Source organism: Rhopilema esculentum, unplaced genomic scaffold (genome assembly GCF_057945365.1).
Source record: "Rhopilema esculentum isolate cy_ngs unplaced genomic scaffold, ASM5794536v1 HiC_scaffold_31, whole genome shotgun sequence".
Lineage (NCBI taxonomy): Eukaryota > Metazoa > Cnidaria > Scyphozoa > Rhizostomeae > Rhizostomatidae > Rhopilema > Rhopilema esculentum.
In genome coordinates, this window is record NW_028300842.1 from 436,781 (window position 1) to 497,938 (window position 61,158).

A 61,158-nucleotide genomic window follows, 5' to 3' on the forward strand; every position below is an offset into this window, starting at 1 on the left:
ATTATATAATTGGGCTTATAAGCAAAGTACAAATAATTAGCAAAAGTATTTGATGAAGAAACTATCAAAATAACATTACCTGGTGGATTCAATGTTGTGATCACAAAGGATCTTTTCCTGAACTTCTCCTTTGCTTCTTCCTTTGAAATACGACTCTTGAATTAGGAGTTCAGTTGCTTTGGTGCAATTGCGGTATGCTGTGCCAAGATAGTGGTCATTTCTTCTTTTGAAATTGAAACCAGGATCTGGCGAAGGGTCTGACCTACTCTTGAAGTAAATGGAATAAGTGTTACGGTAAATATCAAACAAAATATATATTTGTAGTATCTAAAACCTGATTTTTTCAAAGTGCCTTTCATTTTCTCAGGATCTAAGATTAAACCTTATTAAAACTTACCATATATAGATGGAAAAAGGACTGGTTATACAACCTCTTCTCTAAGCTTGTATTTGGGAAACGAAACTCCCAGTATGTCCTGCCCATCATCAGTTTTCATGGTCTCTCTTGACAGATTCTCATTAAAATGACAAATTGCGAGTATGTGTCTAAGCAAATAAAGAGAAAACATTTCAGAAATGGAATGGATTAGAGCTGTGATTGAATGTTTTATATTTTTCAGCAATGCAACATTTATTGAAAAAAACATTAGTTTCCATATGTTGTCAGCTTTATGTCTAGAAATCACATTTACCTGCCTAACAACTCTTAATCACTCAAGTAACAAATAAAATTAGAATGATAGTCCCAAAAATTATCTATTAGCTGCACCATCTCTAATTTTAAATGTAAATACCTGCATTTGGTTCCAAGCCAATGGTAATGAATCATTTTAGGGTGCCAATGATTGAGTGTGGCATGAAAGGCTTCCAAACAACTTGTTTGAGCATCACTTGAAATACTTCTTATATCATTTAGAAGTCTAGTGTCAAGCAGTATAGGTTTCAATTTGTCAAATGCAGTAGTTCCTGAAATTAGAAAAGCAAACAATACCTTTAAGAACGTTTTCAGATTTTTAATTCTTGTGCAGAAACTTTTACTTGTATTATTGCATATAAACATATTGTTAAATATTGTATATAAACAATATTTGCTAGTATAAGGATCCAACACTTGAATTCTAACTGACTAAGGGTACCATAAACCCCATGTATATCTGGAGGAAGGGGTGGATCTGTGGCCTTGTTGACATGTAAAAACTATCTAACTACCAAATTAAAGTTATTTCATTGCCAGATAGTCTAAATACTTCTTGTAGGCATTATGTTTTCTCTCACATACCATTTTTAATCCATTTCCTTTTTCGATCAAATGTTTGGTGGATGCAGGTATTGAATAATGGATCCTCGTGAGTGTGTATGTCTTGTATGTGGTTAATTATCGATTTCCACTTTGCAATGATCAATTGGCTAAAACCTTGTTTTGATGATGTTGCACACCAGTATAAATGGTTACGAATGGTTGCAGTCCATTTGTTAATAATTTGGCAGTTATTTTCATTCCCAGCCTTTATTAACTTTTTTGTTAGAGTCCTGGCAATATGCCAGATATCAAAATAATGCTTAATAGCCTGATGTTCCTCTCTTAACCATTTAGCAACACCTCTGTGTCTATCTGTCACAAACTGCGACACAGGAACCTCAGAATCAATGCATTTCTAGATTGACCTTTGAAGTCCAAGTAATTCCATTTGTTGGGAAGAATTTCCTTTTGTTTCGTTAGCCTGAAATTTAAAAGTACATGTAAGCTTGAAGTTTGATTGGTGTAGTGTACTTGGTTTATCTACTGAGCTGAGAAGGTCTACTTTGCTTCAACTAACCTGCACTGTTTGCATAGATTTTTGTTTTATTTATTGACATAACCTTGAAAAAAGAGTTAGTCATAGTAATTTACCCAAACAAGTTCAAATTCAACAATCTTTCTCAAATTCCTGCAGAAAATTGTGTGAGCATCATATTTTGCCGAGTGCCCCATTGAATCAAAATGTGCATCACCACAAATTGTCACTTCCTTTTTGCATTTCATCTCTTCTGTCAAGAACGTTTTGTCATTTGCCCAATGATGTAGGACAGAAGGAAACAGAAATTCGCGCTGATGCAGAAAGTAGGTCCTTGCTTTGTAGGCTGCTAATCCCATATGCTTAAATAGCAGAAGGATTTTGCTTATCGAGGCACCAGCAGTTAGTATGCCAAAACTGAGCAGAAAATTTCCTGCGGGATAACGTCCAAGCATGAATGGCTGCGATTGCCAAGTAAAGGACTTCTTTCCACATTGATCACAGTTTTGATTTACAGTTATCATGGTGCTATTTTTGACCAATTCAACATCAGGTTTGCCAACTTTGCACTTGAAGCAGAACATTGAAAATAGTTGCATCAGCATACTGCAAAACACAATGAACTTGGGCTCTTCTGCCACTGGAGTTTTCAGATCAATCTAAAAAGTGATGCAGTGAAAAAGTTTAACCAGCAGAATATGAACTAATTCTGATTTTTGACAGTTTTTAACATTTTTGCTCTTTAGATCGTTCATCTATGGCTTCAATTGGTTGAGTGCATAGGAATAGGATTGATTCAGTTTGTCATTCTGGGAAAATTTGTTATGTGCTGCAAATTGACATTTTTCGTATTTTTTCTTTTGCTAATGCTTCAACAAGAACTGAGTAACTTAAAAAAGGTACAAAATATTTTTGCAAAAATAACATACTTTATGCGGTTTGATTGGATGTTTTTTCTTTCATCATCGTCATCGTAATCATCATCATCATAATCACCACTTTTGTCATCCATATCATAATCATCATCATCATCATCATCATCATCCATGCCCTCATCTTCGCTTTCACCGGAAGATTCATCGGATAAGCCAAAATCAGATTCTTCAGAGTTTTGCTCTCCGGGTTCAAGCATGCTTTCTGTTTCGTCTTTTTCTGTTCCAAAGTCAACTTCATCATTTTCTAGGTCGTTTGCTTTCAGCAATTTGTTGTACTTCTGTTCAGAAATTAAAATATTGTTAAAAAATTTCTGAATAGATTCAATTATTCTACATAGAAAGTTTTATTTATTGTTATATCGACTTTTTGAAAACAACAGTGCTTGCTTGTCGAGCTTCTTTCCTAACATGTTTTGAAATTACAAGAAACTCCTGTCGTCTAAAAATGTGTACGTACCTTCTTCAATTCTTTGTTTTTGTTGAGCAGCTTTTTAACACGTGTGGCGATTCTTTTGTATTTTCTGAACAACAGAATCCTTTTTTTCTTGCTTCTCTTACATCCCGAACATTTTAAATTCACTTCACAGTATACGTCTCTTGTTGCAGGAGGCGCGTCAAAATCTGCTTCAGGAAGTACCATCTCTAGATCATTTTCCGTCTCAACCGGCTCGGCTTTATTGCATTCCGTAGATTTTTCTGTGGGGAAATCTTTGGAGCATGCTTCTTTAACAATCTGTTGATAGTTATGATCGAGTAAATATTTCAATTAAACAGGCACAGAAACACAGGATACAATCGCTAAAACAAACCAGTTTCCAAGGCCTGTGCCCCCTTTTTCAACAATTGTACCTAAAAAGGGCGTTTCCCTTGTTCTCCGGGAGACTTAGAGACGTGGCCACAGAAAATTTTTCGGGGGGCCCAGTTTTGTAGATCACCCCTGGGTCCGAGCCTGCTGTCAACGACCCTGGTCTTCGGACAATGCCCCCCTTCCCTCCCCCAGTAGAAACAATTTAGTTGCGTAAGCCTTCCTAAAATATTTATAGGAAAGGGGCTTTATACCAAAAAATTATTGGCCGATCTTAAATCCTGCCTTAGTTTACCAAAGGAAACTAGAACAACCAAAAAATTAAATAAATGAACTAATGTAACCTGATAATAAAATGAAGAATAAAATAAATAAATATAATTGAACTTGCCATTCGTTTTTCTCTGCAACTTGGTTCTCCCGAATTCAGCGCTTTAGACGATATATGTTCATAAATGGTCGGTACTACATCGCGATTGAGAAATCGTTTTGTATTCTCAGTATCAAAACCTGGAAGATTCATAGCCACCCCGCGTGTATATGATGCACTTGTAAAATGGCTCGAGCATAAAAAAGGGCCGGCTGTATAGGCTGATGGGTCGAAGTCAAGGCGATATCGTCGAACAAAATTCGTCCATTGTTTGCGAATCGCAGGATTTTTAGAAAAAGAGTGCAATGAAACTCCTGGAATCTGAGTACTGTTCTTGCAAGTTTCTTTGTTTGGTAAGCCAGCGCAGCAATATTTTCCTCCTCTAGAACTTTGTTCTTCCATGTCAAATTTTCCACAGCTAAACCTATTTGCTCAAGTAGTAAATTTCCTTACCTTATCCTAGAAACCTCTATTTCACAATGTTGGAAATGACGGGATATCCTCATATTTATATGTAAGTTGTTGTGTGAAAACGTTTTAATGACGTAAGCAAAGTACTAGAAAACAACGTGAACGAACAATTTTACATTACGTCAGTATAGGGGTTGGACTCTTTAGACGTAAATTAAAATAAATCTGAAAACAAAGCGAAACACGTTTTTAACAAGCACGGTTTGTTTACGAAGAAAGAGCTACCGTTCATACCCTGACTCAATATTAGGTTGATCGATAACTTTTCACATTGCTGAGGTGTTGTTATGAGTCAAAGGACGATCAGTTTCCGTTTTCAAAAGTATATTTAGTTATATGGGCACTTTGGAACCTAAAATTCAGGAAACAAAGCTTATTTGATGGTGGGTGTAGTCGTATTGACGACTTGTTTGCTACGTAGGCAATGAGAATGTGTCAAACACTTTACGTCACAGGAGACTAGGGCAGAGCGGTTTGACCGCGTTTGAAGTAGGCCACATTTTGAAGTTCGTAGTGCAGCAAAATCGAGGGTTTGGAGTGAATTATCAGAATAAACGCGATTAAAGTTTAGCAAATGGATACCACAGTACGAATAAGCAAAGTGAGTTCTATCGATTAGGTTAAAATCATTTTTCGATTCATAATACCTTTAATGGTCTTCACACAGCCCTACATTTTACATTTGAAAAGGAAGAAAATAACTCCTTGCCATTTCTGGATGTTTTGGTTGAAAAATCTGACACTGGATTTCTCACCAGTGTAAACCGTAAACACACATTTTCGGGGTTATACACTCGATGGAGTTCGTTTTGCCCAAAAAAAAGAAAAATCAGCCTCATCAAAACGCTTACACATAGGGCTAATTTCTTCCAAGTCTAAACTCGACTCGGAACTTGAAAAACTAACTAAGATTTTTCTGGAGAACGGCTATCCAGAAAATGTTATTTCAGTTTACATTAAGGAGAAGATAGGAAATTTCTCAGCTGACGTAAAATTTGGTCCTCAAAAGTGTCCGGTCTGTCTAAAACTACCCTGGATCGGTAACAGCTTCCTACGTTTTGAAAGCCAAATAAAACAGGCCATAACAAATTGTTTCTTCGCGGTTAACCCAGGTGTTGTTCACAGTACAAAAAAGGCCCTTCCGTCCATTCAAAAGGACTGCGTTCCTGCCACAAAAAAAGGATCTGTTGTTTATGAATTTACGTGCCAGTGTGATTCTGGCTACGTAGGACGCACCACCCAAAGATTGGAGGATAGGATAAAACAACAGGTTCCATCTAATATTAGAAACAAAACACATCCCTAAAGAGAACAGCCACCTTGCTCTTGCAAATCCAAAATTACTACTAAAACCTGCGACTCTGCTATCGGGCAGCATTTGCTAGAAAACCCAGATTGTGCAAAAAACTATAATGGCGACATGTTTCGGATTATTGGAAAAGCCCGATCATCGTTCCACCTAGCAGTTTTAGAATCTATCTACATAAGCATGAAAAAACCGCTACTGTGTAGACAAAAGGAGTTCGTTTTCACCTTAGGACTCCACTGGTAACATTCTAAAAGGCCAGCAGCACTGACTGGTCAACCTTTACAGTCATGTGCCCGTGTTTCTGATTGGCCTATTTCGATCCACAACTGGGTGTATATATATTTCTAAGCGTAGAGCTTTCGATCTATTTTCTGACGTTTTAAACTCTGAAGAGTGTCAGACGAAAAGCTTTAGTTTACTAAATGTTTGCTTTTTTCAAAGCCATTTAAATGTAAGTTGTATTTCCGTTTGAAAAAACAAATGGCACTGTCAGGCCAACATGCATGTCAACAGGGATCCAATTTCCAAAAGAAATCAGTATATAGCATTTTGATGAAATCCTCTGACATTGAGAAATAAACAGTGTTTGAAATGACAGCTACATTCAATATTGTCTATAGTTTAAACATTAATAGCTGGATCATTGATATGGCAACAATTCAAACCACAAATTTGAATGTTCCTTTTATTTAAAGGACAATTGCCTAATACGCGCTTAAACCGGATATGGCCGCTGATTGGCTAACAGCGATTAGCCTTGGTTACCAGGTAGCAACGAGGCAAACCAGATTTGTTCCTAGCGTAAACATAATGTATCTTGCGATTTTGTTGTGATTTACAATTGATTTTTCTGGGCTTTACGAAGTAGTTTATTATATTCGCTGGCATTTTGAAATCTACTAACATTGCTTTATTCGTACCTTCGATTGGAAAAGTTTCTGATTTCTGATAACCGTGCAACAGAAGGAAAATTTGTTCCAGACTCTCTTAGGCTGTTGCTGTTCGTCATCCGTTCATTGCATTTCATTTGGTGGATTTATTTGACTATTTTATTCTTACACCTTAATTTAAAATCGTTTGCAACTGAACAATATGCCAAGCTATATTGTTCAGTTAACGGTTGCAGCTGTCCCAGTTCCAAGAATCCAGATCTATCTTTTTTCTTGTACCCTCTTAAAAATGAAAAGCTTCTGTGGATTTTCCCTGCCCTCTTATCCATTTAGTAACCCTTGCTTTGCAGCATGGCTCCGTGTTCGTCATGTTTACGTAGATTCCACAGTACGTGGTTATATGCTTGCACTATCAAATGCTTAAATAGGAATTAATCATTGCTGTTTTACGCAGTATGTATTGTTTAGTTAACGTTTATATGCAAATTCCTCCTCGTGAAAATGAGGGCAGTTAATAATTATCCAACCCGTGCTTGTTATAAGTTTTCACATGAAAAATTTACGTAAATTGTAAGAACGCTTGTTATTGGTTCATATTTCGTTAATTCCTTGTTGGAACATATAAAAACATGTGAAATTACCAGTAGTATCGGTATTCAAGCCTAGAGAAACGAGAATTATGTGATGAATAAGGATTGCTGAACGCTAAAAGGATTCTTTTTCTTGGCTTCTCTCTTGGACACCGACAACTATCTGTAGAACCAGCGAAAGATGGGCGAAAGTCTTAACAAATGGTCCACGTCGAGCGAAACAGATATTGTCTATGGTGAATTTTTTTGAAAATGGAAGAAATCTCAAGGAAAAGAAAAATCAGAGGTGGCTACAGAGGGTACGTCTCTCAAATAATAGCAAAAATCGGTGATGAGCAAATTTTGGAACTGATTTCGGAAAATGATGACAAAGATGAATTAAGTCGATGTATGGCAGCGTTTCCTCCACAAAGTTCAACAAGGTTCGTGCAAAACTGCCCAAATTAGAGTTGAAGAAGTTCTCTGGGCGCCCAATTGACTGGCCCGGATTATTTACCAACATTATTTTTTGCGCTTGTCGTGTGCCCAATGGGCCTAACCGAGCTGGCCTAGTAAATTTTCCGTTCACTTCATATAATGTTTCCAAACGTCGATGGGTGAGTAAGCAACGTTTGTTTTCTATTTGTTCTTTAAATTATTGATTAAATTGTATATCTCTGCTAACACCAGGTGTAAATGCCAAAAATGCAATGATTCGGTCCTAAATGGTGCTAGAGAATACCGATGTTGCTCAGAGGTCAATGGCGCTGTTGATAAATTGGCAACTGATGGCAGCATTGAGAGGATAAAATGCATAACAGAGCACAAGGATTATAAAAAATTGACAGAGACAGTGGTGCTTTCTCACGTGGGTACACTGCTAAAGGACAAAAATGGCAGAGTCTCCAAGCAACGGGCCGGTCATCCAAAAAACAAGTAAGTAAATCGACAAATAATTTTCGTCCCAGTTCACAGAATATGGTCATATAAACTTAGCTGGAATTCACTAAGATTAACACATAGGGGACAAAAACTGAAATAGGAACATTTTTCATTTTTTAAATTCAAATATGAATCAGAAGCATTGTAATCTGTTGCCTTAGGTCAAGACCTAAACATAAACATTCAACACAGTGTCAATTTGGCCCTACAAGAGGCTACCTTATGCAGTTAGCAGTTGTTTGGAATTGTTGTCACCCTAATTATCTTTCCAGATGCTTTAAATGGAGACAAATGAAATTATCTGTTATAAGGGGGTGGGGGATGCCCAATTCTGTTAACTAGCATACAAATATTTCTTAATGACCATTAACATCTTTAAATCTAAAAAAGTTAAACAAACAGTTTGCAGTGCCTTATCTTGAAGCTGGAAGCCCAAATGGGACTCAAATGTAACAAAAACTAGAAAGTAATGTTGACAATAGTGATGTACTGTATGTAAACATGTGGTAGATTGATTGCCTACATCCAACATTTATTCATGTTTGTTGGGCAATACCCTTATAATTAAAAATCATGGGCAACTTCATCTTATATGCTTCTTTTATTTATTTATTTTAGAGCTTTTGCTAATAGATGGGTGATACGCTACATTTTTGGTTTTCTTGGATGGGACAACACGAGGCCACTGCCTGCCTGTGCATACCATCATATCAGAATAAAAATAAAAAATAAAAATAAGGGGGCATATAAGGCACCTTAGAGTAACTACTCTAATTAATCCTCATTAATCTCTGTAGTGTTGCAATGTCCTCTTGGATGACCTTTCATTGACATTTACGGCACTGTCTTCCTTTTCTGGCCTGGGTTTTAGCAGCAGCAACAGCTAGAGACTTTTCCAAATTTGTCTCTTTGTGAACTATGAAGAATTGGCAAAGTGCATCAAATTGTCAAGGCCCTTACAAAAATATTTTTAAATTGGCTCTATAAACAAAAAACATCTTGATCTACAAAAAATATTTGCTTTCAAGATTGTGTTGTTTTTAAACAAGTAAATAGATTTTGTCACACAGGATATACCAACCATCTTTTTGGCATTTAAGTTGAATTTTATCAAAATTCTGGCATACCTTCTTTAGTATTTATAAACATTATTATGTTGTTCACTTTAGAAAATCAAATCAATTAATCTTACTCCACTTACTTTGTGGATACAGTTGGGTAGTAGTTGTCCGTCTTTGCATTTGTTGCTCCATTGCATCTCTTTTGGACAGTCTTCCCCCAAACTGTGTGGTCAATGGCTGGGGCTGATGATCGAGGTATGAAGCAAGAGCTTCACTTTTGTCCTTTTCACTGGTCGAAAACATCACATCTTTGATTTCTCCAACATAAACTACCATAAAGACAAATTATTATAACTTTGTTACTGAATAGACATACTCCTCGTGGTCAAAGAATCTTTGCTATGTTAATTCTACAATTCAGTGACAATATCTTTTTCAAAGACACCTTTATAATTACTATAATTACCATATGTTGGAGGAACTGCAATTTCTTGAACTAATTCTTCACCAAATTTATATTTTGGATATGTTACACTTGTATATGTTGCTCCATCTTTGTTTTTTTTTCTCACGGCGAAGGTTCTCGTTGAAATAGAGTATTGCCAAAATATGCCTCCTTGAACAAAAGATAAATCATGTGATAGATAAAGGATGATAAAGGATGATAAGTTTCACTACAATGCAATATGCCCTTACATAAACAATTGATAAATTCAGGAACTTTGGGATACAAAAAAACTACATAATGAATCATCTTGTATATACCCAAAGTTAATTTGATCTGATTTCCTAAGTATGCCTAAGTATGCTATGCCAAGCAATTTGTTGTGCTACTTACCTACAGAAAGTACCAAGCCATGAGATGCATTAGTCATTTTGGGATGTCAATGATTTAAGTTGAGTGAAAGCTCTCCAAACAACTTGTTTGAGCATCTGACAAGGCCATCTTTATATCGTTTAATAGATTTGCATTCATAAGTATGGTGTTTAACCTTTCATGTGCTGCAGATCCTTTAGAATGATAATAACTGGGTATTACAATTTATTTACTAATTGAATTTGCATAATTTACAAAATGTGCCTTTAGGACAAGAAGATACGACAGCAACAAGTGAATACAGTATAATAACATTCATTCATTATTATGTTCCAACCTTTACAATCAATCAAATTTGAAACAGGGGGACAAATGAAACTATATTGGGAATAAGGAAAATGTTGAAATCTTCCCAGAACCCTGAATATAACCTTAGTGGGAAAAAGAAAAATCTCAATATATAATGGTTGAGATCGCACCCCAGTTTATGACAGCAAAAGCACCAATCATGTTCACCATAATATACATTTGTGTGAATGTGAATATAAAGAATAAGCATAATATATAAGCTTCAGAGGGTATCGATACTGCAAGGGTATCTGTCTTGAGCCACTCTCGTCGCTGGAGTTGACCATGAGTGCATTTGTCAAAAAGCTGATCGGGGTGGTCAGTATGTTTATTTGAAATGTGTCGCATCAATGACTTCCATTTGGCAATAATCATTTCTCCAAAGTGCGCTGTGTCTTTGTTCACACAGCGCACCAGTATAGATGACTCCGTATACCTTTCAGGCAACCCTGAAGTTTTTCATTTCCTTTCTCCTTAATGGCTTGTAGAACCTTTTTTTAAACTCCTTTGACCATATTCCAGAGATCGTGGAAATGCTTTGTGCCTGTTTCTCTCTAATCCACTTTGCAATGCCTCTGGGCCGGTCACTTACAAAATTTGAGACACGCAAACCACAATCATTGAGATACTGAAAGCACAATTTAGCAGCACTCAGTTCGATGGCATTACTGCTTCCAGCTTGATTTGACTGCAAATAAAAGGAAAATTCTGTAAATTAAAATAAATTTCTGGAAATACAGATACAGAAATGTATATAATATTTAATGTTAATAAAATATTTGCACCCATGTCAGCTGCAACTTCATCGTCAGTACTTTCATCTTGTTGCTCCATTTTGTCAAGTGTCGTTCGTAAAATCTGGTGGATTGAAGACAATAAAGTGTGTTGCTTTTTGAGAAAATAAAGGCTATTCTTCTTTCTAAATCTGACACACATATAATATCAACTAGGCTTCTGCCTAATTATAATCACCCTTTTCTATTTGACAATTCACGTATTCTGATCAAATATTTTATTTTATTATTTACGTAATTTTATTTCAGTTTTAGAGAAAGATAAAGTTTTGACCCTATTCTACAGAAGTAAGGACCTAATTTTATAGCATGAGTGATTTGTTTTAGGCCCTACCTGCTTTCGTTCTGGGAAGGTTGTGCCACTATCAACTCTCTTGTTGGCTATATCAATGCTTGGAACAGCGACTGCCTCTAGTTTTGTTTCTTATTCCGAGCTCTTTGGCTAAACCCCTTCTCATCGTGTAACAAGTGTCTTCGAAATGAATTGAACACAAGGCAGAGTATTTTGATGGTTTGAAACTGTGTCTGTGCCGGCAAACAAATCTCATCCATTGCTGATGTCTTGTTCTGTCTACAGTTCTATCGGGAAAATAATGGAGCGCGATACCCTCTGTAAACTGTGTATTCTTGCAACTGGTCCTATCAAATGTTCCAGCAATGCAGGTTCGACCATAACCTGAAGAGTGCATCGAATTTGTCATGCTACTTCTACTACTATAGCCATGAATGAATGCGTGACTTATTCATTCATATATCATGACTCATCACTGTGACATCACAAGAGGACTTCCGATTTTGCAATGAATATGCGTAATGTGTCGTTTTTCACACGCAATAAAAAAAATTGACAAGGAAATTCTGTTTTTTTTTATTTAGAGCAAGAACCTTCAATCTATGAGAGTAGCTAATATAAAAGCTATCGAAAATTTGGTTTAATAAGCCCTTTAAGTTCAAACCTCCTGGTTTGGCAGAGCAACGTAGTTCTTAACAGCAATGTAGACGTTTCTTCTGGTATCAGACCATTATCAAAACCATCGGAAGTCAAATCATTGTCAGTGAGATCGCCAAAATTGTCAAAATCGGTGGGTGGCTTGATTGGACGATAATTCGGATCGTAATATGGCTTTAGTCTATTTGCATGAACTGGAACAGATACTGGACGGTTATCTAGAGTTTGAAAACAAAGGTGAACTGGAGAAACCTTTGCGACAATACGGTACGCACCGTGATAATTATGCAATAATTTTTTTGATACTTGCTTTTCGGTGTAAACACCTCTACTTTGTCTCAGATATCGTAAACAACTGGTTGACAATTTCGATTGTAATATTCTTTCATTTTCTGTTGACCCAACTGCGTTTTAGAAGAAACCATACACTGTGCATTCTCCAAATTTGTAAGTATGCCTCCACTATCCACAGCGACAGATGATGAAAGATGAGCGGATGACAATAACAATGCAGCATCTACAGGCAAATGAAGCTCACAACTGGAAGTAGAAGGGTGACTCACCAGTAGAAGCAGGAGGCGAAACACATGCAAACAGAATCATGAGGATGTGATTATTAGCAACGAAGGCCCAATTCCATCATGAAAACAAAATTATAAATTGTTTAAAACAAATAAAAAACACTGTCTCACCTGCTTGACTTGAGGCTTGATATTGCAGTGGCTGAAAATTCTCATAAAACTCGCATTTCCAGCTTAGAATCCTTATAAAACTCAACAAAATCTGTCACTGAACCCTATTGTTGTCAAAGAACAAAAAATCAGATTCCTATCCTAGTGGCTTGACAGCTGGAATCAAGCTACTGCTGCAAATGGCTGGACCCATGATGAGGAACAGGTAATGCTTCTACTTTATCTTTTGGGTTGAGCAAGTCAATTTTATCGTATTTTGTCGCTTGAAAAAAGAATGATGCTAATCTTTTGCAGAAGGAAATTGAGGGTCATTCACCTTTGCAAAGGCTACAATAAAGAAATCTGGTGGGTGAAAGATACCAAAAATTTCACGAATCTGTGGCAGATTTTTATGAAGATATCTGTAATTTAGTGCAATGGGGATGGAGCACAAAATCTCGCGAATTCTTAAGGGAAAAGTCCCTCGAATATTTTGTCAAAGGTTTAAAGCCAACTTTCGAAACAATGTGTGAATGAAGAAAAGGTCACTGTAGCAGGCTGCTCGATGGGCTCCAAGGAGTTCTTGTGGCAAAAAGTCTATAATAATTTAGCAAATAAGAAACACTGCAATACGCTGAGAACACAAAAAAATAAATACACGTAAATCAGTAAAGGCTAATATTTCGCCCTGGCATACGGGGCTTCTTGATATGGGATATCAGAAAGCTCACACATAATTTCGTAAAAGGGCAAAAGCAAAGTTCTTGCCATCGATTCAAAAAATGCCGAAGAACCCCGCTCCACTAACAGTGACTTTTCAGAGCTGCTAGAAGGCATGAGAAGAATAATGCAAGACCAAAAACGCATAATTGCTCTTCAGCTCAGAAACCTGCAAGCCTCCACAGAATTTGGGCCCAGAATCTTGGCAAAAAATTACTGATACATGGGAAGAAAATTCTCAGCCCTCAAAATTTCGTAGAAATAACATTCAGTGCTGGAACTGTGGAAAATGGGGACATTTTCAAAACAAATGCAATCAGCCCTGAGTACCTAAGAATTCAGAGGCTAGTCACGATAAACTTGATATGGGAAAAAACAGAAGCGAAAGGTTATGTTGCTGGCTTTGTTTCAAGTTTCAAGTTTCAAGTTTTCATTTTCAAAATTCCAACATACAAATTCCAGCTGACAACAAGTACAAAACTACATTAACAACAACAATGATATCAAAGTATACAAAAAGAACTATATTCATTTAAAGGAAGTTTGTAGGTTTGGAATTTCTTAAGGAGGAGCTCTCTCAATAGATAAACTAATCTAGGAGAGAGCACCCCCTGTACTAAAAGTCTAATATTTTATGGTAATAACGTTTTTAGTTCATTTGATGATTGTAGAAATCTTCAGAGACATTTCAAATTGAACTTGGTATTTTGTGGAGAATATATAAGATTTGAGTTTACTACGAAAAATTAAAACTGAAGGAGATTGTTTGATGACATCAGTAATGCTGTTCCAGGATTTTGCGCCTGCATATCTAACAGATCAACAACAGGAAGAAAGCACATGACTTCAAAATATTTGCATACAAGGAGATATGCTGCATCAGCTTTTGATCTTGTCATGGGTCTTCCCTTGTCAAACCTTTTTTCAAGGGAATCTTCCCAATTTTTAAATGTTTTCTGCAAGAATGGAACTAAAAGATAAAAACAAAAAATAATGAAATTTTGAATTCATCTTTTGTTTATTTTTTGGGACCTTTCATTCTGCTATGTTCTTGTTTCTTTTTCAGTTCAGTTTAGGGACCTTTCATTTTTAAGTCCCGTAGGGACCAGAGGAATTTTTTTTTAAAAGCTATCGTTATGTGACAACCCCCTTTTTATTCATAAGAAAATAAAGTGAACCACCCCAAGGTAAAAGTATTGAGACTCAAAAAGGGTCAGTAGAATTGATCAGTTGCTCTCTGTGGTTCTCATCAAAAAGTCAATCAAAAGCAACAACTAAAAATCAGGAGAAAGAAAGGGAATAACAGAAAGGCAATTATGGGGTTCAAAAAACAATTGAGATCTAATTCTTTAGAAATGCTGAAAAGCTTAGTTCTGTTGGGAAATCTAGAACAATTATAGTACTTACTTTGTATTCTAGATAATTCCACATAGTTCTGAACAATTCCTACTATCGTTGCAATTTGCTTAGTAATGCGTTTATGTTTAATTTTACTATCATTAGCTAACCTACTGCACTAGAAATTCGAGAACATTCTAGCTTTGGCCTATCAGCATGAATTTGTTGTTATAACCTCGTTTTCGTTACAGTCTCATTGTTAGCCGGTTGCTCTGGAATTTTCTGGAAATAAGTTCATTATGTAATCATTGCTAATTTTATATTCTGGTGTATATGATTTATCAACCGAGAAATTTATATCGTAAACGTGTATATATATACGCACAAAATAGTAGTTGCGGAAGAATAAGCTTGAATAGACTTGGAAATTTACATTAAAATTCTGTGAGTTTTATTTAGTGTCACTGGGAGTTCTATTGGGCACAGGACTAAAGGAGAGAATTCCCCACACTAAAAGTGGCGACCAGGGCTTGATAGGATTGGAAAATTCAAAAAGATTGTTATGTTCTGCAAGAGTACTGTAAAGATAGGACACGTCTTCTCGCCCAAGTGAGTATAATCTACAAACCGCTTAAGTTACTACTTCATGTGAGAATACCAAAACTACTGCTTCATGTAAGATAACATAACAAAGATGACTTCAAATCAATTTTTTCAACGGGGTTTATAGAGGAAATCCAAACAATTTGAGAAAACTTTACATTCGGGAGAAAAAGAGGAAATATCATCTGGATATGAAAGAATCTGTGAAACGATAAAGGATTTGGACAATGCGAGAGAAAAAGCTGTTGATACTATGCTTGAGGAAGAGGAAGAGTCCTTAGAATCAGTAAAGGAATGGAGCCAAGAAACAACAAAGCAACAAGTTTCGAGATATGCGGAGACAGCTGAAAGAAAAATTAGCCAGCCTTGAGGAAAAGAGCCACAGAAAAAAACAGCAAAGGGAACAAGACCAACAACGGATTTCTATGGAGGAACAGGCAAAATTGGCAAGAGACCAACCAATGGAGACAAGAAGACAAAACTAAGATAACTACAACTAGAGGAGGAATGGATGCAGAAAAAACTACAAATGGAACGTGAAATCATGCTGCAAAACAGGGAGGACAAAGCAAGAAAGAATCAAGTGGTAAAGCTTAAAAAATACACAATAGCGCCATTCAGAGGGGATCACAAGGATTGGCTATGCTTTTGGAACCAATTTTCGGTGGAGGTAGATGGTTCAAACATAGCAGAAGTAAGCAAATTGAATAACTTTCTTGAATTGATTGATTGAAAGCCAAAGGACGCAAAGAGAAGAAGCAAAAAGAATCTTACAAACAACATATTGGAAGGACATAAAGGTACGAAAGGCCCTTGTAATTGAACTGGAAGAATTGAAACCTATAACGATTATCAGTCAGATCCGAGAAACCCATGAATCTTATAACAAGCTTGCGAGAGTCATACAAACGCTTGCAATGATGAAGAAAGAAACCGTGCAAAGCCATGTCTTTGTTGATTGATAAACTGGGGCCAGTTAGAGAAGCAATGGTGCAAAATGCTGATGTCTAATGCTTTTCAACGAAGCTCTCAGAAGTCAAATGGATGTGTTTATTGTGGCAAGTGCAACCATCGAAGTACAGATTGCTTTGAAGATTCTAAATGTTGCACACCGGAGGGTGATACTGAAGAAAAAAGCATGTGTTTAATAGACCCCTTTCACATTGCATTGACTTAAAATTCAAAACGAGGGTAGAGTTGTTTCGGTGCCGAACATCAGAGATCAACCTCTCTGCATCTATAAGTCTTCGAGATATATTATCGCCGTTTTATAAAAGATTTCCACCGATTTTCGTATTAAAGATATGGATCAATTTATTTGATTGTTACCTAAGGGGAAGGCGGTTTCCTGCATTGAAGATTCCTCGATATTAACTGTCAAAGAGCTCAAGAAAGTTTTGTTGGCCTACAAAGAGAAGGTCTCAGGTGCCAAGGCTGATCTAATTTTCCCTGCCTATGCGGTTTTTTCGCGATTAGAGCAGCAAGAAATCAGTGCCGTAAGTACATCCGAACCTGTGTTGGTTGGAGAAGACCTTGAGTGTACGTATAACGCCATCTTCTCCTCAAAATGCAGCCATTTGCCATGGTCCTCCGACCTCAGGGGGACTCCGGGCTTTTCTTTCATTCAGTCAGTCTTGTTTTGGCCTAATTCAAATTTTAACTCCACAAAACCAACAAACGGAATATCGGTCCCATTTGCTGCTGCTATATTTAGATCTTGGCCTTCCCCAATATTTCAATAACATTTCAATAACATTACTTGCTTCCCATTTAATAGAATATTTAAATTACAGCGACGTCCCACCAACTTGGCAACTTTAGCGTCTTCTTTTGGTGTTAAATGACTTTGGTTACAAGAAAAATAGCCACATCCAAAACATTGGTTACAAGAATCTTACTTGCTCTCTCGCTTACACCTTGTACCACATCTATTTCTGAGCCACATCCAAAACAATGGTTACAAGAATCTTCCTTGCCCTCTCGCTTACACCTTGTACATGCTGGTTTCTTCTTCTGGTAGAAATTAGAATTGCTGTATTGAGGCCTTACTTTATTAGCCAACAGCCTATTCATTTTCTCACTATTTATCTGCACTTCCATTGCCTCAACTTTTGTTTGCAACTTTCCAGCTTTTGGTTCTCTCTTTGTTTGATTATAAGACCTTTCATCACAACATCCTGTAGCTTCTACCTCTTTTATTCTAACTTTAGGCCTAACACTCCCTATCAGCCTCCTATGTTCTTCCTCTCTAGCTATTATATCACTCAGAGTTGTGATAAGATTCTGATCAGATATTCCTGGATCACTTAAGCAAGGTCCCATTTTTGCTCTGATAGTGGGATCTCTCATCCCCAGCTCTAAGCAACGCAAAAACAAAGACTGTACCTGTTTTGGGATATATTGGATCTCTGACCCCCTACCTTGATCACAAGCAAAAATAACCTGTTGACGTAATGCAAGGGCTCTTGTGAGGAAAGTGAGAGCATCTTCTTCTACCATTTGACTCAATTTTGCTAGTTCTGTAAACAAATCAGTGGTGTTTTTCTTCCCATAATGGGCCTGCAAAATTTCTTTCAAATCTTTGAGTGTTAGATTTTGCATAGAATCTAGGTAATTCTTAAGCTTAAGGGATGGAGCCATAGCTTTGATAACCCCTTCAACAATTTCAGAAGCAGTAAAACCTTTGTTCTGACCAGCATCAATTTGTTTCAATAAACTTATGTATGTCATGGTATTCCGAGGGTCTCCAATCTGTCGGCTAATCTTAAAATCATGCCTGAGAATGTTGGTCATGGGGACAGCTATATAAGATGCACCTACAAAACTTCCATGTACTCTCCCTGTAGCCCCTTTACTTGCATCTTTATCAGCAGCACTTTTTAGCCTATTTGATTGGGCTTGCAAGCTTTTAATCTCATTATCAGGGTTATATGCATCCTCATTAGCCTCCCTGATATCCAAATTATTTGAAACAACATCATCTGGCTGTCCCTGAAGGCTTCCCCCCCCCCCCCCACCTGTGGGATCTCTGGGGTCTCCCTTCTCTGATAATTTGAGGACATCCAAAACACCTGTTAAAAACTCATGTTGCCCTTCTATATCACCTTTATTTGCCTCTAAACTTTCAGAAATATGTTTTCTTACCACTCTAATCACTGCTAGACAGCTTTTATTCTTGGGACTGTCCCCTGGTAAGTGCAATAACTCAGCCAGCGAAAATAGAATCTGCAACCAAGTTTCCTTGGAACAAATCACCGATTCCACCTCTAATTCGAGTTCTTCCACAATGTCTGGTGTAATATCCGGCATTCTGCATGTAATTCAATCAATAATCACTTCACAAATCATTCAAAACTGCAACCAATACTCCGGAAATGTCCATAATCTCTGTTCAAAAACTGCAGTTTGCCTTTGTAAACATTGTGAAAAGGGTTTTGACCCTTTTCCCCGCCAATGCACCAATTTTGTTAGCCTGCCACGACTTCCTGTTCTTGATAACCGAGATATTGATAAAAAAAACTCATTTGCTTCAAAACAAGATTAACCTAACGAAATAACTCAGCGAGAACATCAGCAAATCCAATCTAAAACCATCTGGGCGCCATGTTACCACAATCACGCGGGCCAGACTCCATAGGTCGTTACCAGAATCTTTAACTGGCTGTGCAGTGGCACCATGTCAATAAGCCTGATAACTGGGTGCAGGCCGTTGTGTTGGGTGGAAATACCACAAAATTTATTTATTTACTTCAAGTAGTAACAAGTAAGTGTCCTTCACATAGGCCTTTTGTCTAGTAAGCTTGTGAAAGCTTCGATCTACTACTATCATCCATGCAATAACTCACTCCGGACACTTTTCTACCAAGAAAATGCACTTCACGCTTAAACAACTCACATTTTCTTGCTTTTAGCTTGATTCCATGTTCCCTTAGTTGTTGAAGCACTGTACACACGTGACTAACACAGAAGGATTAGATACAACAATTAGATACACATGTGGCTAGATACAATCAAATCATCGAGGTACTGAATCACAATATCGTCTTGAAGATCTCTCAATATATTTTCCATATGGCGTTGGAATGCTGCAGGGGCATTTGTGAGTCTGAAAGGTATTCGTACCCACTAGGACTTAAAAAACCGTGGTGATATGCTTTTCCCTGATCGAGTACAGAAAACCATTGCTTGCCTCCTAAGTTGTGTAGTGTTTCTTGAATATGAGGCAAAGGATGTCTATCTTTCATTGTTTTACTGTTGAGACCTCTGTAGTCGACACAGAGTTTGAGGCTTCCATCCTTTTTCCAGACGCAAACTACCGGTGATGACCATGAAGATTTGGATGGGGTGATGAATTCTCTATTTAGCAAGTCTTCGATGTATGATTTGACTTTGGTGTACAGAGGAAGAGGTACTGAGATGTAGTTCATTTGCACTGGAGTCTTGTCGTGTACCTGTATCTCTAAATTTAGGTCATTTGCACCCCCCCCCCCCCCCCATATCTGACTCATTTGTGGAAAATGATTGCGATTCTGCGTGAAGCAATTTTCTCACAGTTGATTCCTGTTTGCTCGTCAGTGCATCCAGCTTAATTTCAGAAGGGCAAAACTCCCTTTTTGGTTGACTGTTTTCACATACTTTCTCAGCTGTAGTATCGCACGGCTTTTCCGTTTCTCCGACCTCCATTGGTGTCACAGACTGCACAAGTTGCAATAGACCAGGCGAGGAAGGGGGGGTATCATCACCCATCGAGGAAATTTGCAAGACCAACTCTACTTGGTCAATTTTGATACGCTGATTACGAAAATCGATGTTATACGGAGAAATTCGGTACCAGGAAGCCTCTATTTCACGTTCAAACCTCGTTTTCGTCCAAACTTGAACGTTGAACGAAAGTTTGTAAATGAATCAATTTTTATCAATTTTGATGTGCTGATTTCAAAAAATTATTTTATAAATGTAAATTCAGTACCAGGAAGCCTCTATTTCATGTCCAAACCTCGTTTTCATCAAAATTTGAATGTTGAAAAAAAGTTTGTAAATTTTTTATTCTCATCAATTTCGATATACTGATTTCGAAGGTTGGTCCCTTTTTCATGCTGAAATCGTTTATTTATCGTTTTCAATATTTCTAGAGTAAAATCTGCTGCACAGATAGATTTGCTTTAAAAGCTTAAAAAAGATTATGTCAAAAGGCAATATAATATGGCTAATAAACATTTAAAGTTGTTTTGAATAAACATTCTAGTATCCGTTGTCATCAGAGTCATTGCTATAATCATCCTCAAAGCAATTGTCATTCATTTAGTCAGTATTGTCTTCTCCAGCATCTTGATTGGTATTTAGAAGCAGCTCGGCATTTTTATCTACTTATATGTCTTTACTCCACGATGCCTTACGGGCTGCATCCCAACCATGATCAACTGGACTGCTAATGCTTAACTGCAACTGATCTGCATTCCTGTAAATGTTTGCAGCATAAGCTGATCTAGCTATCTGCAATTGTAGATTGGCAACACACGGTTGCATCAAACTAAGGTCAACAACTTTCCCTTTAGTTTTAAAAATCTTCCAGAAACTCTTTGAGCAGGCGCCATTGGCCTTGGTGACAGTTGTTGAAAAACCGTAAAGAAAGCATGTAAACCTCTCCAGGACCTCGATAGCATTTGGATGGGCTGGACATATGTTCCAAGCCTTGCAAAAGTGCCCACGAATTCGTTGCGCTTTAACATTGCTTTTCAGAATGACTTTTTCCCTTTTCTTGGAAATCATGGACACATAATCGATGTCGGAGAATGCGTGAAGACCAACTATTGCTCGCCTTTTAATTGAAGACAATGTTGATATGATAGACAGCATGAAGCAAGACCACTGAATAAATTTTCTGTATTACATTTTAAGTAGCGCAGTGAAAAAACTAACTAAGATCTTTCTGGAGAACGGCTATCCAGAGGATGTTATTTCAGTTTTCATTAAAGGTATTATGAATCGAAAATTTTCCCCTTGTTTCTAGACCATTTTGATATCGCTAATTCCGAAAATGCAACTAAAAATTGCATTGGGCAAATAATATTTTGGTTTTATCAATTTGAATTTAGCGTTTGACACATTTTTGCCAAATGGTGCGGCCTAAGTGGAATACAGTATAACTGAAGTATAACTGAATCAAATAATGCCACTTTAAATGAATCTAGCGACGAAGAAGGATTTGCAAAGGTTTATGGCGCTGTTTTCATGCCATATCAGTACGAGCCTTTGGCCTCAGACAATAGCGATGAATCTGAAGGAGCTGATGATGAGGGGATTGATCAGGCCGAGGACGAAGATAGCATTAGGCCGTCGCAACTTCGTGATCGTTTTGAAAGGAATGTTGCTTTAAATGAATGGTAAGTTAATATTTCTATCAAACTATCATTTCAGAGCCAATTTATATTATTTTCTTTCGACAACACACACAAGGACGAGAATAGCTTCGGATCAGAAAACGAGTGTCAAAAGCATTTCTTTTACTATCGCCCACCGACTGTGATCTCTCTAATTTGCAAAGTACAGACCCCTTTACGCATTTCACATACTAGTTGTTAGTAAGTTAGTAGTGCTTCTTACAGCAGTATCTTGCAGTAGTAATGATATAACGAGGTAGGCTGATAAGCAGTACTGGATTGCCAATCGTATGTATATTTTCAAAGTTTACAAAGTAGGGTGCATTCTATGTCAACTGTACGCTGAAGGTCCACCGGGGCATTTGTTTAGGTACGCCGAAAATATAAAAGCAGTTAGTAAAACAACAAACATTGTTGCGCCAGGCATAGAAAACTGATTATTAAAGAAAACTGTGGTGTAGGAGTCGTTAACTATGTACATGGCTTCATGTTTAGCATGGCAACTAACGAAACTTTTTAGTACGCAAACAATTTTTTTATTGGTTTGCACGCTGAACGCCGAATAAAAACCTGGCTGTAGGCCAAAAATCTTTGGGCACTTAGGAATGCACCCTGGCAAAGTAGGCTAGAAGAGTGTGGGCCCAAAAAAAGAAACAACTTGGACTCTCCCTTGTGTTTCTTATTTGCAGGTTTTTATTATAATTTAGCATTATTTACAAGCTACATAACAGAATTTGGAAATGCAATGTTTATTATTCTCTTTCTATTTTTGATAAGTAATCATCATAGCATTTTCATTAAGGTGTGCTTGCAACAAATGCAGTGTTGGAAGACTAGTTAGTGCTAGAGAGTATCCTTGTTGCCGAGAGGTCCATGCAGCCTATGGAAAAGTGGTCTTTGATGGACTTTCCGACAGTCTAAGCTGCATTACAGAACATGAAGACTTCAAGGCACTTGTTAACAAAGAAGTGTTAAAAATTGTTGGTCCACTTTTAAAGCAAAAAAATGGAAAGCCATATAAAAAACATGCTGGTATATCTGAGAATGAGTGAGTATTTTTAAATTTATAGGGTTAAAGTTTGTTAAAGCAAGACTTACCTATTCAAAATCTTTTCATCCTACACATTTTATTTTTAAAGAGAACTGATAATTTCACATTATATATTCAAATTTTTAAAAATTACCAGAAAAGAATTACTCAAAACTAGTTGAGAGCCATTTTGCTGTCTGCTAAGTAACAAAGTGCACTTTTTGCAGATATTTGCGTGCAGTTGCTTACCGAAATCTGGTGATGTGGATCTTTGGTTATCTTGGCTGGGACACAGCAAGACTGTTAACTGCATGTCTATACGATTTTATCAGGGAAAAATATAACACCAACAATAAAAAAACTGGCTACCTAGATTCTGCCTAAAGAGAATAATTCCCTTTGTATGATAATGACGTTTTGAGCATAGCCCATATCACTTGATCTGATTAGAATTATATTGTACCGCACTCAATCTGGTATTCTTATAAGAAATCTTTCCTTGATGTTTTTCAAAATAGCTGCTTGAAATAGATTTTTTGTATGATTATTAACAGGCAATTTCCACTGAATTGTTACAAACAAAAATGTTTTCTTTATATTTTTTGCTGTATTCTAGAATCTCTTTACATCCTTTCAACATAGGAGGTTATTGCCTGGTTTCTTATAAAATTCTGTTAATGTTCTGAATAAAATATATGTGTTTATGTATTGAAAATTGATGTAGTATTATGCCTATATGTAATAGTTTGTAATCAGTGCTTATATAATATGTTACTCTTAGCATGTTCAATTTCAAAATTTAAATATGTAATCTGAACATGGATTAATATGAATTAGTACTTTATTTCAAAAATTAACATAATAATTGTTTGTATATATATATATTTAGACTGAATTATTTGCTGACACACTTTTGCTTAGAGTGCCCAAGCATAGTTTCTCCACATGTTCTACAGTGACCAGTTTTTCTGGTTTTCTTCTTCTCTGTTCCTCTGGCCTTTTTTGCCTCCTGCTCCATCATGGTCTTTTGCTGTTGAGCTAAAAAAGTGATAATACTATTGTCATGATGTTAGTTTTTATATTTTTTTAAATTTGCATAACTTTTTCACGAGATTCAAGGGACACCCTTAATCTTTTTGGCAAAACTTTTTTATCAAATTTCCGAATACAGAAAAAGCTTGCATCACTTACCCCAATAGTTATTATATAATTGGGCTTATAAGCAAAGTACAAATAATTAGCAAAAGTATTTGATGAAGAAACTATCAAAATAACATTACCTGGTGGATTCAATGTTGTGATCACAAAGGATCTTTTCCTGAACTTCTCCTTTGCTTCTTCCTTTGAAATACGACTCTTGAATTAGGAGTTCAGTTGCTTTGGTGCAATTGCGGTATGTTGTGCCAAGATAGTGGTCATTTCTTCTTTTGAAATTGAAACCAGGATCTGGCGAAGGGTCTGACCTACTCTTGAAGTAAATGGAATAAGTGTTACGGTAAATATCAAACAAAATATATATTTGTAGTATCTAAAACCTGATTTTTTCAAAGTGCCTTTCATTTTCTCAGGATCTAAGATTAAACCTTATTAAAACTTACCATATATAGATGGAAAAAGGACTGGTTATACAACCTCTTCTCTAAGCTTGTATTTGGGAAACGAAACTCCCAGTATGTCCTGCCCATCATCAGTTTTCATGGTCTCTCTTGACAGATTCTCATTAAAATGACAAATTGCGAGTATGTGTCTAAGCAAATAAAGAGAAAACATTTCAGAAATGGAATGGATTAGAGCTGTGATTGAATGTTTTATATTTTTCAGCAATGCAACATTTATTGAAAAAAACATTAGTTTCCATATGTTGTCAGCTTTATGTCTAGAAATCACATTTACCTGCCTAACAACTCTTAATCACTCAAGTAACAAATAAAATTAGAATGATAGTCCCAAAAATTATCTATTAGCTGCACCATCTCTAATTTTAAATGTAAATACCTGCATTTGGTTCCAAGCCAATGGTAATGAATCATTTTAGGGTGCCAATGATTGAGTGTGGCATGAAAGGCTTCCAAACAACTTGTTTGAGCATCACTTGAAATACTTCTTATATCATTTAGAAGTCTAGTGTCAAGCAGTATAGGTTTCAATTTGTCAAATGCAGTAGTTCCTGAAATTAGAAAAGCAAACAATACCTTTAAGAACGTTTTCAGATTTTTAATTCTTGTGCAGAAACTTTTACTTGTATTATTGCATATAAACATATTGTTAAATATTGTATATAAACAATATTTGCTAGTATAAGGATCCAACACTTGAATTCTAACTGACTAAGGGTACCATAAACCCCATGTATATCTGGAGGAAGGGGTGGATCTGTGGCCTTGTTGACATGTAAAAACTATCTAACTACCAAATTAAAGTTATTTCATTGCCAGATAGTCTAAATACTTCTTGTAGGCATTATGTTTTCTCTCACATACCATTTTTAATCCATTTCCTTTTTCGATCAAATGTTTGGTGGATGCAGGTATTGAATAATGGATCCTCGTGAGTGTGTATGTCTTGTATGTGGTTAATTATCGATTTCCACTTTGCAATGATCAATTGGCTAAAACCTTGTTTTGATGATGTTGCACACCAGTATAAATGGTTACGAATGGTTGCAGTCCATTTGTTAATAATTTGGCAGTTATTTTCATTCCCAGCCTTTATTAACTTTTTTGTTAGAGTCCTGGCAATATGCCAGATATCAAAATAATGCTTAATAGCCTGATGTTCCTCTCTTAACCATTTAGCAACACCTCTGTGTCTATCTGTCACAAACTGCGACACAGGAACCTCAGAATCAATGCATTTCTAGATTGACCTTTGAAGTCCAAGTAATTCCATTTGTTGGGAAGAATTTCCTTTTGTTTCGTTAGCCTGAAATTTAAAAGTACATGTAAGCTTGAAGTTTGATTGGTGTAGTGTACTTGGTTTATCTACTGAGCTGAGAAGGTCTACTTTGCTTCAACTAACCTGCACTGTTTGTATAGATTTTTGTTTTATTTATTGACATAACCTTGAAAAAAGAGTTAGTCATAGTAATTTACCCAAACAAGTTCAAATTCAACAATCTTTCTCAAATTCCTGCAGAAAATTGTGTGAGCATCATATTTTGCCGAGTGCCCCATTGAATCAAAATGTGCATCACCACAAATTGTCACTTCCTTTTTGCATTTCATCTCTTCTGTCAAGAACGTTTTGTCATTTGCCCAATGATGTAGGACAGAAGGAAACAGAAATTCGCGCTGATGCAGAAAGTAGGTCCTTGCTTTGTAGGCTGCTAATCCCATATGCTTAAATAGCAGAAGGATTTTGCTTATCGAGGCACCAGCAGTTAGTATGCCAAAACTGAGCAGAAAATTTCCTGCGGGATAACGTCCAAGCATGAATGGCTGCGATTGCCAAGTAAAGGACTTCTTTCCACATTGATCACAGTTTTGATTTACAGTTATCATGGTGCTATTTTTGACCAATTCAACATCAGGTTTGCCAACTTTGCACTTGAAGCAGAACATTGAAAATAGTTGCATCAGCATACTGCAAAACACAATGAACTTGGGCTCTTCTGCCACTGGAGTTTTCAGATCAATCTAAAAAGTGATGCAGTGAAAAAGTTTAACCAGCAGAATATGAACTAATTCTGATTTTTGACAGTTTTTAACATTTTTGCTCTTTAGATCGTTCATCTATGGCTTCAATTGGTTGAGTGCATAGGAATAGGATTGATTCAGTTTGTCATTCTGGGAAAATTTGTTATGTGCTGCAAATTGACATTTTTCGTATTTTTTCTTTTGCTAATGCTTCAACAAGAACTGAGTAACTTAAAAAAGGTACAAAATATTTTTGCAAAAATAACATACTTTATGCGGTTTGATTGGATGTTTTTTCTTTCATCATCGTCATCGTAATCATCATCATCATAATCACCACTTTTGTCATCCATATCATAATCATCATCATCATCATCATCATCATCCATGCCCTCATCTTCGCTTTCACCGGAAGATTCATCGGATAAGCCAAAATCAGATTCTTCAGAGTTTTGCTCTCCGGGTTCAAGCATGCTTTCTGTTTTGTCTTTTTCTGTTCCAAAGTCAACTTCATCATTTTCTAGGTCGTTTGCTTTCAGCAATTTGTTGTACTTCTGTTCAGAAATTAAAATATTGTTAAAAAATTTCTGAATAGATTCAATTATTCTACATAGAAAGTTTTATTTATTGTTATATCGACTTTTTGAAAACAACAGTGCTTGCTTGTCGAGCTTCTTTCCTAACATGTTTTGAAATTACAAGAAACTCCTGTCGTCTAAAAATGTGTACGTACCTTCTTCAATTCTTTGTTTTTGTTGAGCAGCTTTTTAACACGTGTGGCGATTCTTTTGTATTTTCTGAACAACAGAATCCTTTTTTTCTTGCTTCTCTTACATCCCGAACATTTTAAATTCACTTCACAGTATACGTCTCTTGTTGCAGGAGGCGCGTCAAAATCTGCTTCAGGAAGTACCATCTCTAGATCATTTTCCGTCTCAACCGGCTCGGCTTTATTGCATTCCGTAGATTTTTCTGTGGGGAAATCTTTGGAGCATGCTTCTTTAACAATCTGTTGATAGTTATGATCGAGTAAATATTTCAATTAAACAGGCACAGAAACACAGGATACAATCGCTAAAACAAACCAGTTTCCAAGGCCTGTGCCCCCTTTTTCAACAATTGTACCTAAAAAGGGCGTTTCCCTTGTTCTCCGGGAGACTTAGAGACGTGGCCACAGAAAATTTTTCGGGGGGCCCAGTTTTGTAGATCACCCCTGGGTCCGAGCCTGCTGTCAACGACCCTGGTCTTCGGACAATGCCCCCCTTCCCTCCCCCAGTAGAAACAATTTAGTTTCGTAAGCCTTCCTAAAATATTTATAGGAAAGGGGCTTTATACCAAAAAATTATTGGCCGATCTTAAATCCTGCCTTAGTTTACCAAAGGAAACTAGAACAACCAAAAAATTAAATAAATGAACTAATGTAACCTGATAATAAAATGAAGAATAAAATAAATAAATATAATTGAACTTGCCATTCGTTTTTCTCTGCAACTTGGTTCTCCCGAATTCAGCGCTTTAGACGATATATGTTCATAAATGGTCGGTACTACATCGCGATTGAGAAATCGTTTTGTATTCTCAGTATCAAAACCTGGAAGATTCATAGCCACCCCGCGTGTATATGATGCACTTGTAAAATGGCTCGAGCATAAAAAAGGGCCGGCTGTATAGGCTGATGGGTCGAAGTCAAGGCGATATCGTCGAACAAAATTCGTCCATTGTTTGCGAATCGCAGGATTTTTAGAAAAAGAGTGCAATGAAACTCCTGGAATCTGAGTACTGTTCTTGCAAGTTTCTTTGTTTGGTAAGCCAGCGCAGCAATATTTTCCTCCTCTAGAACTTTGTTCTTCCATGTCAAATTTTCCACAGCTAAACCTATTTGCTCAAGTAGTAAATTTCCTTACCTTATCCTAGAAACCTCTATTTCACAATGTTGGAAATGACGGGATATCCTCATATTTATATGTAAGTTGTTGTGTGAAAACGTTTTAATGACGTAAGCAAAGTACTAGAAAACAACGTGAACGAACAATTTTACATTACGTCAGTATAGGGGTTGGACTCTTTAGACGTAAATTAAAATAAATCTGAAAACAAAGCGAAACACGTTTTTAACAAGCACGGTTTGTTTACGAAGAAAGAGCTACCGTTCATACCCTGACTCAATATTAGGTTGATCGATAACTTTTCACATTGCTGAGGTGTTGTTATGAGTCAAAGGACGATCAGTTTCCGTTTTCAAAAGTATATTTAGTTATATGGGCACTTTGGAACCTAAAATTCAGGAAACAAAGCTTATTTGATGGTGGGTGTAGTCGTATTGACGACTTGTTTGCTACGTAGGCAATGAGAATGTGTCAAACACTTTACGTCACAGGAGACTAGGGCAGAGCGGTTTGACCGCGTTTGAAGTAGGCCACATTTTGAAGTTCGTAGTGCAGCAAAATCGAGGGTTTGGAGTGAATTATCAGAATAAACGCGATTAAAGTTTAGCAAATGGATACCACAGTACGAATAAGCAAAGTGAGTTCTATCGATTAGGTTAAAATCATTTTTCGATTCATAATACCTTTAATGGTCTTCACACAGCCCTACATTTTACATTTGAAAAGGAAGAAAATAACTCCTTGCCATTTCTGGATGTTTTGGTTGAAAAATCTGACACTGGATTTCTCACCAGTGTAAACCGTAAACACACATTTTCGGGGTTATACACTCGATGGAGTTCGTTTTGCCCAAAAAAAAGAAAAATCAGCCTCATCAAAACGCTTACACATAGGGCTAATTTCTTCCAAGTCTAAACTCGACTCGGAACTTGAAAAACTAACTAAGATTTTTCTGGAGAACGGCTATCCAGAAAATGTTATTTCAGTTTACATTAAGGAGAAGATAGGAAATTTCTCAGCTGACGTAAAATTTGGTCCTCAAAAGTGTCCGGTCTGTCTAAAACTACCCTGGATCGGTAACAGCTTCCTACGTTTTGAAAGCCAAATAAAACAGGCCATAACAAATTGTTTCTTCGCGGTTAACCCAGGTGTTGTTCACAGTACAAAAAAGGCCCTTCCGTCCATTCAAAAGGACTGCGTTCCTGCCACAAAAAAAGGATCTGTTGTTTATGAATTTACGTGCCAGTGTGATTCTGGCTACGTAGGACGCACCACCCAAAGATTGGAGGATAGGATAAAACAACAGGTTCCATCTAATATTAGAAACAAAACACATCCCTAAAGAGAACAGCCACCTTGCTCTTGCAAATCCAAAATTACTACTAAAACCTGCGACTCTGCTATCGGGCAGCATTTGCTCCACAACTGGGTGTATATATATTTCTAAGCGTAGAGCTTTCGATCTATTTTCTGACGTTTTAAACTCTGAAGAGTGTCAGACGAAAAGCTTTAGTTTACTAAATGTTTGCTTTTTTCAAAGCCATTTAAATGTAAGTTGTATTTCCGTTTGAAAAAACAAATGGCACTGTCAGGCCAACATGCATGTCAACAGGGATCCAATTTCCAAAAGAAATCAGTATATAGCATTTTGATGAAATCCTCTGACATTGAGAAATAAACAGTGTTTGAAATGACAGCTACATTCAATATTGTCTATAGTTTAAACATTAATAGCTGGATCATTGATATGGCAACAATTCAAACCACAAATTTGAATGTTCCTTTTATTTAAAGGACAATTGCCTAATACGCGCTTAAACCGGATATGGCCGCTGATTGGCTAACAGCGATTAGCCTTGGTTACCAGGTAGCAACGAGGCAAACCAGATTTGTTCCTAGCGTAAACATAATGTATCTTGCGATTTTGTTGTGATTTACAATTGATTTTTCTGGGCTTTACGAAGTAGTTTATTATATTCGCTGGCATTTTGAAATCTACTAACATTGCTTTATTCGTACCTTCGATTGGAAAAGTTTCTGATTTCTGATAACCGTGCAACAGAAGGAAAATTTGTTCCAGACTCTCTTAGGCTGTTGCTGTTCGTCATCCGTTCATTGCATTTCATTTGGTGGATTTATTTGACTATTTTATTCTTACACCTTAATTTAAAATCGTTTGCAACTGAACAATATGCCAAGCTATATTGTTCAGTTAACGGTTGCAGCTGTCCCAGTTCCAAGAATCCAGATCTATCTTTTTTCTTGTACCCTCTTAAAAATGAAAAGCTTCTGTGGATTTTCCCTGCCCTCTTATCCATTTAGTAACCCTTGCTTTGCAGCATGGCTCCGTGTTCGTCATGTTTACGTAGATTCCACAGTACGTGGTTATATGCTTGCACTATCAAATGCTTAAATAGGAATTAATCATTGCTGTTTTACGCAGTATGTATTGTTTAGTTAACGTTTATATGCAAATTCCTCCTCGTGAAAATGAGGGCAGTTAATAATTATCCAACCCGTGCTTGTTATAAGTTTTCACATGAAAAATTTACGTAAATTGTAAGAACGCTTGTTATTGGTTCATATTTCGTTAATTCCTTGTTGGAACATATAAAAACATGTGAAATTACCAGTAGTATCGGTATTCAAGCCTAGAGAAACGAGAATTATGTGATGAATAAGGATTGCTGAACGCTAAAAGGATTCTTTTTCTTGGCTTCTCTCTTGGACACCGACAACTATCTGTAGAACCAGCGAAAGATGGGCGAAAGTCTTAACAAATGGTCCACGTCGAGCGAAACAGATATTGTCTATGGTGAATTTTTTTGAAAATGGAAGAAATCTCAAGGAAAAGAAAAATCAGAGGTGGCTACAGAGGGTACGTCTCTCAAATAATAGCAAAAATCGGTGATGAGCAAATTTTGGAACTGATTTCGGAAAATGATGACAAAGATGAATTAAGTCGATGTATGGCAGCGTTTCCTCCACAAAGTTCAACAAGGTTCGTGCAAAACTGCCCAAATTAGAGTTGAAGAAGTTCTCTGGGCGCCCAATTGACTGGCCCGGATTATTTACCAACATTATTTTTTGCGCTTGTCGTGTGCCCAATGGGCCTAACCGAGCTGGCCTAGTAAATTTTCCGTTCACTTCATATAATGTTTCCAAACGTCGATGGGTGAGTAAGCAACGTTTGTTTTCTATTTGTTCTTTAAATTATTGATTAAATTGTATATCTCTGCTAACACCAGGTGTAAATGCCAAAAATGCAATGATTCGGTCCTAAATGGTGCTAGAGAATACCGATGTTGCTCAGAGGTCAATGGCGCTGTTGATAAATTGGCAACTGATGGCAGCATTGAGAGGATAAAATGCATAACAGAGCACAAGGATTATAAAAAATTGACAGAGACAGTGGTGCTTTCTCACGTGGGTACACTGCTAAAGGACAAAAATGGCAGAGTCTCCAAGCAACGGGCCGGTCATCCAAAAAACAAGTAAGTAAATCGACAAATAATTTTCGTCCCAGTTCACAGAATATGGTCATATAAACTTAGCTGGAATTCACTAAGATTAACACATAGGGGACAAAAACTGAAATAGGAACATTTTTCATTTTTTAAATTCAAATATGAATCAGAAGCATTGTAATCTGTTGCCTTAGGTCAAGACCTAAACATAAACATTCAACACAGTGTCAATTTGGCCCTACAAGAGGCTACCTTAGGCAGTTAGCAGTTGTTTGGAATTGTTGTCACCCTAATTATCTTTCCAGATGCTTTAAATGGAGACAAATGAAATTATCTGTTATAAGGGGGTGGGGGATGCCCAATTCTGTTAACTAGCATACAAATATTTCTTAATGACCATTAACATCTTTAAATCTAAAAAAGTTAAACAAACAGTTTGCAGTGCCTTATCTTGAAGCTGGAAGCCCAAATGGGACTCAAATGTAACAAAAACTAGAAAGTAATGTTGACAATAGTGATGTACTGTATGTAAACATGTGGTAGATTGATTGCCTACATCCAACATTTATTCATGTTTGTTGGGCAATACCCTTATAATTAAAAATCATGGGCAACTTCATCTTATATGCTTCTTTTATTTATTTATTTTAGAGCTTTTGCTAATAGATGGGTGATACGCTACATTTTTGGTTTTCTTGGATGGGACAACACGAGGCCACTGCCTGCCTGTGCATACCATCATATCAGAATAAAAATAAAAAATAAAAATAAGGGGGCATATAAGGCACCTTAGAGTAACTACTCTAATTAATCCTCATTAATCTCTGTAGTGTTGCAATGTCCTCTTGGATGACCTTTCATTGACATTTACGGCACTGTCTTCCTTTTCTGGCCTGGGTTTTAGCAGCAGCAACAGCTAGAGACTTTTCCAAATTTGTCTCTTTGTGAACTATGAAGAATTGGCAAAGTGCATCAAATTGTCAAGGCCCTTACAAAAATATTTTTAAATTGGCTCTATAAACAAAAAACATCTTGATCTACAAAAAATATTTGCTTTCAAGATTGTGTTGTTTTTAAACAAGTAAATAGATTTTGTCACACAGGATATACCAACCATCTTTTTGGCATTTAAGTTGAATTTTATCAAAATTCTGGCATACCTTCTTTAGTATTTATAAACATTATTATGTTGTTCACTTTAGAAAATCAAATCAATTAATCTTACTCCACTTACTTTGTGGATACAGTTGGGTAGTAGTTGTCCGTCTTTGCATTTGTTGCTCCATTGCATCTCTTTTGGACAGTCTTCCCCCAAACTGTGTGGTCAATGGCTGGGGCTGATGATCGAGGTATGAAGCAAGAGCTTCACTTTTGTCCTTTTCACTGGTCGAAAACATCACATCTTTGATTTCTCCAACATAAACTACCATAAAGACAAATTATTATAACTTTGTTACTGAATAGACATACTCCTCGTGGTCAAAGAATCTTTGCTATGTTAATTCTACAATTCAGTGACAATATCTTTTTCAAAGACACCTTTATAATTACTATAATTACCATATGTTGGAGGAACTGCAATTTCTTGAACTAATTCTTCACCAAATTTATATTTTGGATATGTTACACTTGTATATGTTGCTCCATCTTTGTTTTTTTTTCTCACGGCGAAGGTTCTCGTTGAAATAGAGTATTGCCAAAATATGCCTCCTTGAACAAAAGATAAATCATGTGATAGATAAAGGATGATAAAGGATGATAAGTTTCACTACAATGCAATATGCCCTTACATAAACAATTGATAAATTCAGGAACTTTGGGATACAAAAAAACTACATAATGAATCATCTTGTATATACCCAAAGTTAATTTGATCTGATTTCCTAAGTATGCCTAAGTATGCTATGCCAAGCAATTTGTTGTGCTACTTACCTACAGAAAGTACCAAGCCATGAGATGCATTAGTCATTTTGGGATGTCAATGATTTAAGTTGAGTGAAAGCTCTCCAAACAACTTGTTTGAGCATCTGACAAGGCCATCTTTATATCGTTTAATAGATTTGCATTCATAAGTATGGTGTTTAACCTTTCATGTGCTGCAGATCCTTTAGAATGATAATAACTGGGTATTACAATTTATTTACTAATTGAATTTGCATAATTTACAAAATGTGCCTTTAGGACAAGAAGATACGACAGCAACAAGTGAATACAGTATAATAACATTCATTCATTATTATGTTCCAACCTTTACAATCAATCAAATTTGAAACAGGGGGACAAATGAAACTATATTGGGAATAAGGAAAATGTTGAAATCTTCCCAGAACCCTGAATATAACCTTAGTGGGAAAAAGAAAAATCTCAATATATAATGGTTGAGATCGCACCCCAGTTTATGACAGCAAAAGCACCAATCATGTTCACCATAATATACATTTGTGTGAATGTGAATATAAAGAATAAGCATAATATATAAGCTTCAGAGGGTATCGATACTGCAAGGGTATCTGTCTTGAGCCACTCTCGTCGCTGGAGTTGACCATGAGTGCATTTGTCAAAAAGCTGATCGGGGTGGTCAGTATGTTTATTTGAAATGTGTCGCATCAATGACTTCCATTTGGCAATAATCATTTCTCCAAAGTGCGCTGTGTCTTTGTTCACACAGCGCACCAGTATAGATGACTCCGTATACCTTTCAGGCAACCCTGAAGTTTTTCATTTCCTTTCTCCTTAATGGCTTGTAGAACCTTTTTTTAAACTCCTTTGACCATATTCCAGAGATCGTGGAAATGCTTTGTGCCTGTTTCTCTCTAATCCACTTTGCAATGCCTCTGGGCCGGTCACTTACAAAATTTGAGACACGCAAACCACAATCATTGAGATACTGAAAGCACAATTTAGCAGCACTCAGTTCGATGGCATTACTGCTTCCAGCTTGATTTGACTGCAAATAAAAGGAAAATTCTGTAAATTAAAATAAATTTCTGGAAATACAGATACAGAAATGTATATAATATTTAATGTTAATAAAATATTTGCACCCATGTCAGCTGCAACTTCATCGTCAGTACTTTCATCTTGTTGCTCCATTTTGTCAAGTGTCGTTCGTAAAATCTGGTGGATTGAAGACAATAAAGTGTGTTGCTTTTTGAGAAAATAAAGGCTATTCTTCTTTCTAAATCTGACACACATATAATATCAACTAGGCTTCTGCCTAATTATAATCACCCTTTTCTATTTGACAATTCACGTATTCTGATCAAATATTTTATTTTATTATTTACGTAATTTTATTTCAGTTTTAGAGAAAGATAAAGTTTTGACCCTATTCTACAGAAGTAAGGACCTAATTTTATAGCATGAGTGATTTGTTTTAGGCCCTACCTGCTTTCGTTCTGGGAAGGTTGTGCCACTATCAACTCTCTTGTTGGCTATATCAATGCTTGGAACAGCGACTGCCTCTAGTTTTGTTTCTTATTCCGAGCTCTTTGGCTAAACCCCTTCTCATCGTGTAACAAGTGTCTTCGAAATGAATTGAACACAAGGCAGAGTATTTTGATGGTTTGAAACTGTGTCTGTGCCGGCAAACAAATCTCATCCATTGCTGATGTCTTGTTCTGTCTACAGTTCTATCGGGAAAATAATGGAGCGCGATACCCTCTGTAAACTGTGTATTCTTGCAACTGGCCCTATCAAATGTTCCAGCAATGCAGGTTCGACCATAACCTGAAGAGTGCATCGAATTTGTCATGCTACTTCTACTACTATAGCCATGAATGAATGCGTGACTTATTCATTCATATATCATGACTCATCACTGTGACATCACAAGAGGACTTCCGATTTTGCAATGAATATGCGTAATGTGTCGTTTTTCACACGCAATAAAAAAAATTGACAAGGAAATTCTGTTTTTTTTTTATTTAGAGCAAGAACCTTCAATCTATGAGAGTAGCTAATATAAAAGCTATCGAAAATTTGGTTTAATAAGCCCTTTAAGTTCAAACCTCCTGGTTTGGCAGAGCAACGTAGTTCTTAACAGCAATGTAGACGTTTCTTCTGGTATCAGACCATTATCAAAACCATCGGAAGTCAAATCATTGTCAGTGAGATCGCCAAAATTGTCAAAATCGGTGGGTGGCTTGATTGGACGATAATTCGGATCGTAATATGGCTTTAGTCTATTTGCATGAACTGGAACAGATACTGGACGGTTATCTAGAGTTTGAAAACGAAGGTGAACTGGAGAAACCTTTGCGACAATACGGTACGCACCGTGATAATTATGCAATAATTTTTTTGATACTTGCTTTTCGGTGTAAACACCTCTACTTTGTCTCAGATATCGTAAACAACTGGTTGACAATTTCGATTGTAATATTCTTTCATTTTCTGTTGACCCAACTGCGTTTTAGAAGAAACCATACACTGTGCATTCTCCAAATTTGTAAGTATGCCTCCACTATCCACAGCGACAGATGATGAAAGATGAGCGGATGACAATAACAATGCAGCATCTACAGGCAAATGAAGCTCACAACTGGAAGTAGAAGGGTGACTCACCAGTAGAAGCAGGAGGCGAAACACATGCAAACAGAATCATGAGGATGTGATTATTAGCAACGAAGGCCCAATTCCATCATGAAAACAAAATTATAAATTGTTTAAAACAAATAAAAAACACTGTCTCACCTGCTTGACTTGAGGCTTGATATTGCAGTGGCTGAAAATTCTCATAAAACTCGCATTTCCAGCTTAGAATCCTTATAAAACTCAACAAAATCTGTCACTGAACCCTATTGTTGTCAAAGAACAAAAATCAGATTCCTATCCTAGTGGCTTGACAGCTGGAATCAAGCTACTGCTGCAAATGGCTGGACCCATGATGAGGAACAGGTAATGCTTCTACTTTATCTTTTGGGTTGAGAAAGTCAATTTTATCGTATTTTGTCGCTTGAATAAAGAATGATGCTAATCTTTTAAAGAAGGAAATTGAGGGTCATTCACCTTTGCAAAGGCTACAATAAAGAAATCTGGTGGGTGAAAGATACAAAAAATCTCACGAATCCGTGGCAGATTTTTATGAAGATATCTGTAATTTAGTGCAATGGGGATGGAGCACAAAATCTCTCGAATTCTTAAGGGAAAAGTCTCTCGAATATTTTGTCAAAGGTTTAAAGCCAACTTTCGAAACAATGTGTGAATGAAGAAAGGGTCACTGTAGCAGGCTGCTCGATGGGCTCCAAGGAGTTCTTGTGGCGAAAAGTCTATAAAAATGTAGCAAATAAGAAACACTGCAATACGCCGAGAATACACAACAATAAATACACATAAATCAGTAAAGGCTAATATTTCGCCCTGGCATACGGAGCTTCTTGATATGGGATATCAGAAAGCTCACACATAATTGCGTAAAAGGGCAAAAGCAAAGTTCTTGCCATCGATTCAAAAAATGCTGAAGAACCCTGCTCCACTAACAGTGACTTTTCAGAGTTGCTAGAAGGCATGAGAAGAATAATGCAAGACCAACAATGCATAATTGCTCTTCAGCTCAGAATACTGCAAGACTCCCCAGAATCCGGGCTCAGAATCTTGGCCCAAAATTACTGGTACATGGGAAGAAAATTCTCAGCCCTCAAAATTTCGTAGAAATAACATTCAGTGCTGGAACTGTGGAAAATGGGGACATTTTCAAAACAAATGCAGTCAGCCCTGAGTACCTAAGAATTCAGATGCTAGTCACGATCAACTAGATATGGGAGCCAATTTGGAACAAACAGAAGCGAAAGTAATAAACATTATTTCCAATAGATGCTCAGTCAAGCAACAAGGTTATGTTGCTGGCTTTGTAAATAATATTAGTGCTCTTTTGTTGATTGACAATGGTGAAGATATTTTATTAATGTCAAGACAATCTACAATGAAATTGCAAAAAAGTCTATTTTGATTTATGATAATGTTGATTTGTTTGCTGCTACTGGGACGCCTTTATCGAGTTGGGTAAGCAGAATTTTCTATTCAATTTAACGATCATGTTTTCAAACACAGTGTTTGACTCTGCAAAGACTCTTTGTTGCTAACAAAGCTGCCATTGATTTTGGAATATTGTCAATAACTATACCAGATCTTGTTGTTAAGGTTTTTTTGCCCAAATAAGAGTTTATCGATTCTACTGTATCTGACGTTCCAATTTCAGTGAAGGCAACTGTAGCCATTCAAACTAAACTACTTGATATTATTGAAAATAATGACTTATTTGTTGAAGGTGGGTTTGCTAAGGACAATAAACTGTTTATTGCGCGAGTTTTAACTAAAGTTAGGTCACGTAATGACAAAGTAATGCTGCAAGTAACAAACTTAACAGACTATCCTGTATTTTTACCAAAAAATAAGGAAATCGTGGAAGTTGTCTCATTTATCGAAGAAAAAGTGCCTCGTGTAGATGATGCTCCAACAGAGCCAACATTTTCGAAATCAGCACCCTCGAATTGACCAAAAGCACTTGGTCCCATAAATTTCGCCTTCGGGGGACCATTCCCCTATTCTCCACCTGGTCTAAACTAGAGGAAACTGTGGCTTTGAAAGGACCAAGAAGGCAGAAGAAACGTTTGATCAACTAAAACATCTCCTAACTTGGTGTCCATTCTAGGATGCCCCGATCATCAAAGCCATTTCATTTTGCAAACAGAAGCAAGTAATTGATTTTGCTGATTTTCTTCACAATAATTAATTTCTTGCTAATGTACTGAAAATAAACCCATTCTGTTGTAACATATTTTCCAGGATTTTCCAAAAACGAATTTAGAAACTCGAGAAATATTTACCATGAAAATGAAAACATTCATAAATAAGTAAATTCTTTAAACCATTAGAAGACCAAATCTAGCTCAAACATTTATTTTGAGTTTTAGCCTAAAAAAGTTTCTTATTCCGTAGCAGGCTACATTCTGCAGTCTAGTGGCCATAGAGTATCTTGATGTAATTTCGAAAATGAAAATATGTCAGTTCTTATCATAAAAAAATTGTTCATAAGAAAGTATTACTCAGCTCATGAAAAGTTCAAAGAAGTTCTAAGCACGTTTTTTAACTCTGAAAAAGTTTTTTAAATCATTCTGTGACAAATGCCTCACAGATATGCTAATTTGCAACAGAAATTGGGCTATAAAAATGCCAACATTTTCAAGAAATTGTGCCTAATCGACTGATTTTAAACTTTCTTACAACAAATATTTATTTCATCTTATTCATCACCAAATTTTATATCATATAATAATTGTTGAATTTTAACTTTTGTTGATCTCAATTTTTTTCTTATCAAAATCTTTTGAAACAGGTATCAAACTCGTGCAAAATTTAGTTGCTTCATCCTCTTCAGCCTCCCTATCTTTGTCAACCATTTTTATCATTCTTTCATCCGATTGCTGCATGTGTTGAAGAAATGGGTCTTTCCTGTTAGGGGGTGCACTTTGTTAGGGGGTGTCTTTCCTTTTCAATCGCTTTTGGGGTTTGTCTTGAATTAAAGGCTTTCAATACGTGGGTGTTGATGGAATTGATGAACTCCCAGGTATTGATAAAGGTGAATTGGAAGAAACTTGAACGAATGCAAATGATGGTGTGGCAGAAGTTCAAATAGATGGGAAGGGTCATTTGAACTGACCTTCCAAAATACTTGTTTCTGACAATTGACTGTATGCTCCACATGAAATGTCCACATTGCTGTGATTAGGCAAAATTGAAGCTTTCTTGTGAAGAAAGCGCATGACTTCAAAATATTTGCATACAAGGAGAAATGCTGCAGCAGCTTTTGGTCTTCTCTTGTCAAACCTTTTTTTAAGGGAATCTTTCAAATTTTTAAATGTTTTCTGCAAGAATGGAACTAAAAAATAAAAACAGAAAAATAATGATATTTTGAACACATCTTTTGTTTATGTTTTGGGACCTTTCATTCTGTTTATGTTCATGTATTTTTTTCAGTTCAGTTTAGGGACCTTTTATTTTTAAGTCCCATAGGGACCAGAGGAATTTTTTTTGAAAAACAATCTTTATATGACAACCCCCTTTTTATTCATATGAGAATAAAGTGAACCATCCCAAGGTAAAAGTATTGAGACCAGTGGCGTAACAGAGACACTTGGGGCCCTTAGGAATTTACTAAGATGGGGCCCTTATATAGGGACTGTGAAGTAAAGTGAGCTCTACGGGGCAAAGGGGTTCGGGGTAATGGGAAAATGTTTAAAATCGTGCCCTTTAGAACCTCGAAAAATGCATGTGATGTGGTAAAGAAAATGTTTACATATGAAAAAACCAACAGTAAATTAGGTGTTCTTGCTCACAACGTGAGCTTTTCTACGTTCATTAACGTTGGCAAAATCCTTTATAAGCTTTGTTTTGTTAATTTTCTTTGCTTCCTTGTTCTCAATTGACAAAGTTGCTAGGTCGTCCTGTCTCTCCTGCGACATTGTAGATCTTAGATATGTCTTTATCAGTTTCAACTTTGAAAATGACCTTTCTGTCGATGCAACAGTTACTGGCAAAGTGACGAAAAGTGTTAATAGCTTGTACATTTCTGGAAAGGATGAACTAATACGGCTCTGAAGCACGAGATTATTAACTTCTACAACAGTTTTCTTGACTGCAATCTCCTTTCTGAATTCGGTTGCAAATTATCTCATCTCAGAATCTAATTCATCTGTAAAGTCATTTGGATATTTCTCTCGAATTACTCTTATTGCATTTTCAAGCATGTCAGGACTCAGTGTTGCCAGGTTGTTGGGGTAGAGACAGCTGAATAAAGACGTCACCATTGCTTGTCCTTGAACCTTTCTGTCAGTTGCATCAATGCTGTATCAACAGTCTTGTAGAAAACGTTTATCTTAAAACTTTGCTCAGGATCCATCAGTCTTCCATCTACAACAAGTTCATCTGATTCATATCTTGCCTTCCGACCCCTCTTTTGTTGAATTTCTAGCGATCCATCCCAAGATTTTGCAAGTACTGTGGCAGTCAGCATTATAGACTGCCATGATTCTCGAAGATATTGGAGCTCCGAGAGTGCAATATTAAGGTGTCTAGAGACAACTGACAAGTCCATCCTAGGGGACTGAAGCTCCTTTGATACGGCATTGACTGATCTCAGTATTCTCTCCCAGAATACAAGGAAAATAATAAATTCCAGTTTGTCAATTTTTTTCTTTAGACTCTTTGCGTTGTCACGCTCATTCTTGTTGTTTGATATTAAGATGGCGCGCGTCAGAAGCCTCATTATCTGGGGATACTTGTCACGCACAGCTCACACTGCATCAATGTGAGAGCTCCAACGTGTCGTACATAACTTTTTTATTGTCAGTGATCCTTTCCCAGCTTCGATTCCAAGATCTCTCCATCTATTCAAGGAAGAGCCAAAAAAACTGAAGATATCTCGAAGGGTCGCAAAAAAGTTTTCACTCATAACGTGTGATTGCCCACCTAATAACAACGGTTAATTGGTCGACTCTGGTAATATCACATGTGGAATCCAAGATTATACTCCAGAATTGTGCGGAAATAATATTTTCTACCAAAGTCGAGGATACAATATTTGCAAGCAAGTGAATCAGCTTACTTTGGATCTTAGCGCTAAGGTATTTTGTTGCTCTACCTGGAAGAGATATAACTTCTGCTAGAAATTCATCATATCAGGCCATAAGAGAGACCAATGCCAAGAAGTTCCCACCCTCACACACATTATCTTGAACCTGCTCTTTGTGCCCTCTGAATGCCAAGGTCAAAGTTGTCATTGTCAGTATAATTGAAACAAGCCATTGAAGAATTATAGCGAATAAACAAAACAAAACAGAATGAATGAATCTAGTGTTGTGTTAGCAACACTGTTTAGTAAGAACTTTTGGGATGGCTTTAGGAAACCTTGTCAACATGGTCAAAAAGCACACAATACCAAAAATTTGATGGGGGCCCCTTTTGGGCCCTTTTTGGTGGAGGGCCCTTAGTTCTCGAACTAAGGTCGCCTAAACTGTGTTACGCCACTGATTGAGACTCAAAAAGGGTCAGTAGAATTGATCAGTTGCTCTCTGTGGTTCTCATCAAAAAGTCAATCAAAAGCAACAACTAAAAATCAGGAGAAAGAAAGGGAATAACAGAAAGGCAATTATGGGGTTCAAAAAACAATTGAGATCTAATTCTTTAGAAATGCTGAAAAGCTTAGTTCTGTTGGGAAATCTAGAACAATTATAGTACTTACTTTGTATTCTAGATAATTCCACATAGTTCTGAACAATTCCTACTATCGTTGCAATTTGCTGAGTAATGCGTTTATGTTTAATTTTACTATCATTAGCTAACCTACTGCACTAGACATTCGAGAACATTCTAGCTTTGGCCTATCAGCATGAATTTGTTGTTATAATATCGTTTTCGTTACAGTCTCATTGTTAGCCGGTTGCTCTGGAATTTTCTGGAAATTGGTTCATTATGTAATCATTGCTAATTTTATATTCTAGTAATTATGATTTAGCATTCGATAAATTTCTATCGTAAACATATATATATACGCATAAAATAGTAGTTGCAGGAGAATAAGCTTGAATACACTTGGAAATTTCAGTAAATAAGACTCACAGAATTTTGATGTAAATTTCCATCAAAATTCTGTGAGTTTTATTTAGCGTCACTGGGAGTTCTATTGGGCACAGAACTAAAGGAGAGAATTCCCCACAGTTCCAAGTATGTCACAGACATGCTTGTATCATTTTTGCAGTACAAGGATAAGAAATGCATAGAAGATATTTATTTTGATTACCTCTTTCAAATTCCAGCTAACAAAGCACATTGTCTTGGTTAAATTGTTTTATTTAACATTTTTCTTAATCAAGTTAAGTTCCGTATAGCTGATAACATTTCTGAACAGGCAAAAACAAATTATTCTGGAGTTTTTTACTTTGATAGTGACTATTATAAAAACCACTCCAATATCATGAAAATGGAAAATGCCAGTGCAACTGATGTTGAGGAGGACAATATCATCACTGAAACAGACAGTGAAAATAAGGAAGTTGATTTAAGTGAATGACATTGATATATGAGTGACAATTAAAGGACTCATACAAGCAAATTTATCATACTGGGAATCAATAGCTTTGGTCCAATATAGTTGAAGGAAAATTTAAAAATTATATTATGACTCCCTAAATCTTTAATGGAAAAGTTGTGGCCCCCATGCTTTCTTCCCACCCCTGTGGAATTTAAAAAGTAAAAGATCTCTTATCAGTCAGAATTTGTTTATTCGATGTTGTAGGATTAGTTAGTAAGTAATTAGGTAGTTTGGCAGGCTAATATAATATTTTATATTCATCGGCATGAGCATATCTGAGTGACATACCTTGGTATTTTTAAGTAAGGGCTTGGCAGAGTGTATCTAAATGTCATCATTTCGAAGCTTTCAACCATTCAATGTCTGTAATACAGCCTTTGAGACCTTTAGTGGAATCTTTTCAGGTAGAGTGTAAAATTGATTTTTCGAAATAAAGTTGACCTCAACGCCCGTATCAACTTTGAACTTTCAAAGTTGTTAAGATTGACTTCTTCCAGCCATGTAGACTCGGAATTATCCTTGGATTGTAGCCCCCCTAAAAGAATATGTCATTGTCACTGCAGTTTTCCTCTTCGCCATGTGTCACCTTAGTAACACCTGCTGCTCTTTTCTTCACACTGTGACAATATTTGGCGAGATTATTTTTCTAGTGACATCTATGGCATTTTTTCCATAGGCTGAACAACTTTTGGGCGGGTGTTTGCTACCACAGTTTAGACACTTCTTGTATCAGCGCCAGATCTGCTCATCTGACTGATTGTAGAATGAGGATTCTTCCTTTGTTTTTTACTGCTTCTATTCTTTTCTCTTCCTTCACATCATGTGCCATAAGCTTAATTTAATATCTAGTAGTTTCAGCAGCAATGATTTTATCTTTAATACTTTCTAAAGAAAAGTTTTCCATTTCAAGAAGCTTTTCTTTCAATTCTCTGTCAGTCATTGAAAAAATTAGTTCGGTTCATGTTTTCTTTTTCAGCAAATTCGCACTTATTTCCCCACGTCTGTCAATTGGTGAGGTAATCGACAAATTCCTGGCCCTCAGAGCGCTGGTGACTCCAAAATCTATATCTGTTGAGCACCAATTTTTTGTTCCCTTTAAAATGTTTGTCAAATTTCTGGAGGACGGCATCAAAACTCTCTTGATCTTTGCTCTCTCCCCAGGAAAACTGATTATATCTCTGGGAGGGCATCCTCTCCAAGAGAGTTCAAAAGCATAGCAATCTTAACTTGATCTGGATTTTGGACTGCTTCGCTCGCAAGAAGAAAAATTCGAAACTTCTGTTTACATAAACGCCATTCTTCAGAAACATTTCTGCTGAGCGAGAGCGTTCTGGTTTGCGAAAATTAGACATCTTTTACAAACGACCAACTAGGCCTCTCAAATCGCATGTGGTGTTGGTGAATGACTACCAATACAGTGCACACCGCTTGCGGGCTACCAGTCAACTTGCAAGGTAGTATTTTTACTCCTGTCACCATGTTCTAATGATAATAGTTAACCCTCAGGAAGAACGCTCATTATTCAATGGTGAGTATGATATTGCCAACTGCGAACTACAACAAAACAGCGTAAACAACTTGACTGAAGGTGTATAAGTTTATTGTCCTAACGTTTGTTGTCATCCAAAGTATTCCTCTACTGCATCTTGACAAAGTTTTTCTGTCAAAACATATTCAAATCCTCGAGACAGAAGAAATTTGATGCATTCTGGAAGAGCTGCAACATCCATTTCAATTCCCTCCATGATCTGCAAAGATATAAACATGTTCTTCTTATTGCTACCCTTAAGCCTGGTTTTCATTTGATCGTTCATGATCGCTGACGATCGCTGAGGATCGCTGGAGTTTTGCAGCAATCATAAACGATCAAATGGAAACCGCATGTCAATTTGTAGCGATCCCCAGCAATCGTTAACGATCCGATCGTTGAGGTTCGCTGGAATAGAACTCATTTCTATTCCAGCAATCCCAAACGATCCACAGCGTACCAACTATCCCACAATGCGCATCAATTTTCCTCAGACGTAAGATGCATCAGTGTTGCTATACACCTCTATAAGGTGCTTTTAATTGAAATATGCGAAAACATTCAGAAATCTATCATCGGATTTCAAGATTAATTTTACCCTAAAAATATTTGCACGTATTCACCTGAAAAAATATTCACGATCGCCCAGTCACAATTCCTGCATGAAAGTGTAAAAGACACCATATTTGTTTCTTCTCTGAAAAATTTCTCTGACCCAAAATCGATGCTGCCTTCGCTTATTCCGATCGATTTGCTTCTTCAATAAAAGTAGCACAAAAATGCTTGCTTCCATCAGAAACCTTTGTCTACATCTGCCATTTCAAGAAATCTGCAAAAAGCACGCCAGAAGCATCCAGAAACGCAGGGATCCTCAGCAATCGTGAAAGATCGTGAGCGATCACGAGCGATCAAGATCGCTGCAAAAGTCCAGTGATCTTCATCAATTGTCAGCAATCGTAAATGATCAAATGGAAACCAGGCTTTAGAGAAGTCTCCAGGGCGTTTTTCGATACTTTCTTTCCATGAATTTAGGTATTGAAGCATGCCTTTTTCTAGCCATTCAGGTCATCATTACTTGTATAAGGTGCAAGGTAGGGCTTGATTTTTCTTATATTGCTCTTTTTACTGCAAGCATAGAAACATTCAAAGAAAGAATCGAACATTTCACAAAAGAGTGCAGTTCCAGCAGCATTTTCTGAGCCATAATTCTTCAAAACAAGACTTGTTGTTTTACTGAGTACTTAAGCTGCTAGATTTACTCTCATGATTGAGAAAGGGGTCAAATTTATATCGTCATAGGACAGATGTGGTAATAATTTGATGTCCCTATCTAAATCTTCAAAAAAGCTTGGAAATATGCTCCCATAGTAAATAGGATCCATTGTTCCACATCAATCGTGAATGCCTAAATGGAAAATGGAAAGAAAATTTTTTGTTGTCTTGGTTAGATGGGGGGCATCACTGAAAGTGTAGATAAACCTGTGTCTGGCATACAAATTCACAGTGCGATAACATATATTCTTGTTAGAGCCCCCATCAAAAGCTTTGTGCAATTTAAAAAATGATCTGTTAAAAGATGCACCATCTGCAGTGATTGTAACAGGCCAAAGATTGCATCTCATTTCTATTATGCCCACTGCCTCCCAAAAAATTGGCATTAATTGTACGCTTGTGACACTTGAAGTGGCAAAATAGGTGAGGCAAGAGTTGAAGTCTTTCCGCAGTCTAGTATAATTGCAAGTGCATGAGTAGCCAATTCATCTGCCTTTTCAAGTGTGGCAAAGTTGTGTTTTTCACAGCCAAGATCAACAAATCAAATAAGCACAGAGCCCAGTGTGTTTATCAAAGACAAGGTTTGATTTCACTTTCATTTCATCAATCAGCACAACAACAAATGTCATTTCAATGTCAAAAAATGATCAGTAAACCTCATAAGCTCATCCACAACTTTCTTATGAAAACCTATTTTAGGACCTATCCAATTTTTATAATCCCAGAGTGTTATTCTACTTGGCAATTAAGTGAAATCCCTAAATGTATTTCTTAGCTAGTCATATGAAGATGCTGATTTCTGCGACATTGACAAGCATAATTAGTTTTTATCTTCTTTTCAAGTTGTAGCCTCTTTGTCTTTTGATCGAACCAGCTATCCGCACGGACTAAACAGAATTTTGGTATAGCCTTTGGTGCTACTGTATTGTTTTTTGTTATGTATTGTATTGTTTGGTGCTACTGCATTGGCATCGTCTTTGTAACCTTGTTCTTGTAAAATGTATCTTTTTAGACTGTGTATATAAAAAACAAAAAAAGAATTAGATAATCATTGGATGAAATCTTGTGCTACAATTGGATGTTTTTCTCATTTTGACTTGCGGCTCCCAAAACATTTTCACGCAAGGTGGCATCTTTTCAGCTGAAATGTCAAGAATATCAAGGAAAAAGATATTGCAGTCGCATTCAATGTATGAAGTCATTAAGTCATTGTAAGATGATATCATTGTCAACCGGACCGGGAGCAGGGACAAACGATAGCCCCCTGTTCAGCAGAGATATCTCACTTGTTGAAATATGAGCTGAGGATGGATTGACAATGTTATTGATTGGTTTAGTGGCCAGGATGGCCTTTTTGAGCAGCTTTTTATGTGCATTTTTAGTTAGTATATTGATATGTTTTCTTCGATTGATGCCAATGGTTTTCATGAGTATGGTGCGTTTGGAAGCTGTGCTAGGATTGGCTGTGTACATATTGCAATCTAGATAGCAGAATAATGAGTACAAATAAAGCAACATCGTTTATAGGTAAACAGAGGTTTATTTTGCTGACGAAAAGGAATTAGAATAATATATACAGCTAAGCATGTTTGTTAAACTATAATTAAGCAGCAAGAATACAGCAAAAAAGGGGAGGAAAGAGAAAACAATCTCAAAAGGTGGAATGCTGGTACTGCCTCCTTGGCCGTCTTTGTGGGTGTTGGGTGTCTCTCCCTGTTTCCAGGGGCGGACGCTGCCTGTCTCTTGGCATTACAGTTAGCTTTTCTGATTATGTACGGATGGTAGTGCTCTTCCTTTTTCGACCGGACTTGTGTGGATTTGGCCTCCTCCTCTCTGGCTAGGTCCAGGTGGTGGGATGTCATTGTGTGGCAGATATCTCTGCGGTGGGGCAGTAGGGGTGGGGGCAGATTTGGAGTGGGTTTGTACAGAAGTAGGAAAGGTTGGTGTGGAGGTGAGTGGTGCAGACCGGGTGGACATAGTGGCAGTAGGTGTGGTAAAGGGAGGGTGTGGCCGGGGACCTGGACAATGGAAGGCTTTGCAAGTCGTTTTGGAATAGTGGATAGGGATCAGGGAGGGGCCAGAACTGGGGCTTGGTGGGTTAAGGTAGAATGGGTTCGCAGACTTGATTTTTTCCTTTTTAGTCCCAGTGAGAGGCCTTTGCCAGATTTTGATCTGGTGTAATCCTGCTGGGCAGGTTTTTTCAGGGGAGATCGTACCGGGGTCAGATCAATGTCCATCAGATCCGTTAGTTTGGTAGTAGTTGACGACACCAGTGACGTCACCATGATGACAAAGGCAGTTGTACTAGTTGCCATGTTCAGAATTCCAGATCTGCAGGGCACACTGTCCGTGTTGGATTCTGGTGAGGATAGGATGTCTTCCTCCATGAAGTTTGACATTTCATATATTTAGTATCATGCACGTTAAATGAATATGTAATACAACGTAGGTAACCTTACGATTTTGGTCGCATGGTGAAACAAACAAAGTAAATCATAGAACTATGCCTGGGCTGTTTTAAGGTAAAATAGATTATTGCTGACATATGAGGTAACTCTCCATAGCAGGGGAGTATGAGCACAGCAAGCAACGAGGCCATGCTGTGTACCATGTGTGCCAAGTGATAATTCAAGACTGCAAAATGAATCAATTAGCCACTTAGTGTCATTTTCCAATGTTAAGATGATATTGGATGATGATATCAACTTATAGCTTTGCTAGCGTTCTGCTCAGAGTGACAGCAACAAATTATTAGGGATCTGAAATGAGGGGCTAAGGGGGCAAATTGTTGTTGAACATCTCCATCCAATGCTCATAAATGCTTTATTTTGCATTAATATTACAATTTTATTCAAAATTTTTATCATCACACAAAATGCACAGGATATATACAACATTTCAAGATATTGCTGTAGTGCTCAGTCCTGGTAATATAAAATTTGCCCGCGTGCTGGTAAGCACATGTGTTAAAGGTTAAGGCATGCTATGGCGTGTGATTCATAAAATGTAGACCGATCGGTCTTTTCAAACCAAATAACTTTTACAGAATTTTGAAAGAAGCTTAGTGAAAGCAGTGGTTATGTCGTTAAGGTTATCCGATCTTCAAAACATAACTGAAATCTTTAGAATTTGCTTGTACTTAGACGCCAATGTTCTAGAATTAAAGAAATCAATTTAGGTAGTTGCATGTTTTCGAACTCAGTTTCCTCTCCACTCTCCTCATTTGTGTCACTGTCCTCTGCTACAAGAGGGGATGTTCCTCCTGGGAACACTCTTTAGCTTGTTACCTTCTTCTTGGTTGTCAAGCTTTCTTTTCCTGTTTTTCATGTATAGTTCAGTAGCACGTATAAAAATGCACTCCCTCTCTTCTTCAGATGCGCAAGCGTGTTTCCATCAATGCGTTTGATGCACTTAATCGCCTGCCTGATAGAAGTAGTCTCAAGAAGCTGAAGGCCCTTTCTACATTTGGGTATTTCTACCTTTCTACAGACCCCAAAATTGCCCCCATCAGCCTTGCCAAAATGCACAATTTTGGGTATTCTTTCTCCCTATATGACAATATGTTTGCCCATAACTTTCGTGCCTCTGTTCCTTTCACATTGTAATTCACATATTTCTTCAATGCACTCCATTCCTTTAATAAGTCAAATTCGGTAGCTTGGAGTGGTTTTTCAAAATGACTTGCAAACATAGTTAAATCCATAACACCATAATCCTCTTCGACAGTCCAAGTCAGCGAATCATTGAAAGAAAATTCAGTCAAAAGGTCACATTTCGAGTGCGATAAAAAGCACGCCTTGAAAGTTCTAGGCGTGTGTGCAGGCATGTGTGTACGATCGTATGCCTAAAATTACCAGGACTGATTGCTCCAATGCAAGACCCAGGGGGATGTTTCCTCCATGTCCAAATTAACCTTTGTGAAACCTTTGACCTAGCAAAAAAGATATAAGCTTCCAAGGCATACTTTTTACTTCAAAAACCATCATTTGTTAAATAAGGCAGCCAAAACGCTGGCCATCACCCTCAGAGATTGCATAAACAAACTCATGACAATCATCCCTGCATCCAACAACAAACACTGGTAGTTGAAGACTTCATTCATCTTATCATGAACAGCCTGGAAGTCAAGTTCCTTTTGCAAATAATGTATCTTCTCTTGGACAATTCGTCCTTTCCCATCAAACTTAAATGTTTGGTGACATTCATTGTGTCTGCACCTGAAATGCCCTTGGTGGTCTCTTTTGTTTCTTGCAATATGTAGTCTTTTCTCTTTCCTAATCACATACCTATCAAGTAATTGTGCTGAGATCTTGGTCAGAAAATCTCTTTTCTGTTTTCTCAAGCTGTGTGAAAGATACAATGGCTCTCTTTACCTCCTTATGCAAAAAATAATAAAAATCATTACTGTGATGTTTAAACAAAGAATTACCCCCCTTGGCATTAATTTGAAAATTAGAGCATTGTTATCTAGCATAAATTGAAAGCTGGTGTTGATTCTAGGTCTGGCATTAAACAAGTCAACTGCATAAAATCAAAATTTTTAGAGGTCAGAAGAGAAAAAACCTATTTCTTTAGTTCGTATTTTTTTAAAAGACATGTAATCATAATCAATAATCTCAAGAAATATCATTTAATCAGATGCACCAGCAACAAGCTCATTTTCATATTATTTTTCATTTCAAGGATCTAAGATCAAAAAGTGTTTGCATGTTTTGAACTACTGGGCAAATTGTGGACAAATTTTTCTATGCATCAGATTGTTTACATGGGTTTTAATACTGAAACAAATCAAATAACAAATAGAAAATTTAATCAAATTTAGACAAATCAAACTCTTCTCAGCAATCAGTCTGTCTCTTGCATTGAATTTTGACAGCTTTGGTTTGGGCTCTGGTTGCTTCAAAACATTAATGCAAGTAGTTAGAAGTTCCTGCTTTTTAGAATCCAAAAATTTCTATGTTGCTCTGGGTGTGCTGCCATTATATTCCCCTACTACAGAAATTGAGGACCCAGGTTCTGAATCAAGACTTGCTTCAGTTGATGGACTTCTGCTCCTTGTCTTCTTGATTTTGGATGTGATCTCTGCTTTTTTCAAGCTGCACAACTGCTTGCAGGAATTGGGGGTTCTACCAATAAATCCATGTGCGCTTATAAAGGTCATCTAGGCTCTGACCAGATCTGGTTTTGCTTAACTTTGCTCTTTCTCTGCCAAGCCAGGAGCGCAGTGACAAAAGTGTACTTTTGATATCTGCAACTGGGGTGTCCAATTCCCTTGAAATTTCGTTTAAAGTTCTTTTGCCTTTGTCTTTATCGTGGTACTCCTTTTCAAAAAAGTCCCACAGACAAGTGTTTTCCTTATATAAATCGATAAGCTTTGAAATCTCATCATCTCATCATCACAAAGTGTTCCTCTGAGATGTCAACTTTTTTGTGAGGTCAATAGTGATGAAGTTGGCCCACCACCATTTTTCTTGTCGTTGTTTACATTTCTTCTGGCTTTTTTGTGACTACATGGAAAGTCTTAAGAAAAGTAAAGAGGTAGTATCGGTTCTTTCCGTTGATTTCCTTGGAAGCCTCTTCAACAGTATTTGTTTAATGACTCCCTGAGATTCAGGATTTAGGCCCAACGGTTCAATCTCAAGTTGGTCCTGTTCTTCTTTGGAAGCCTGCTCTACGTCTCGCACATTATCATTATTAATTACCTCTTCCGATTTGCCTTCACTACCCACTGTTTCAAAGCGTTTGTCGTGGTTTGCCATTGCGATAAATAAAATTTGACCACTGCTTTTTGCATTGAAACCTATTTCATTCTTTGGTGCACAACGGCAAAGTCTAGTGCGCTTGCACGGACTGAGCATTGTTGGATAGGGTGTTAAAACGCTCTCTTCATCTCTCAAGAACACCTTGAACAATAGAAATGTTGAGTCGACCCGCTGATCATTTTTTAATATGTTCAAACTCCGCTCAACATCACTGAACACCGCTCAACATCACTGAACATCACTGAACAGGGTGTTAAAACGCTCTAAACATTTGCACTCTACAAATGTAGAGTGATGTTCAGTGAAATGTTGAGAGAATTTTAATGGGGCTTTAGAGGTACATCACCATCTTCTTCACAGTTTCCAGTGGAAGTTGAGAGAAAATTAGAATGAAATAATTTCCTACATGCTCTCATAAATTGAACTGGTGTTGGGTTATCAGAATTCCTCCCTTGCTGCCTTATTGAAACCAAAAAAATTTTCTAATGAATCTTGATTCAACTGCCATGTAACAAGAAAATAAATTATACCATCTCGAGATAATTGCTTCCAAATTGATTTATTAGCATTTAGGGTTATGCAGCAACCTTTGAACATTTGATTCGGCGTGTTCTATCTTCTCCAGTGCCAGGATTGACAACTTAATAGACTGAATAAAGGTGACAGCATCAGACATAATTTCAAAATGATCTGTAAAAGGTCTGCAGCAAAATTTTGGATCCTTAAAATTTTTGGAATTGCATACATCAAATATCTTGTCAAACCTTTTAATTAATTGTGCTGTATCCAATGCATCACACGGAAAGCCCTGAAGACATGCATAAGTGTTAATTACAGCAGCTACAGAGTGACTTTAAACTTGAGTTGCCAGCTTCACTTTCATTTTAGCAAATCCATTAGAACCGATATGCTTCTCTGACAATTTAGGTGCCACTCTAATTGAAGTTTTTTTCTCTCTATCATATAATTTTTTAATATTTTGCCAGCTGGCTGTCTTGTCACTCAAAGTTATACTTTATAAGATTGTTGCGGGTAGATTTCAGCAAATTTGGTGGGTCATAAATTGTAAAGTACTTCTTCCCACCCAACTCAAAGTATAGTTTCTCGGACATAACACCCAAAGCATCTACAAAGCTCTAAAATTTGACCTCTGAACACTAACAAATGACACAACTGTCAAACCAAGAAATTTGAGTTTCAAAAGAGCCTCACTCATTATGTTTTTTAGATGTGAGCTATTGCATGACCCATTAACAAGATAATAAGCAACTGGTTGTTTCCAATTCTCAACTATACCCCGTACCATTAAAACTAACCCGAAATTTGCGACAAATCCAGACATCCATCACCAATATCTTTAAGACCTATAATAATGTCTCTAGAGCGATCATAAAAACGATTCGATTTCAGATAAAATCCCATCTATCAACAAAGAACAAACATATGCTTGAGGAGACAATTGTTTCACTCTCTGTTTCAAAACAAACATAGATTTCTCCGTGAAACCAACATCTGAGGCAAATTTGGACACAATTCTAGTCAGAGTAGTTAGATGGTAAATCAAACAAATTAACCAAGAACCTTTAAGCCTTTCCACTGATGTGATACAAAATTAAAGCCCAGTCAGGATCATAGCAATGGCCCTTTTTCTTGGTTTTGGAAAGAATACCTGCTTTTTAATAAAATCAAGAAGATCTTGGGAAACAGTACCCTCTAACATTTTCAAAGCAATCTTTACTTTTTTATCTCCTTTTAATTTTTTGGAGGAAGGTGAGAATGTAGCCTGCTTAATTGAACACGTTTAACATTCGAAGCCTTTCTCACTCTTGATTTTCTTGGAGTATAGAGATGCTTGGCACTCTTTTGATGATGATATTATTGTTTGTTCTTTAATTGGAGAATGAGAGCCAAAATCTGGTGTACCCACTTCTGACTCACAAACCAAATTTTCTTTTATATCTACAAGAAAAACAAAGAAATAGCTAATATTTTATGAAAGTATATTGGAAAGTTCCTATGAAATACGTTTTCTACCAAAAGACAGCAAAGAAAACTGTTCGAGTTTAAACTGTACAGAAATTACAAGAAAGGCACTTAGCAATGCCTGTCAAATCATTTCTCATTATTGGGTTAAAACAAAGAAAGCTGATCTTTTAAAAATTTGTGGATAGAAGAAACAGCAACACAATAATTTCATTAGTATATTATTTACAATGAACTCACTGTCATGAGGTAGAGAAAAAGTTATGAGACGTAGTTTTAACCTGTCGTCTTTTTCGACTTTTTTGTGGATCTAAATTGAAAATATAGGTTGACTGTTAAAGACATCAGTGAGTATCATGAAATGACAGATGTTTATTAATGTTAATTGAAATTGCAAATAGAAATAAGGTGCATCAATTACAGTTTTCTATTCAATGATAGATTGTCTTGCTTTACATGATAGCAAGACAGCTTAATCAATAAAAGCAGAACTGGTTGTACTAGCGAGCTGTTAAATGATTATTGGAGTAGGTTCAATATTCGCTTGCAAAGACTATTCACTTGCAAAGACAATATCAATAGCTTACCTAAAGATATAATGCGTGTAGGTGCTGGCCTATTACAATGAACTCCTGATGGTGGATTTGGAATGTTAAAGACCGTTTGTTATGCATTGGATTGTAATCGTGCCCTTATAGCACGTAGAGCAGATGTACCAGTTTCGTTTCAGATAGTTGGTGCCCTTGTTAATAAGGTCTTCACAGCGACAGCACTGTACCCATTCTTTACATCTATATATTGGAAAAAATTTCTCTTAACAAGATGATTATGACTTTGTAAAATCGTAAAGGAAAGGATATTATAAAGTAGGAGACTAAGCTTAGATAAAACGAGAGTCTGCTCACCTGTTTGGATCCGAAGGAAAATTGAAGAAATGGAGTTCAGGATTTGTTCTTTTGTTGTTACTACAATTTACTGCTGAACAGTAACTTGTATATCTTGATCGTTTTTTGTCTTTACCTGACATTATCCAATCTCATTTAAGTCTCCAAAGATTTAATCAGGTATACAGCTTACAACGTCTGATTTTCTCGCGGGAAAACAGGCTCGGTCAACCTCACTTTCACACGCACCTGGGCACGAAACTTTTCATAACAATTATTAGATGGATGTGGTCCTCTTGCTTTTTCCTTATTCTGTACCTTAGAGTAGCCAGACAACAGGACCATGGGCCAGAAGAGGCGTGGAAATCTATGCAAGACATATTCTTGAAGTAATTCGAATTCAATCATTTTGAATTTAACCTATGCTTAGACGTTGTCCTACAAGGTTCTGACTTTTATATCTTGAATAGTTTTAATTGTAAGAGTTAAAGTATGTATTTAAGTTTAATTTTGTTCATGTTAAAACAGTCCTCTTAACTATTACCACAGTTGTTTTTCTTATCTGTGATATCTGATATCGAGATCCTGCTAACAAAGAGGTTTTGCAACACTACCTCAGGCGACTGCAGTTCAGTGAAGCCACTGATCTAGAAAAAAGACTGGATCGTGACCCAAATTTCGCGGGAAATCCAAATCTGTTATGGACAGCTATGGCTCATCGTGGAACACAGTGTCGCGCCTTTGGTTGTAACAAGAGAAGAAAACGGAAAATAGACGCCAAAACTTTCCGAAGTGATAGTGACGGAATTTCAGACGAAGAATCCGAAATAAAACGCAAATTCAAAAGAACTTTTCACTCGTAAGTAATGATCTCAGTTTGGGTATTTTAGACCCGTTTCATTTAGTCAGATTTTGAAAGAAAATTTTACATTAGGCTTAAACCACACACCCTCCCCCCCCCCCCTCCCCTTTAGATTTCTTTTACTTCTTCGGCATCCTTGATAACGTTTATAAATGAATCTGAAAAGGTCAAATAAATTTATATAAAAATAACAGTTTGTAGAGGGGGGGGGGGGGGGGCGGCAAAAATTTCAACATCTTTTGCTCTGAATTTTGAAGAAAAGGAATATCGCAACCTTGGACAAAAGGAATATCGAAATTACACCACGTGGAGCAGACTTTTATTATGGGGATTCAATACTATTTTACTCTTGTTGATATAGTCAAAAAGTCTACATGGTCAACTACAAACGGGAAGATAGAAGTGAATACCCAAAAGCTAAATTCATTTTTGATGGTTAACTCAAGCTCAAAAACAAAATGACTGGCTTTAGAAATTGTAAAATAAAGGGGGGAGAGTACACAGGGCCTGCCCCTTCTGAGAGAAAAACAATCTAAAAAAATCTCTAATCTATTTGAAAATGGCTTTGAAAAAAGCAAACATTTTACAACATACTTAAAGCTTTTTCGTCTGACACTCCTCAGAGCATAAAACGTCAGAATAGGTTCCGAAAAACATGTTTGAAAAATATATACCCAGTTGTGGATCGAAATAGGCCAATCAGAAAAACGCAAGCACAAGACCGGTATAGTTGACCAATCAGTGCCGCGAGCCTAAAGAAAAATTACCAATGGAGTCCAAGAGAGAAAACGAACTCCTTTTGTCTACACAATGGCGGCTTTTTCGTTTTTATGTAGATTGACTCCAAAACTGCTAGATGGAAGGACGACCGGGCTCTGCCAATTATCCGAAACATGTCGTCATTATAGAGTTTTGCACAATCTGGGTTGTCTAAAAGATGTTGACCAATGGCAGAATCACTTGTTTTAACAGTGTTTCTAGACCTACAAGATCGAGGAGGCTGTTCTCTTTGAAGGGCAGTTTTGTTTCGTATGTTGGAAGGAACATGCTGTTTTATCCTATCCCCCAATCTTTGGGTTGTGCGCTCTAATCTATTAAAGAATTATGCAATAAAAATAGAATTTTAACAATCAACATTCAATTGCTAAATCTAAGATTTACAAACATACTTTGAATACTTGAAAATCCTTACAAAAGTTGGCTTAAGGTTTGACAAATGAAATCATTTTTAGGTACCACACAACAAAAGAAAAGAGCCCACTGCCAGGATAAAAAGGGTTCCAGATAAAGAAACTCAAGAAGATGCTGTTTTGATTCCTATGGTACCAACAAAAGATGTCTTGCATGATCATGCTTATGTAATTACTAGTTCACCGAAAAGCCTAAAATCTCAATTGAAAAAAAACAACGAGCAACTAGTGGTTTTGAGGAGAAAATTTAAAACTCAAAGACAAAAGGCCAGAAGATTCAAATCAAAATTAAAATCTTTGAAAAGAGTTATTAAAAAGCTAAAAGAGAAAAAAATGATTTCTAACAACTGTCAAGAACAGCTTGACAAGTCTCTTTCTGGGGTCCCTATGGCACTTTTTGATAGACTCCTTGCAAATAAGAAAGGAAAAGGTCATAAATATCCACCTGAATTGAAGTCATTTGCCATTACGCTTCAGTTTTATTCTTCCAAGGCATATGAATTTGTGCGACAGAAATTGAATCTTGCATTGCCTCACCAAGCTCACATTAGGAGATAATATGCCAAAGTTCCAGCTGCACCAGGATTCGCGCAACCAGCATTTGTGGCAATAAAGGCGAAAGCAGATGCAGCTAGAGAGAGCGGTAATAGTGTTGTGTGTGCATTGATGTTGGATGAAATGACTATACGGAAACAGGTCTCTTGGGATGGGAAACAATTTACTTGGTATGTTGACATGGGGAATGGAACACCAGATGATGACTCAGCACCTGTTGCGAAGGATGCTTTGTTTTGATGACTGTTTGTATAAATGGATCTTGGAAAGTCCCTTGTGGATATTTTTTCATTGATGGGTTGAGTGGTGTTGAAAGAGCTAATCTTGTAAATGTGTGTCTGCAGCGATTATGGGACACCGGAGCAGAGGTGGCATCTGTTACATTTGATGGTCCGTCTTGTCATTTTACTATGTCTTCTGAGCTTGGTGCATCACTCAATGTTGAAAATTTGAAGCCTTATTTTCCTCATCCTGTCCAATCTGAGAAGAAGGTAAATATTTTTTTGGATGTTTGCCATATGCTGAAATTAGTTCGAAACGGGACGGTGGTATAATGGTTGATACGTGTGGTGAGAAGATTTATTGGAGATACATTGAAAATTTGCACAAACTCCAAGACAAAGAAGGGCTGAGGCTGGGGAATAAAATCAAGATACCACATATTAACTGGCGACAACAACCAATGAAAGTGAAACTTGCTGCTCAAACATTCAGCGCCAGTGTAGCTGATGCCATTGAATACTGTAGGACAGTGTTAAAACTCACACAGTTCCAGGGTTCAGAAGCGACTGTCAAGTTCATTCGTTTGTTTGACAGGTTGTTTGATGTTCTGAATTCAAGAAATCCACTTGGCAAAGGATACAAATCTGCCCTCCGCATTACTAATAAAAACCAATGGTATCCATTTCTCGAGCATGCATACTGCTACATTTACAGTCTCAAAGACACCACAGGGAAGCCAATGTACCAAACAAGGAGGAAGACAGGGTTTATTGGATTTTTGGTAGCCATACGCAGCACACAGAATCTGTTTGCTTCTTTCGTTGAAAGACAGGAAGCACGACTGAAGTACATTTTGACATACAAATTGAGTCAGGATCATTTAGAGCTTTTCTTTGCGGCCATTCGTTCAGCAGGTGGGTTTAACAACAACCCAACTACTCAGCAATTTACTGCTGCTTATAAAAGGCTGTTGATGAGAAGTAGCATCCAGGGAGGAAACGGAAACTGTCAAAGCCAAGACCTGACAGACATTCTCTATGTGGTGAGTGACAACTGCACAATAGGTGATCAAGAAAATTCCATCTCAGAAACATCCTTGATGAGGAAATATGACTTATCTGACAGGCAAACACCGCTGAATTTTGACCATGATTACTGCATTTGAAGCATATCAAAGCTTTCTGAGTACAAAAGGGCTGCTATCTCCTACATTGCTGGGTTTGTTGCTCGCATGGTGGCAAAAAAGCTTCGTTGTTTGACATGTTGTAGTGCACTTGGATCTAGTAGTCATACACCAACATCATCTTTTCTTGCCCTAAAAGCCAGAGGAGGCCTATTTCAACTTCCCTCGGCCTAAATCAACAAAAAGTGTGGTTGCTGTTTGTGAAGAAACAGAAAAATGTTTCCAAAGAATGTTAACCACAACTAAAGGTGAGCTCCCTCGTCTTGAAGGCATTCCTGCTGCGATTTCAGTATCAGTGTTATCAAAAACAAGATATCAACTTATCAAAAACATTTAAAGAGCTGAATGACCACATTCTTGAAACTGCAGTCACAGATAATCATCTGTTCTCGCTTATCAAGAATATTTCACAGGCGTACTGCAAAATGAGACTGTTCCATGTGGGAAAGGAGACAACTAACAAGCTTTCTGGAGCAAAAATACGTAAAAAGCTAAGTAAGTTAGTCCTCTTTAAGCATCAGTAAGCCCCTTTCTCTCTAGAAAAATACCCCTTCTATCCCAGTGGTCATGGCAAAAGATGCCACTTCAGTATGGTTGTACCCAACCACCACAAATAGCCTTATTGAAATTTTAAATAAAAAATACTACCTACTTCTCGTGAATATAGAGAGGAGGAAACCCCTTCTATCCCAGTGGTCATGGCAAAAGATGCCACCTCAGTATGGTTGTACCCAACCACCACAAATAGCCTTATTGAAATTTTAAATAAAAAATACTACCTACTTCTCGTGCATATAGAGAAAAGGAAACCCTTTCTATCCCAGTGGTCATGGCAAAAGATGCCACCTCAGTATGGTTGTACCCAACCACCACAAATAGCCTTATTGAAATTTTAAATAAAAAATACTACCTACTTCTCTTGCATATAGAGAGAAGGAAACCCCTTCTATCCTAGTTGTCATGGCAAAAGATGCCACCTCGGTATGGTTGTACCCAACCACAACAAATAGCCTTATTGAAATTTTAAATAAAAAATACTACCTACTTCTCGTGCATATAGAGAGAAGGAAACCCCTTCTATCCCAGTGGTCATGGCAAAAATGTCACCTCGGTATGGTTGTACCCAACCACCACAAATAGCTTTCTTTAATATTTACATACAAAGGGGTTCACTTTGAGAATGGGAAATTTTTATAGTTTGAAATCAATGAACGAAGACTTGGGTATGTAAAGACTTAACAGTTAACCTGTAGATATATAATTGTAACCCTAAATGTATTAAATAAATCATCTGTTGTGAGCCATAAATAATTTGGCCTATTAGCCTATTATGTTATGATGAAAAGAATCTCTATAAAATTTACGCCAACAGTAAAGTTTGGTAGTCAAATGTTTCCTTTTCTATGTTCCAACTGCTTCTTTTCAGTATTTTGTAGAGCTTTAGAACAAGTCAACATCGTCTTTATTAAAGGTGCTAATATTGTAGGCAATAATGATCTGAGCAGTGACACCAAATAACGAAACCCGCACGCAGTAGCCTATAGCCTATATACCATAAACAATGAAACGGTCAATCATGCCTTAAAAGTGTTAGGAAATTATTTAAGAACTCAACAATACCTTTCAGCACAGAACTTTTCCAAGTACTATTTCGAGAAAGTTCCCTTCTTATATCAATGTGAACTGCAATGTTTACATCTGTGACCCTGACTGAGTTGGTCACAACTGTGATGGCTGCTATGCGGTATGATTGGCTTCACAATTGGAGCTCAGTTGCTCGATCCAGTCTTTTTTCTAGATCAGTGAGTGAAGCCCACAAGTGAAACTGAGGCTGAAAAGATAATCTCGCACACATTCTGCACTGAGGGTGTTCTTTATAGATCTTTCTAGCTGTCTGTGGGGAAAAGTGGCCGCTGACCTCAGTTTGAGAGATGACCTCCCATCTTGCTTCTTATTTGCTTTACTTTCTATTTAGTGGGTTACTTATTGAGGTGTTGATTTGTTTTGATTTATTTGCCTGGGGTGCTTTTTTGTGTTGTTATGATTTTTGGTGAGTCGGGGTTACAGTTCAGAGGCATGGATCATTCTGTGAAAGAAAGCGGATCTACCGAGAAACCCGATGAATGAACGAACCTAGAAATGAAGTCAAAGAGATCGTACAAGAAGAGATAAACTCATGTGACGAGTAACCATTTATATATCTAAAGAACATTCAATTTGAAGAACTCTAGAACGGATCAAACTCTTAATTAATTTATTTTGTTTACTATTAGTGTAACTGCTTGATCTGCCTTATTCTTCAGAATTTAGAATGGTTATCTATATCTTTATACAGTCCTCTTACGATTTATGATTATATTGAATCAAATCTTCGTAGATATGGTATATGGGATGCAATATATAGCCCCACACCGCCTCCTTTATCTGCGTTTGAAAGTCTTGGTTTTGCAATAAAATCGAAGCCAGAAATTTTAGCCTAAGCCTCATCATCCTTTGAAAGATAAGTTTCGCTGAGGGTGAAAATATGGATCTTTTTAAAGCTCTCTAAAAGAAGACAGATGTTGTGTTTATTTGTTAGAAGCCCTCTGATATTCTGATGTAAGATTTTGAGGCCAGGCTTATTTTGCAATACAGCCAGCTCGGGTAACTCATAATGTGTGTCAGCGTTTACACCATTCGCCGTGTTTTGAATATCAGCAGCTCCATTCGAACTTTTGCGATCATGTTTTGTTAAGCACGATAAACAGTGAGCTTCGTTGAGATCTTTGATCAAGCATTTCAGGTGTAATGTGTCCTGACATTGCACACACATAGCTCTACTTTGGTTTTTTCGCACTGTTTTGGCACACGAACAGCACTTTAT

General features: G+C 37.0%; 7 protein-coding genes across 9 annotated transcripts; all 7 read right to left on the bottom strand.

Annotated features, from left to right (window-relative positions):
• Positions 1-422: 422 nt before the first annotated feature.
• Positions 423-2,299, bottom strand: LOC148957381 (uncharacterized). Its single transcript, XM_089115441.1, has 4 exons — positions 1,892-2,299; positions 1,280-1,655; positions 795-966; positions 423-546 (listed from the first exon to the last, which is right to left on the bottom strand). The coding sequence occupies exons 1-4, from the start codon at positions 2,297-2,299 to the stop codon at positions 423-425; spliced, it is 1,080 nt and encodes a 359-aa protein (XP_088971567.1).
• On the bottom strand, positions 1,886-3,350 carry LOC148957382 (uncharacterized). Of its 2 annotated transcripts, XM_089115468.1 has the most exons (3): positions 3,168-3,350; positions 2,705-2,988; positions 1,886-2,434 (listed from the first exon to the last, which is right to left on the bottom strand). In XM_089115468.1, the coding sequence occupies exons 1-3, from the start codon at positions 3,348-3,350 to the stop codon at positions 2,425-2,427; spliced, it is 477 nt and encodes a 158-aa protein (XP_088971594.1). In that variant the 3' UTR covers positions 1,886-2,424. The 2 variants fall into 2 exon arrangements, with proteins under 2 accessions (XP_088971594.1, XP_088971593.1); XM_089115467.1 differs by having other exon boundaries at positions 1,886-2,988.
• A 4,627-nt stretch (positions 3,351-7,977) lies between these two features.
• LOC135682931 (uncharacterized) lies at positions 7,978-18,692 on the bottom strand. Its single transcript, XM_089115472.1, has 4 exons — positions 9,966-18,692; positions 9,594-9,743; positions 9,268-9,456; positions 7,978-8,982 (listed from the first exon to the last, which is right to left on the bottom strand). The coding sequence occupies exons 1-4, from the start codon at positions 10,000-10,002 to the stop codon at positions 8,891-8,893; spliced, it is 468 nt and encodes a 155-aa protein (XP_088971598.1). The 5' UTR covers positions 10,003-18,692; the 3' UTR covers positions 7,978-8,890.
• A 1,160-nt stretch (positions 18,693-19,852) lies between these two features.
• On the bottom strand, positions 19,853-26,277 carry LOC148957383 (uncharacterized). The gene is made up of 4 exons (XM_089115442.1): positions 25,870-26,277; positions 25,258-25,633; positions 24,773-24,944; positions 19,853-24,524 (listed from the first exon to the last, which is right to left on the bottom strand). Exons 1-4 carry the CDS (start codon positions 26,275-26,277, stop codon positions 24,401-24,403), a joined length of 1,080 nt encoding a protein of 359 aa, XP_088971568.1. The 3' UTR covers positions 19,853-24,400.
• Positions 25,864-28,262, bottom strand: LOC148957384 (uncharacterized). Of its 2 annotated transcripts, XM_089115466.1 has the most exons (3): positions 27,146-28,262; positions 26,683-26,966; positions 25,864-26,412 (listed from the first exon to the last, which is right to left on the bottom strand). In XM_089115466.1, the coding sequence occupies exons 1-3, from the start codon at positions 27,326-27,328 to the stop codon at positions 26,403-26,405; spliced, it is 477 nt and encodes a 158-aa protein (XP_088971592.1). In that variant the 5' UTR covers positions 27,329-28,262; the 3' UTR covers positions 25,864-26,402. The 2 variants fall into 2 exon arrangements, with proteins under 2 accessions (XP_088971592.1, XP_088971591.1); XM_089115465.1 differs by having other exon boundaries at positions 25,864-26,966; positions 27,146-27,341.
• Positions 28,263-32,580: 4,318 nt separating this feature from the next.
• LOC135689314 (uncharacterized) lies at positions 32,581-33,828 on the bottom strand. Its single transcript, XM_089115473.1, has 4 exons — positions 33,698-33,828; positions 33,326-33,475; positions 33,000-33,188; positions 32,581-32,714 (listed from the first exon to the last, which is right to left on the bottom strand). The coding sequence occupies exons 1-4, from the start codon at positions 33,732-33,734 to the stop codon at positions 32,623-32,625; spliced, it is 468 nt and encodes a 155-aa protein (XP_088971599.1). The 5' UTR covers positions 33,735-33,828; the 3' UTR covers positions 32,581-32,622.
• Positions 33,829-40,565: 6,737 nt separating this feature from the next.
• LOC148957385 (zinc finger MYM-type protein 1-like) lies at positions 40,566-41,030 on the bottom strand. The gene has a single exon (XM_089115443.1). It carries the CDS (start codon positions 41,028-41,030, stop codon positions 40,566-40,568), a length of 465 nt encoding a protein of 154 aa, XP_088971569.1.
• Between the last annotated feature and the right edge of the window lie 20,128 nt (positions 41,031-61,158).

Bases quoted from the DNA above. Each gene is read 5' to 3' on its own strand.
- LOC148957384 (XM_089115465.1), bottom strand. From the start codon at position 27,328: ATGGTACTTCCTGAAGCAGATTTTGACGCGCCTCCTGCAACAAGAGAC. The intron at 26,967-27,145 runs GTACGTACACAT...ATTTCTGAACAG, and splicing joins AAAACAAAGAATTGAAGAAG to AAGTACAACAAATTGCTGAA.
- LOC135682931 (XM_089115472.1), bottom strand. From the start codon at position 10,002: ATGACTAATGCATCTCATGGCTTGGTACTTTCTGTAG. The intron at 9,744-9,965 runs GTAAGTAGCACA...CTTTTGTTCAAG, and splicing joins TGGCTTGGTACTTTCTGTAG to GAGGCATATTTTGGCAATAC. The intron at 8,983-9,267 runs GTAAGTGGAGTA...AATTCTTCATAG, and splicing joins TACCCAACTGTATCCACAAA to TTCACAAAGAGACAAATTTG.
- LOC135689314 (XM_089115473.1), bottom strand. From the start codon at position 33,734: ATGACTAATGCATCTCATGGCTTGGTACTTTCTGTAG. The intron at 33,476-33,697 runs GTAAGTAGCACA...CTTTTGTTCAAG, and splicing joins TGGCTTGGTACTTTCTGTAG to GAGGCATATTTTGGCAATAC. The intron at 33,189-33,325 runs GTAATTATAGTA...TCTTTATGGTAG, and splicing joins TGCAGTTCCTCCAACATATG to TTTATGTTGGAGAAATCAAA.
- LOC148957381 (XM_089115441.1), bottom strand. From the start codon at position 2,299: ATGATAACTGTAAATCAAAACTGTGATCAATGTGGAAAGAAGTCCTTT. The intron at 1,656-1,891 runs GTAAATTACTAT...AGGTCAATCTAG, and splicing joins TTGAATTTGAACTTGTTTGG to AAATGCATTGATTCTGAGGT. The intron at 547-794 runs GTATTTACATTT...TTATTTGCTTAG, and splicing joins TGGCTTGGAACCAAATGCAG to ACACATACTCGCAATTTGTC.
- LOC148957382 (XM_089115467.1), bottom strand. From the start codon at position 3,350: ATGGTACTTCCTGAAGCAGATTTTGACGCGCCTCCTGCAACAAGAGAC. The intron at 2,989-3,167 runs GTACGTACACAT...ATTTCTGAACAG, and splicing joins AAAACAAAGAATTGAAGAAG to AAGTACAACAAATTGCTGAA.
- LOC148957385 (XM_089115443.1), bottom strand. From the start codon at position 41,030: ATGAGGCTTCTGACGCGCGCCATCTTAATATCAAACAACAAGAATGAG.
- LOC148957383 (XM_089115442.1), bottom strand. From the start codon at position 26,277: ATGATAACTGTAAATCAAAACTGTGATCAATGTGGAAAGAAGTCCTTT. The intron at 25,634-25,869 runs GTAAATTACTAT...AGGTCAATCTAG, and splicing joins TTGAATTTGAACTTGTTTGG to AAATGCATTGATTCTGAGGT. The intron at 24,945-25,257 runs GTATGTGAGAGA...TTCTAATTTCAG, and splicing joins AAGGAAATGGATTAAAAATG to GAACTACTGCATTTGACAAA.